Here is a 61,824-nt window from a genome sequence, read left to right on the forward strand (position 1 = left end):
AGTACCACTTTTAGAGAATTAGGTAACTGAAACAAATTTTGAGAGTATGATGCAAAGATTGCATTCTGGATTTTTTCTTGTAGTTACCAGTAACATGCTAGACATTTGAGATTTGACACTTACGAACTCGGGACTTCTAGAAACAGATAAATGGGGCCATTACTGCTGACCTTGTGACTGTACATGAACACCACATTTTGCTTGAAGAGTCAGTGTTACTTCCGAATGGTCTATGATTCGCTGTGAAAGTCAAAGAGAGCAGCCACAGCTGTTGCTTATAATAACAGTTGTGTAGTTGTCAAAGGAGGAGGCGTCTGGAGGGCAGATGGCTTCGTGTGACATTTAAAGCCAAGAAAAAAAGACATGTTTTGTGGAACAAGCTGAATTTCCTTTAATCCAATGTGGATGCAGATCAGTTATATGTGAAGGGAACCACAGGACTTTTCCACTGAACATTGACCCATATTTTTGCTGGGAGACTTAGCTAGCAATACATTCTTCCACTAGATGGTGCTACATCTTAGGCCCATATTTACAAATGGCTCTACGTATACATGCCTCTACAGTATATGTGCTTATAATACACAAATATTTTTACTGATTGTTGTATACATTTACAAACTTTTATGCTTTCCTATCTCAAGGCCTCCTGAGACCAAAAGCTAATGTCTAGAAAATGTTTCATTTCTGACACCTTTACCAAGCAATCTAAATCTATTGTAGTGCACTTGCCATTTAACACATTAGAACACAGGAACGTGTCTAAATGATGTCATTGCACTTTTAATGTGGATCTATACAAGATATGTACCCAGTTAGTACAATTTGAATATTTAATAATTAGACAGGTTGTTACGATGACGATTTTAAGGATGTTTAAACCAAATTGTAAATCCTTTGTAATTCCTCTGTATACAGTTTATTGTGGAATAAAACAAAATGTAAACTATATTTACCATATTTGAGTGTCGCCTGGGACTCCCTCATGGACCCTAGCCTAGACTAATTAGGGAATAGATTTTGTACCAGGATGTCTGAATGTATGAATTGTTGCCGCTGAGTGCTGTATTTAACCTAAACCACCTCACTAAGCAAACATCCAGCCCTATAATTTAATAATGATGTCAAATGTAAGCTCTCTTTGGTGACTGTGGGAGTGCTGAATTACTATAGGTCTGTATTTATGGATAGTGCTTAACACTATTTCACGGTTATAAGGTAAGAAAACGCAGATTGTTTTTTTTTTTATGTAACATGGAAAATGTACTTAAAATGAGAAAAAGAAATCATCAAAACGGAAACACTGTATGTTTTTCAAAGTTTTTATTTATTTTTCCTTAGTGGAACCAAGAAGCACCCAAGACAAATCTGAGTTTGGAAAGAGCTACTTTCTCCAAAAAAAAAAACAAAAAAAAGATTTAAAACTTTGGATTTAAAGGCCTGGCAAAGAACAACTGTTCAACAGCTTGTTTTTATTGAATCATGACAAGTAATTGACTGTGTTTTAGGCAGATATTGTGTGTAAGACAGAGAAGCTAGATGGTACTTTAAACTTACAAGCACACATAAAAATGTGCCCAAAACAATGGCCTATTGTGTAGATCCAGAGACATTCAGTAGAACAGGAAGAGAGACCTGCATCTTGACAGAAATAAGGCCTGTGGTTACACTGATGTTTGCCTTTAATTATAGAGTCACAAGTATTTAAAAATGCACATCGTATATCACAGTAACCTATTGTTTCAGAGCACACATACTTGCAACATTTTGGCAAAGGGCCCAGATGGGTGATACTAATCAGACAGTTTCAATTATTTTCTCCTACCTTTCTGGTTCATGAGCCACAGACCCCTTCCTTCAGTCATTTAGCTTCTTAACTAGTGAGACATATTGTGGAAACTCAAGGCTATTCATAATTTTAAAAAATGGAAGTATGTCAATTAAATATTAGCAATTCATGCTTTAATGCATACAGACAAGTAAAGGTTGAACAGAATTCATTGTAAATGAAGGTTTTGAAAAAAGTCTATTCTGTTTAGAAGTACCAAGCACGTGACATGTAAATTCGATGTATAGTTCTCACATTATATACTAATTCTGTAGCTAAGTCTAAGGTGATCTATATACCCAGAAGTTTCAGCTGAATTCTAAAACACTGTTATATCAGTTCATGCAGGTATTTTTATAAAAAAATTTGTTTTATATTAAAATAGTTTTATAAACAATTTTTGAGGTGACTGACTCTCCCCTCCCTGCACTTTTGCTTCTTCCAATCACAGTGCTTGCCCATACTGGTCCCACAGTGGTGGGGCAGCCTTCCCAACATGGTCAGGAAGAGCAGAATCGAGCAGAATCTTCTGATGTTGAATGAAGACCCACCTCTTTACACTGCACCTTGGTTCCCCTCCCATCTCCACCCAATAACACTTCAACCTTTTGTACTAATTCAGGTTTGGTTATTTTTATGGTTTTATATTATTTGCTAAAATTATACTCATAGCAAGTACCCTTACTGACTGAACCATTGGGAGCCCCTCAAATGTAGCTGTCTCAACATATTATCCAAAATCCAAAATGATTTTATTACCCCTGTAATATTGTTGTGAACTGCCATCAAATTATCATGCTACAAATTTCCTCTGTTGCTCCAATAATAATACTATATTGAACCCCATTGGGTAATTTGTCATCTGCATTTTACCTATCCTAGCTTGAAACAGTGGGCAGCCACGGTGGACTCGACCCCAGGAACTCCCTCTTTCTAGGCAAGAGCGCTAACCAATGCGCCACCATGCCGCCCCTATATCAGTGCATATTGTGAAAGGCTGCTCATCGCCAATCACTAGTTCTGCTTCCAGACCATGAGGTATGACCTTCTGCAGCGTGTCTGTTTTTTAATAGGCCCTGAAGAACATTGAGCAAGTCTTTGACTGTATAAGACAGAGACATGGAATCATCTGTTTTATGGAAGTGCGTAGGCTTATTTTGCCATTACATTATATTACAGGCATTTGGCAGATGCTCTTATCCAGAGCAACGTACAACAAAGTGTATAACCATAACCAGGAACAAGTGTGTTGAAAACCCTCGAGGGAAGTACAGTTACAAGTGCAGGGAACGACCACATAGTTTAACTTGGACCCTGTAGGTTAATCTGATTAACACAAACAAAAACAGCAACAAAGCAGTCTATGCAAATAATACAAACAATAGTTGAGTAGGCACGAGTGCAATAACTAAGTCAACCAAGATAAACAGCTTATCTAGCTACAACCCTAAGATTACATAGTCAATTAGAGACTACAGGGAGGTAGGGAGGGATGGGGAGAGGTGCAGCCTGAAGAGGTGAGTCTTCAGTCGTCGCTTGAAGGTGGTCAGGGTCTCAGCTGTTCTGACCTCCACGGGAAGGTCATTCCACCATCGTGGAGCCAGAACAGACAGGAGACGTAACCAGGAAGCGCAAGTGTGATGAGGGGGAGGTGCTAGGCGTCTGGAGGTAGTGGAACGTAGGGGTCTGGCTGGCATGTAGGTTTTGAAGATCTTGTGGAGGTATGCTGGGGCTGATCCCTTGACTGCCTGGTATGCTAGGACCAATGTTTTGAATTTGATGCAAGCCATAACAGGCATGATGATGTCAACATTTATATTGAAGTCTGACATTCTTATTAAATTCTGTATTTTGCCAAAGCAAATGATCGAACTTGATCTATGAATATGTTTTAACAAATAATGCCATTTTTTTTACAGTTTTGAGTTCAAAGCCAATCTGTGAACATCATGCCACATGAAGCCACCGCCTGGATAAGAACTTTATTAGTCTCATGTCCCAGGTCTCATTCAGCTACTTGTTAAAATGCTCCTAAACCCATGTGGTTTGCTGGTTCTCTACTTATCTAGAGTCAGGACAGCCAGAGTGATCACAGAATCAGGTTTTTTCATATTAGTATATACGTATTTACAAGGTAATTAAAAGGGAATAATGCCAAACGATATTACAGAAATGTTCTTTGCTACCAGCAATATTTTTTACCCCAGTTCTTTCCTGTTCTCTCCATTTGGAGCGGTAAATTCCATACATGGATGATGCAGGTGCTGACTGCAAGTATTGGAATGGATTGGAGAATTGTTCTGATGCAATGAGAGAAGGAAATCCCTTCTGTTCGAGATCCTGAGGCCACAACCAGTTATGCATTGCCTGAAGGTGCTGACTGCCACAAATACTAATACCAAACAGTGTAACTGCACGGAAAATTCAAGCCGTTCCAGTCACAGTTAACAATGTTATATGCTATTACCATCAATAGCTTTGAAACAAAGCCTGCATTGCATTTGTGTGGAAGGCCTGTACGCATTTTTTAAATTTGAGGAATCTCTCTACACAGTATGTAAAAAATAAGGTGCAAGAACAAGCTTGTATTCTTTGCTGAGATGTATGGTAGTTTGATTCAATTATAGGCTTTAAGATAGAATAGTTCTCTCCTGATTTTCTCCAGGCTATACCCTCTGAATAGGGTTAAATATCCTCATCACCCAAACCATAATTGTGCCTCCAGCTAAGGAAGTGATGCTGGGGTTATGCAACAACTATGAATTACTTTACACACCCAGTCACAAATCATTAATAGTGATCCTAGAAACATAGCCCCCTATCTACAAGCCCATCTCCAAGTTTTTCTTCTGATGGTATTAGAACATTTGCAGCTGTAGCATGTTTATAATCTGCTTATAACATATCCGTGGCCAAGCCTCAAACCTGCAACTATGCTTGTGCTTGTGTTGAGCACCATTAGTGACTGTTTCACTCAGTAGAAGGTTTAAATACATTTATCGTACAGGCAGAGTCTTAAAAAAACCTGCATTTCCAGCACATCCTCAGATACACAGGAATATGGAGAGCGATGTCTTGAAAGACCAGAATATTTGTAAATTCACATTCCTGAATTTATATACAAAACCAGCAGGAGAAGCTGTTTGTTAATGCTGCAGTGGCCTGATGGGATGTATTTTACTGCAGCTCAGAGTATTAAACACTGAATCTGTTTATAATTATGTGCACATGTTATAGCTTACTGTATAATCGTATTAAGAGAAGAGGAGAAATAAACAAAAATATGACAGAAAACAAAGCGCAAGTTAGACACAGCTGCTGGTGCACTTTGCAAACGGAGCCTCACCTTGCTCATTTCTATAACCCGTTGGAAGCGCTCACAATGTATGTTTTGTGCAACTGTCATGCCACACCACATGAGTACAAACTAAGATTGTTTGATGAGGAGAACAGGCCATTCAGCCCATCTGGGCTTGTCATTTTGCCTCCTGTCTAGAGATTATCCAGCACTGTGTCAAGCCTGGTCTTGAACACCCCGAGGGGTCTCTGCTTCTACTACATGACCTGGCAAGCTTTTCAATGCATGCAGAAAACTAATGACAAAAAGGGACCAAAAATATATACATTTTTTTAATGTCAGCGTTTACAAAGCATAAGGGAAAGTTAGGAATAGGAAAATATAAACAATGGAGGAATTATAGTATGCAGATGGTTGCTGTACAGATATGTGGGTATTACAATATCACGATTTCTTTTAAATTATGCTACTGATGTCCACCTATCTTTTAGGAACGTTTAAATTTGTTTTAGGTTACTGTCATTTTATGTTTGCTACCAAATAGGAAATGTACGCGTACGTGCACAAATTTCATGAAACCCAGGGAGACACTGGGCTAATGTGGTTTTAGTATAGTCGCTTTTGAAAGTGGACCGGTAACCATAAGGATGGAGACATTCGCGTGTATGTCCAGCTCTTGTGCAATGTTATTATTTGTGCGGTACATTATCCAGTTGTGTGTTTTGTCTGGTTCTGCTTAAATGTCCAGGTCCTTCGCTCCAAGGCTTTTGAATATTTGTTCGAGCATTTGTATTATCTGTGAATAGTTTACTTCGGTCAATTGATTCTTCCCCCGATAGTTCTCGGAAGACTGCTTGGTGAACCATTGAGTGTCACATGGATTTTTTTATTCTCCGTGCACGACGATTTCAACTGGACTAATCATATAGCCAGAGATTGGCTGTCCGGTAAGACATAGGGATCTTAAAGACAGTGTACCATTACAGGTAACTAGCGCAGACACATGAAACTCTTCGAAAGAAGCGCTCGCACGTAAATAGCAGAACTGATGGCAACGTGCTAAGTTCCGCAAGTCTGCAACGTCAATCAAAGTCGGTGTGACCAGCCCCCTTTTCCTCCAGGCCAGCAGGTTGTAAAGTCATTAATGCATTAAGGTTTCTTCTCATTAGACCTCTTAACGCGAGTCTTTTTAAGCTGTGGTTGAGGCTGGGGGTGAGGCGTTCGTGTTCTTAAATGAACCATGTACTGTCTTTGGAGCGCAAGATTCGCTGCTGTTCTTATTCACGGCGCAGCCTTGCTTCTCTGGATTTTTGCGAAAGCATCCAGCGCCAACATTAAGGTAAATCGCACACTTTTAACTTTTTTCAATGTAAGTTAACATTTTTCTTGTTTAGATTGGATGGTTTTTTAACTGCATTTCAGCTTGCGTTGTACTTGTCTCGCAATCGCTTCTGTTAGCAAACGTTACAGTAATTTGCCGGTTGTATTCTGAAAGCACACTGGAACCATACTCAGGAAAGCACTTCCCCCAAACTTTTAAAAGTGAAACACGTTTGCATTAGAAATTAGGCTAGCCAGTTCTTCTTAAAAATGTTAGTATTTTCTAGTGTTCATGATTTCTCCCTTAACAGTTACGCACTTCTTTTCATACCCCTTTTGTGGTCTTCAAGCTTAAAGATCAAAGCCCAGCCGGGGTCTTAATGTCTCCCTGGAATTTCCAAAGTTGTTGAAGTGGCTGCCTATTATTAGGCTTCGTGGTCCACTGGGTTTAAACTAATGAGGCCGGAGTCACAGAGAAAGGTATTGCACAAACTGAACGGGGTCTCCACTGAGTTCGTGAACCGAAACACCGTCGCATGGAACCACTTTAAATTAAGTCAAAGACGGCTATACTCAAATTTATTCTAGTTTAGATTGTACATGAGTAACAACCTTTATCTAACATTATTTCACCTGTGCTAACTGGCAAAGTAGGCTATTTTAAAACTGTCGTATGGAAATATACTTGTATGTCCCTTACTCGCGTTATTTTCTTAAATTTAGGGCAAACATACATTGGCAAAGTCTGACAAATTAAATATTATGCATAATATTTGCAACTGTGGGTGTATGTAGGTTTTTTTTCCTGAGTTGATCCTCCACCTGATCACTGCTCTATGGCTTGATAATATTATGCTGACGTCACCAAGGCGTCCCAGCGCTTCCCTCTCTGTCGCCAAGTTTGACTTGTACTTTCTGGGGGGTCCGCAATTTGAATGCCTGGCGCATTAAAGTGATTTTTTAAAGGGGCTGTTGTCTGTTTAGATTCCCAAACATCCAGAGGGTATCCAGACACAAAACACATGGGCTGACAGATTCCAGTTTGGACAGGCTTCAGGTCCCTCGCTAAATGCGCGGGGAATAACAGTTGGATGGCTTTCATGTGTGTTTGGGTTTTCGCAGAAATGTTCATTGCTACGAAAGTTTTTTTTTTGTTTTTTTGTTTTTTTTTACATTACCATGCGTTTATTAATGTAACTTACAATTAAAATACGTTACAACGTATCCTACATCGTACAAACACGCAACGTAGCTGTTTTTTCGTTTAGGGAAATATTGTTACATTTAAAGACATCTATTGTATATGCAACACAAAATATACTGAAAATTATTTCATGATGCTAGCCAGCGAGACTACAAAACAGGCCAAAATTGCTGGACAAGCCCTTTAAAATGGCCAGGGGTTGAAGGGGGCGATTAACTTGACGTCTAGACAAGAAGAGTCGGCTTAATTCGCCCACCTTTGTTCGCCCTTTCATCTGGCTCTCATTTGAGGGGCCGTGTTCCTTCTCTCTCTCTCTTCTCAGAGTCATACACACACACACACCCTACCTCCCTCCCTCCTCACCGCTCGCGAACTCGGCTTTTTATCTTGGCTTGCCTTTGTACTTAGAAAAGACAAGAGATTCATAGCCGGTCTGGAGCTCTGTTTCGAATTTAAGCCGTAGCGTCTCTTCTTTCCTACACCACTTTTTTCAGACCCAATGCTCTCTTTTTGGGTTCGGCCTGTGCTATCCCAGGGGGTCGTAAGAAAACAGTTTAACCCGAAGCCTCCTTTAACCGTGTCACACGGATTAGACTAAAAAAGAATAAATGCTCCCCTGGGAAGAAACCGTTAGAGCTCACTCTGGGAGAAATGTTCCTGCCAGATGTATATAGGGGCGCGTTTACAGGATATCGCTTCGAAACCGTTGAACCATCAATGAAATTAATAATCTGTAGGATCAATGGCTGTAAATATGATCACGCTGGCGATTTGATTCTATCCGTTGGTTATTCGGAAAACGGACATGGCAGACAAATAAATCGTGCGGAAAGGGCTGTGGTATTTTTCAGGAGTTGCAATTTTCCTACTGGAACCGCGCGAATATCACTGGGCGTGATCATACGGGGTTCACTTCTGAAATTACTCCTGTGAAAGAGAGCACTTTTGAGCGAGCGACTGTTGCCAAAATTTAGTCCCGTTTAGAATGGCTTTACAGCGGCGTCTCTGTTTAGTTGCGGCCCTATTTTTTATTTATTTTTTTGCACAGCTGTGGCGAAGTGACACACAGAGAGGAGGAGGCGTACGTCTCGGCTGGAGCTCCAGTGGGCATGAAAGTGGACAACCCCTCCCACACACATGCACACACTTGCTGACACACACCCATCCGGAGTGGGGACAGGGGTGAAGAACAGTTTCTCTGTCTCTGCCAGGACAGTAGTGAGGCAAGGGCTGAACCCCAGCACCAATCTGAAGAGGTGGCACAGTGGTGGGGGGAGTGGAGCAGCTGGTCCACCTGCTCTCGAACCTGTGGAGGAGGGGTGCGGTCACAGGAACGTCACTGTCTACAGCAGAGGTACACCGACTCACCAAGCCACACAGTGCATTACAGTGCAGCGTTTATCTGCTTGTAAGCGACACTCCTTTTCTGGGTGGCTGACGTATTCTGTGCATTCATCCACTGCCATCACATGAGGACTTGAGTTTAGGTAAAGGCCAAAGTCAAACCAGTGCATAAATGGATTAAATGAAAGAATCCTACCTGCTGACTGAAAGCAACACACCTATAGCACCTCTGACAGATTTTATTTTATGGGTCTGTACTCAGCTGGATCGACCTCACACTGAACCCTCTATTTGTTCTGGGTGTGTCATTCCTCATCAGTGGGTAGCCCATAGTTTCAGCTGAAACTGGACCTTGTTATTTTTTCCTCCTGTTATATTTTCAGTGTAGGCTCATGGTTGAGATGGGGGAGGCTGAAAACATGTCTTGAACCTGTTTTTTATTCTGTTTTGCATGTTTGACAAGCGTGAAAATTTGGAATACCCCAAGTATCACCCATCTGCAGATCATTTTAAACTCTAGGCTCTAATGTGGTGCGTTTATGTTTTGTTTTCCTCACGTGAAAAATAAAAGAGTAACAAAATAGGATGCGTTTAAAGTCAAGACTGATCTTCACTGTATTCTCTCTGGGTCCCAATAGGTCTGATTTACAGTCATCTGTTCTCTCTGTTATCATTAAAATGTCAAGATGTTTAGTGGGAAGTAGAGTACACTAATGGACTGTTCCCATTTCTCCACGCTTGGCAAAGTGCACTTGGGTACTTGCACACATTGGTGACGTATTGTGATGTGGAACGTAAATTTGCATTTAGTGTGAAAGTTTGTATTAAGTGCTCAAGAGCTTGGAGACTTTTAAAACAGTCGGGTCAATCTTTTTGTTATATGTCCCTATATAAAATAATTTATTGTAGTCACACCACTATTAATAGCTGTGCAAAGCTTGATGTGGGCTTGGTACCTACAAACAAATTTAGCCTGCTAACATTATATACCATCATGATGCTACAATATGAATCATAAAGTTACAACATATGCACCTTTGCAAACGTCTTTCTTGCATTTATATTTCCTTGGTGGCATTTTCCTCCAATAAACACACAAGCCGTCAAACTTGCGACTGGCGTCAAGAATAAACGTCACCAACTTGCTGCATGGTAGGTTTGTGTACTTGGCCAGATATTGCTCAGGAGCGGTCTTGGCATAAGTCTGAATAAAGTACACATTCAGTGATTATTCCAGTAACATGACACACTTGCTCTCTTACACTAAGAACATTAGCATGCATGCCAAGAGCCCAAGCATGCAAGTGTGGTCAAGTGTGCATATTAGGACAGCCTCTTAGGCAATTATGTGTGCGCTTAGGAGAAATAGACTATGGTTAATCCTAATTTAGTCTAGTCCCCTTGGCAATCATTCATATTTGAAAATGGGTTAATGACAATTGGTAGTAGCCTTCTCCACTTAAAGTCTGCAGTCTTGGGTCAGAAAACTTAATTTCAGTTTAAAATTGACTGCAGGAGATTAAGAGAAAATATGAATGTGTGTGTGTGTGTGTGGAGGACAGAAGATAAAAAATATGTCTAGTTTTCTTTTTTTGAAACGTACTTTAAATAAAATGTCATTATTATTATTTTCCTGTTACTTAAAACTAAGATGGATGTGCTAACTATATTGTCCTCCCGCATAGTAAAGAGGATATTTGCCCTTGAAGAATTACTCTCAGAGCACTGAGTGACCTGAGGAATGTCTCGTGGAATGAGCATCAATCCACTGGCAACCAGTCCACCTGACAGCCATAACTCTGGCCAAAATGACAATGTATTTATAAAACAGCTTTTAAAGCAAACAGCCCGCTGTTCTCCTGGAGATTACTCTGCCGATAAGTGCCGAGTTTGAGCCGGTCCAGCTGGCTCCCATTAGTGCTCCCCGTGCGCGAGAGAAAAAAAGAAAAGGAAAGGGGGCAGAGAAAAAAGAAAAAAGGAAGAGTCTCACATCTGGCCATCCAGGAGTTTAGCAAGAGAGCTGTGAAAAAAAACGGGAGAGTCCAACATCTGCAGTCAGATTAGGTGGGAGTGCCGAGTGTGAAACCACGATGCGTTCCCGACTTAGGCCCGATGCTATGCTCTAGGTTCCAGACAGGTTCCAGACTAGCGATAGCCTACCCGGAGATTCCTGTAGTCTTCTGTTGAACTGAATGGTATTGGTGGTTCACGCTTGGATGCTAAACTGCTTTCAGCTAATTACATAAAAGCAGCCATGTTTCTGCAATATGTTCTTGTTTGTTCATTATTTCCCCTAGGCTTATTGCAGCGCAAAATGTCAACACCTCCATCTGTGTTGGATCCTCAAAGCAGTACCAGCTGTGTCCAAACCAGGTATTTACTGATTAAAAGCCATTGACTGTAAGTGTGATATAAGCTGGATCACCAGGGGTGGACTGAAGCATGAAATTGGATACAGTATGTCGACTACAATGAAAAATTCTGCCTTATGCAGGGATGAGATGGAGGCCTCCCATTCACCAGGGCTTGGGGACACTGTCCTGTTGGGTCTGTCAAAATAAACAGCTGTAATACAGCCTTTTTATCCCTTCTTGTCTAGCCATGCCCAAGCAACCGGATTAGCTTTAAACAGCAGCAGTGTTCCTCCTTCAATGCCAAAGCCTTTGGCCGCCGGCACTATGTGTGGGTCCCCCTCTATCCGGGTAAGTCCTACCACAGGAAATGAGACCGTCTGTTGCAGATCCTCCATTAGATCTGGCTGGGTGTTTTGGGTGGTTCAGGCAGTTAATGTTGTGATGGAACTTCTAGGAATCATGTATCTCTGATGTGATTCTTGGATGAAGATGATTTTGGTAACCATACAGGGGAGGAGTGAGGAATGCTTATTCATTTACTCAAAGAAAGGTTACTCATATCCGCTTGGTGGGTTGTACCTCTTTTGCCACTATTTGAGCAACTTCTGCTTTTTCATTTTGATTGTGTCCATTGCTTTAGTGTGCTTTAGAGCAGACACATTTGTGATCCCCAAATAAATAGATAGGTCTAGATAAGTATTTTTCTTGGTTTGTGCAGTGAATGTTCAGATGGAGGTAAGCATTACCTGGAGGGTTGGGTAACAAAACCTAGTACCACTATGGCACTGGTTCCCATATGACCGGTACTTAATGGACTGAATTGCAACGCAGATGTTGGTGCCTCATTTTGGTGCCACACGCCTTCACTTGCTAACATTACACTCACTCTGTCACCTCAGTTAGTGGCCACATGTAACGTTAGCAAGCTAGCTAATGTTAAACTTGGTCAGAATGCCAGAAACAAAACAGTGTAGATTTTAAGGATAAAGTGTAATTTAAACAATTAAATAAAACAATTCAGTTGTTCAGTTTCTTTGTCTTTGAAATAAAAAGATGTTCTATAATGTTGTCAATTGCTCTTTATTTTAAAGAAGGTATCAGTTCAGGCTTCATTTAGGCACTGGTACTATTTTAAAAGTATCGTTTTAGCATTGGTAATCTACATCTAAATTATACCCATCCCTAATTACCAGTATTGAAATTGTATGGCTGAAAAGACAACATTATAAAAGAAAGAAAAGTGAAAGGGTTACGTTTTAAGTTCAAGGGGGGCAGTGTGGCACAATCTGTGGGGCGGTCAACTGTTAGCCTGTGTGTGGGTCCCACATGTGGGGGATTCTGTTCTCTGCCATGGCATTTTCTGTACTGTGATCCCGTATCTGTCTGTCAGCCTCTCTTTTTGGCTGGACCGCAACAGCGGGGCCAGCCCTACAAACGCAAATGTCTGTGACTGACTGAGTGACTGAGTGATGAAGTTACACCATTGGTCGGCTGAGTTACGAAGTTCCACCGTTGGTTGGGTGGGTCACGTGTGTTAGGTCCAGCCATATACTAGGTTTTGACCTGGTCTTGTTTCGCTTTCTGTGTGGAATGAGGGAATGCATGAGGAGGGCTGACGGCATGCTCTCCTTATAAAGTTAAAAATGGGGAATTTAGTTCCATTCAGTGACCATGGAATTGGCTTTATAAGGACCATTGAATTAGAAATATGTTAACGTGTAGTACGACCTCTGCAGCCAGTCCTTCCTCTAGTTCTGAGCTTATGATGTAATTTCCTGTTCAGATGACTATACCAGCATTTCCAATAAACCATGCGACCTCCAGTGCACCACCACGACGGGGGAGAGGCAGCTCCTGGTGCCAGCCCAGGATGGTACCTACTGTCGGGATGGAATCTACCAGGGTGTCTGCATTGAGGGCCATTGCCAGGTCTAATTTATGTTTCAATTTTTCATTGGGCTTTAGGGAAGCCATGAGCACTAAGTGAAACCCCAGAACTATTTACAAACAATTATTCATCCATTTCTCAGACCTGCTTATTAAATCCCTTTTTCTGAAGATGTCTTGACTTCAGCCCAAGAAAATGCCAAAACCCATTCTTACAGTATTATTTGTTATGCTAGTACATCACCATTATTTTCATATGCCATATCTTTAATTTTAGATTTTTCCAATGGTTTGTTTTCGTATTTCAGACTTTGATTAAGCACGTTATGTTGTTATACCAGTGGTCCTCAACCCCAGTCCTGGAAAGCCATAGGGTCTGTTGATAAAATTGCTACTCAGCATGTAATGATGCATAAAGCAATTGATTGCACCACTCTCCTCACCTGGTATTAGGTATGAGTTGGTTGCTACGGTAAAAAAAAAACAAAAAAAAAAACAGCAATTGTGGGCCTCTGTGTTTGGCCAGAAAGCAGTAGGTTGCTCGTCCAGGAGTGATTTTTGTTCTTTGGCTCTTGCACAATTTCTGGTGTCTACATGTTAACTCTGCTCTGCTCTCCCATCCCTCCACTCCTCCTGTGTGTGGGGCTACAGATGGTGGGGTGTGATGGGAAGCTGTACTCCAGTAAAACGGTAGATAAGTGCGGGGTGTGTGGCGGAAATGGCGGCTCCTGCTACCGCATCTCCGGATCTTACCGAAAAGGAATCACACAGTTAGGTATACCTTACACTGGCACCAAGAGGTTGTAAACCCTCCCCTTGCTACTCTCAAATGCTCTAGAAACAGACATAACTTTTGTATAATGTGTCAAATGTCATGATGTGCTGAAAATGTAACAGTTCAAACCATTCAGTGTTCATACTGAATATGTCATTCATAGCAGTGTGAATAATTGAGTGTGAAACGCACCTATAGTTTACCTAAATAAACAATGCAAAAATCGGATGTATATATCAGCTGGAAGAGATTGTAAAGCTACCGGTGGCTTGTTTCTGAGGGGTTATCCATATCTTTCATTAGGTTATCTGTTGATAACCAACATTCCGGTTGGAGCTACTGACATCCAGATTATCGAGCGCCGGAAGACTGAAAATATCCTGGGTAAGACTCAGACTCACTCAGAAATTTCACTCAGACTGACATGCCTAGTGAATGCTTGATTAAAATTCATCTCCTCCCACAGCTCTTTCGGATGAAGCTGGGCACTTCTTTTTCAATGGCAACACTGTCATTGACAACCCTAGGAACTTTCGTGTGGCAGGAACAGTATTCAAGTACAGGAGACCGGCCAACCTCATCTCTGATGGCTTTGAATACATCATTGCACAGGGACCCACCAACCAAGGCCTGAACGTCATGGTAGGTATTTAGGTATGTAAACAGTAGGCCCATTACCAGTGGAAGTGCTACCTAAACATGCATATTTTAAAAACCTTGAAATCACGAAATCATACTTGTTTTTCATGTTGTCTGAGTTTTAGTTTGCAATATGGCCATCTGGTTTGGTGAATTTGGTGGTTTGGAAATTTGCTAAAGGTCAGGTCTGGAGACCTTTTTTAAGCGTCAGTTATTCTTTTGTTCTTCCTCAAGTACTACAACTTGAATGGGAAGATGCCCCACATCACGTATGAATACACAGTGCCCCGGTCTCCCGAGCCCAGAACAGCGCCCCCTCTGGCAGCCGCACCTGAGGCGATACGGAAGAGCGTCCTGGTGGCCATGCCACCTCCGGGCATGGATCATGGCTTGAATGACACTTCGATGGAGCTGTTCTACAAGGACAATGAGATCGATGTGGGTAATGGGCGGGGACCTGGGAACCACACGACCCCTGTGGTGACCGACAAAGTCTCTCCGGCTGTGGACCTGGACTCTGCCGAGCACCTGGTGTGGGAGCTGCAAGCCCCGCTCAACCTCTCCAACCTGCCGGGGGTTCTGCTTTTCCGGCCCGTCAACAAAGTCTTCCGGAACAAAGTGGAGCACAAACTGGATGACCACGACGGACTGACCGAATTTGGTGAGTCCCAGTTTGAGAAGATGCCCCAGGCCTGGCCTGCCCTCTGAGTTTCGGCCCTGAGCCTGAGCTCTGCTGGGTGCCTGTTGACCCACTGGCTTTGTCTGTGACACAGAGTCATTACTGCCAATTGAAATATTAATGCTTTGGCACAAACGCCATTTGGAATTCTGTTGTTATCTTTGGCCAGTATGGATACAGTGAGCTTACAGGCACACATTGGCTGTATTCCATTTCACCAAAATTGTTATTCTAAGTACTGTTCAGAATCATAGGCACCACGGAACGCTGCCTACTAAGGCGCTTTAATTTGGCTGAATTTGAAGGTAGCAACAGATATCCTTCAATAGGTATAATGTAAATTTTTGTGACGACCTTAAAAATGTTTCTTTCTGTTAAAACAAAAAGGGACAGCAGTAGATGTCTTTTACAAGTGCAGTATGCCAATCATGTGAACTTATTTGGTCTAAAAAATCTGTTGTTATAATACACATTTGAGTAATAGTTTGGATTTTTCATTAATCATAAAGCTTTCCACAAACAAGAAAGTTATTTGCCATAATGTTACTAGCGCAAATTGTGCTCTTGTGTACGATGCGCAAATGCATAGTGATTTAGACGCTACTACCTTCATAGTCTGTTTTATTTGTGAGGGATTACCTTTGAGTGCAGTGCCTGTTGGGGAAGGGGCATGAGCTGAGTGGTTTCAGGCGTCGTTTGCGCTGGTGGCAAAAATGGACTCTTGGAATGTGGAACAGGTGGTTGTCTGACCCCAACAATGATGTGCCTTCTCTCCTCTTCTGTTTGCGGAATTCATGGACAGGATATCAGGGCGCAGCTGACGTCTGGAGTGTGTCTGGTTTGGGGGCATAAGAGTGGCATCTCTGCTGTTTGAGAATGATGTCATCCTTTTGGCATCATCACACTGAGGCTAAATACTGGGCCAGCCAGTGGAGGATGGGCACCCCTTCAATAGCCGGGTTGCCTCCTTAAATTTCTTCCCATTGAGCGTTTTTTTTCTCTCTTTTCTTTAAGTGTTTTTCTTGCCACTGTTTTTTTTACCTCAATCGTTTGCTTTTTGAAGGTTCACATTAGGTTTTTTTCCCCAATTTTCTTTTGTATGTCCACCGTTAAGTGTCTTTGTGATAGTGTCTCAGTAAAAAGCAATAAGCAAATAAAATTGATTTGAATTGAAGTTGCTGCTGAGTGTGGCACAGTTGGAACGAGGATCAACACCTCCTAGTCTGTGGTGCCCTACTTGATAAAAGTAGCTCTTCAGGTGAAGGGGGGCAACCGCACCAAGTAGAGGAGTTCAGATATCTTGTTCATTAAAGAGGGTAAAAGGGATTGTGAGACTGACCTCCAGTTAGGTGCAGTGGCTGCTGTAATGTGGGCATGTGGGTATCAGGCTGTGGTAGGGAAGAGGGAGCTGAGCCACAAGGCTCTCAATATACCGGTCACTCTTTGTTCTTACTTTAAAATGTGGTTACAAGCTTTGGGTAGAGAGTACAGAGAGTGAGACCTTGAATACAAGTGGCTGAAAAGGGGTTTCTCTGCAGGGTGGTGGGGCCAGTTGAGATGGTTTGAACATCTGGGAAGGATACCCTATGGGTGCCTCCCTTTGGAGGTGTACCGGGCACATCCAACTGGGAGGAGACCCTGAGGCAGACCCAGGATGCACTGGAGGGATTTTGTCATCCAGCTGCTCTGGGAATGCCTAGGGATCCAACAGGAAGTGTTGGAGGAAGTTGCTGGGGAGAGGGACTTCTGGGCTGTTCAGCTTTCCCTGATGCCATCATCACCCTGACTTGGTGGTGTAAGGAAATGGATGGATGGATGGAGAGATTACCTAGATGCCTATAAAGTCTGCTGTCTCCAAACATGTTAAACATGTTGGCTTGTTTTCTTCCAAATTATAAATGGTCCACTTTTCTTTCTAATCAGGAGCAGATTCAAACCTGATTGATGGGCATGGCACGGCCAACCAGAACAGCTCCCACAATACAAGACCCCTCCTCCGGAGTGTGTTTCTGGGACTCCTCTCCAAACAGGCAGGTCTGAGGAGGGCCTGTAAGAACAGCTCCACCCTCGATGTGCTCTGTCCTGACCAAGAGAGCCCTGAGGTCCGCCGAAACTCCAGCACCTCATTGGACAACAGCGTCTCCCTGGAGGTGTACCCAGGAAGCCTGACCTCTGACCTGCAGCTAGGCCCAGAGGATGATGCCCCTTATGGGGTTCTAACAGAGATAGAGCACACTTCCAACAGCTCCTCCCATCAACAAACAAACCTATTCCACCTGCATCAGGTAGAGCCTGTACAGGCCCCCAATACAGAGAGGTGAGCTGTCTGGGGGGGGTGTCACTGTGACATATTTATTTGACATTATATGCAGTCTTTATTTATATCAAATGGACATGTGCAAGTGTTACATAAAATTCAGAAAATTAACTATTATGCATTGTGCCAGAGTTGGCTATAAGCTAATTTACCTCTTTTCCCCTCCTAACAAAACAGTGAGTGTGCTAGTATCTTGATTTATGCCAAAATCTGTGGTATGCTGGAACATTAGTTAAAACGTCCATAATTCATCACGAGTAGTGTACATCAGGGGTTCCCAAATTGGTGTTCCGGGACCTTCAGCAAAATATGAAATACATTTCTGTTCTATGAGTACTATATTAATAGTTCTGTGTTTTAGAAAATACATATTTTAGGCTTTCAGAAAAATAAGGCTTCCGAATTACACATTCTTGGTAACGTACTGTTCATTGTAATTTATTGTGACCTGTATTTATGAAGCATATGTGCTAAACACAGTATTTGATGTCCCATTTTTGATGGAAGCACATAAAAAATTGGACATAAAATATTATGTTTAGCTAAATGTATGTCGCTAAACATATGTGTACTAGCATGCTAAATAGTCTTTACATTATAGTGTTTACAAAGTAAAATGTGTTAATTCAGATACCATTTGGTCCTCATTGGCTCAAACCTGTTTGGGTATCATTTTGGTTCTGAGAGGGGCTTGAGCTTAACATTCTTTGTAAGAGCTGGTGTATGTAACATTTTGAACAAACTTTATCATTGGCCCAATGGCTAAGAAGCTGTGATGTTGCATACTTCCCCCCACGCCCCCTCCCCCATCTCCCCTTCTCCACAGCAACGAATTTGAGGTGGGATCGCTCGATCACGACATCAGCCTGGCTGACATGTACAGATGGAAGGTATCTGCGTTTGCACCCTGCAGTTCAACATGTACCACAGGTGCAGCTACGAGCCACACCCACGCCCTGCTGTCTGCGTCCTCTTCGGCCTTAGCAACTCGCACGTGTTCTCAGAGCATGATGTCATAGCACAGCTCCTCCAAGGGTTATAATCATAGCTCTTGCTCTCACTCTCTTTCACTTTCTCTCTCCCTCTCTATCCCTCTCGGTCTCTCTTTCTCTTATGCTTTTTGGGAGAAATGTTGGGGGATTTTAGTTTGATGGTATGGCCTAACTGCTGAATAAAGGTCAACAACGTACTGTGCCAGTCCACTTTGAAGCTTGAGGTAGTGAAATGATGCCCAAATAAAGACTGGAATGCAATGTAAATAACACCTATGTCTCTATAGAGGTAGAGAGAACCATGCACTGAGTGTATGACCCTTGAAGATCTTCAAAATGCCCCAAATGTGAGTTATTTACATTTGATTCCAGTCTTGTATGGCCTGACTGCTGAAAGCCTATCTAAAGAAGTCATGTCTACAACTGTTTACTGTTATCATGCAGTACAGTATTTTGTAAGATGAAAACAATTCACTGGTTACATTAATAGCATACAATAAAATGCAAAAGTATTTGTATAGGGACACAATTTCTATTTATTTAGGCTCTGTACTCCCCATTGGTTTTGACATAGAACAATGACTAAGAGGTTAAAGTGCACACTGTCAGCTATAATTTGAGGGTATTTGCATCCATATCGTGTAATCTTTGTAGGAATTTCAGCCTTTTTATGCAGTTTCTGCTTTTTGTTATGTACCAGCAACATATGAAATAATCCTGGTAAAAGTACTCATTTGTAACTATGGATGCCTGACTCTGTCAAGATGTAGATCTTCTTATTCATGAATTTGATAGACTGATGCATTGTATTATTTTGAATAACTGTAAGAAAGTCTTCTGTTCTTAAATGGTGAAAAATATTTTACTCCAGGAATAAGCACATCCTACGCCATGTGCATTCGCTACGATGGGTCTGAGGTGGATGAGAGTTATTGCGATGCCTTGACAAGGCCGGAACCCACCCATGAGTTTTGTACCGGGAAAGAGTGTCCACCAAGGTCAGAACCTACTTAGACCTCAAATTTAGAGTGTTGGCTTTCTCATTTCTTGCAGAAGACTTATGTCAATTTAAGTCAATCAGTGAATCAATTTAGTGTCAATTTCGGTCCGTCTCAGTGTTCAAAATCACGCCAGAGATTTTGATTATTGAGATGATTTTTTGATTTACTATGAAAATGTAAATATGGAGATATTACATCACATTACCTTTCATAAAAATAAAAAAAATGACCATGGTTCCTGTGCTGCAGGTGGGAGACCAGCAGGTGGAGTGAGTGCTCTCGGACGTGCGGTGAAGGATACCAGTTCCGCACCGTGCGCTGTTGGAAAATGATGTCCCCCGGGTTTGATAGCTCTGTGTACGACGAGCTCTGCCAGGCCAGCGAGTTGCAGAAACCAATGGCCCGCAAGGCCTGCAAGAACAAGGGCTGCGGCCCGCAGTGGGAGATCTCCGATTGGTCAGAGGTACGAGCATGTGGTGAATTGCGGTCGATGTGATTCGTCACGGATCCCACCTGTGTTTTCCCTTTATTCCTAAAATATTAAGTACCCTCCCTTTTACAAGGTGTCATTTGCACATTGGAGAATGGCTGTTCAAGAGTCTGTTCATCCCCATAATATCGGCTGGGCATTAAACAGTTCTGTGACACTGAAATGTAGCTGTTCATTGGAAATGTATTACATCTAAAGCTTATGTATTTATGTATTGGCCTTATGTATTTAAAGTAAGCCCAAGTTAACCAATCAGTAGTGCCGAGTGGCTTTTGTTGCCATAGTGATATCTGCGTTTGTCTTCCCAGTGCTCCGCCAGGTGTGGAGAACGGGGCCTGCAGAGTCGGGAGGTGCGCTGCTCCATGGAAACGCGTCTGTGCAATGACTCGGTTCGCCCGCTGAGCGAGAAGGAGTGTGAGGGACCGCCTTGTGACCGAAGGTGGACCGTGTCGGACTGGGGTCCAGTGAGTTTCTTTATAACAGATCTATGAAGGCTTGAACAGTAGTATATTTAAAAACCAATCTATCGCGGGGCACATACACCATTCTCTCACACACTTATACAATTTAGAGTCTCCAGTTAGTCTACCTGCATGTCTTTGGACAGTGGGAGGAAACCAGGGTACCCGGAGGAAACCCACGCGGACACGGGGAGAACACAAACTCCACACAGAAAGGCCCAAGCCTAAATTTTTACTATCCCCGATAACATAAAATAGATACATAAAAGACATTTAATAGGAGAAAGTGATATCATATAGAGTTCATAGGTGCAGTCTTAATCCAGTGTATTTGTGCATTCCTGGTATGCTTTTGTTTTGGAATGGAAGCTGAGAGAACTTCCTTAACCCTGGCGATACCAAGCCTTGCATACACACTTACACATGTGCGCAGTCAGCGTGTCACAGTGAATTGATTCGCTATCTCTCTTAAAGTGCTCAGGACCCTGTGGTACGGGCCGGATGACGCGCTACGTGGTGTGCAAGAACAGTGACGGGAACGTCATTTCAGATGGGCAGTGCGACCTGGACCTGAAGCCGCTGGCCGTGTACCCCTGCGGGGACAAGAACTGCCCCGCCCACTGGGTGGAGCAAGAGTGGGAGCAGGTACGGTATCACAGATGGGAAAGGGGCACAGATACAGTTGACACAGGAGGGGAGGGGCTGTGGGTTAAAGTTCAGTGACACAGTAATGGCTTCCGATGGCTTCCTGCACTTCTTCGTTCACTAAAATTTTGTATGTTACGTAAGCTGTTACAGAGACTTGGCCAGAAATAAATATTTCAGATGCAGCTTGCAGTACTATACTGCTTATGATATACGGTTTGATTTTATGATGCACTTTGCACCTAGTCATCCTGTCGAAGTTAAAGCCTTGTAAAACTTTGTTGAGTTCACTTAATCTTGACTCATTAAAGAAACGTCAGCATTCTTAAGTAGACATAACATGTTCTCCTTTTTACAACTCAACTTCCATTTTTATCATCTTTGAGATGTGAATTGAATAACATTTTGACCCTGATTTGGCAACATTCAACAAGTTTGGTCTGTTTGTGCTTTATTATGGCTGCGAGTTGCTGGGAATGTGTTTTTGATATAATGGAAGCTGCTGGCTATACGTGTTCCTATAGACCCTCCATGCTTGCTCTTTAGGTTGTTAAAATTGGGTAGCAAAGCTGCCCATAGCTGAGATATCTTTGTAACACTGTATCTTGTAGCTTCTGCCTGAGATATCTCTCTAGCCAAGAATCTTAGTAAGTAATGTTCATTTTAGCCACTCTCCTATCATTTTCCATGAAACATCTGAAGTTCTTTCTCTCTTTGTTGAAGCTGAAGTTTCCCATTTTGATGCTCTTTCATTTCATTATAATGAATGGGCATGACTAAGAAAAAGATCTTTCAATGAAAGAGTGTGAACAAGGGTGCTGCTGTGATAGTAGCAGTTAAAGATTAAAGCAGTTTAGCTTTCACCCATGGTAACCAGTTCCAGTCATGCTTAAATGATTGAATTTGAGAAACATTATGAAGTTGCAAGTTTAACTTTTTAAATGATGATGTGTCTTTACGAAGTGACCGTGTGTGTGTGTGTGTGTGTGTGTGTTTCAGTGCAACGCTACCTGTGGGCGGGGGGTGAAGGTGCGGCAGGTGGTGTGCGCGGGGCTGGAGAACGGGGTGTTTAAGGAGTTCCCGGAGCAGAGCTGCGATGCGGCCCAAAGGCCAGAGGAGAGTGCACCCTGCTTTGAGCGGCCATGCTCAAAATGGTTCACCACTTCCTGGTCCCAGGTATCTGCACACGCACGCACTCTTTTCATCAGAGAGATCACCAGCCAGTAAATGCACACACTTATTGCTCTTCACAGTATGCGTTTGTGTGCGGGTGTATCTTTCTATGCGTTCGTTTACGTGTGGGTGCGTGCGTGTGTGTATGTATGTATGTATACATATGTGTACGTTTTCTCTCCCCGCTGCAGTGCAGTAAGACGTGCGGCTCAGGGGTCAAAGTTCGGGAGGTGAAGTGTTACCAGGGGGCGGAGCTGGGACACAGCTGCGATTCGGCGCTCAAGCCTGAGGCCCGGCAAACGTGCGAGGTGCAGCCCTGCCCCACTGAGTCCCCAGGTATGATATGCACCGCTTGAGCTTAGATGGGTCCAACAATACGACCTCATGGAGCAAACTCACCATGACGGAGATCTTTTACCTGCCTGTTTACTGTGTGCAACCCAACTGGTACACAATGACGGGTGTACACTATATTGTTTCATCCAACAATACGACCTCATGGAGCAAACTCACCATGACGGAGATCTTTTACCTGCCTGTTAAATGCGTGCAACCCAACTGGTACACAATGACGGGTGTACACTATATTGTTTCATCCAACAATACGACCTCATGGAGCAAACTCACCATGACGGAGATCTTTTACCTGCCTGTTTACTGTGTGCAACCCAACTGGTACACAATTACAGGTGTACATGTATATTGTTTCATGCAACAATATGACCTCATGGAGAAACCTTACCATGACAGAGATCTTTTACCTGCCTGGTAACTGTGTGGAACCCAACTGGCACACAATTATAGGTGCACATGTATATTATTTAATAATTAGGAAAAATACCATTTTGAATAGAATGCACAAAGGTTACTGTATGGGAGTCAATTGAATTGAACGAGGGGTATTTTGAGAAATAAACTGCCATTTGCGGTCTGGTGACCTCAGCAATACAGACTGACTGGTAAACCAAACAGGGTATAAACTCAGTAGCATGGGCACATTACAACTTTTCACGCTTATTGTACGATACATAGATTTATTTTCTCATTATCGCTGGTGCAAAAAAGTAAGAATTAGAGGGGCAGTATTTCCATTTACTCAGAGTGCTATCTGTCCAGATTTTGCTAAATGTCCTAATAATAATAATAATAATAATAATAATAATAATAATAATAATAATAATAGAGCCCTTTTAAGCTGAGCTTCTTGATCAGAAACCACCTTCTTGCTGGGAGACAGCTTTTCATTGTTCCCTCACTGACACATTGACTGTTATATAGCTAGAATCATCCCTTGCTTTCCACTAATACAATGGTCAGTGTATCTTTCTACATTGCACTTTTATTAGTCAATAGTTTCCAGTTTCATTTTGTTTTTGAGAATGCAAGATGGGTGGCAATTTTGCTAATAGAGGTATTCTACAGACGGGATGTACGCTCCAGCTTACTTAATTATATCTTTCAAAAAGCCAGTATCAAAAAAAGCTATGTTTTAATGCCTTCCTGTTCATGGCTTCTTTTATTTTTGGTCATTATCTAACAATCTAAAGACCTAACAATCTAAAAAATGAGTAAAAAAGGAACCATTCCAATAATTTCTTTTGAATTGGTGTATTTTGATTTCCCCGTCAAAAGTTAAGAACATTCAGTTCTGAATCACCCCCATTGCCCAAGGGTCCTGACGTTCTACTCTACTGTTGTGGCGGGGCGAGAAACAAACAAGCCCGGTAAAACCTGGCAACCTTTCTAGCGTTTCAGTCTTTCGCGGGGTGTGAGTACATACGAGTGATTTACGTCTGTTCCTCTCACAGTGGATGACCTGTGCCAGGACAAGGCCACTGCCAACTGCGCTTTGGTTCTGAAAGTGAAGCTCTGCACCCACTGGTACTACAGGAAGGCCTGCTGTCAGTCCTGCAAGAACAAGGCCCAGTAGCAACCGTCAACGGCAACCTCTCACTCTAGAGAGGGCCAAGACGGTCCACAGAACAGGACGCACTGTAACCAGAACTCATTTTCATAGATTGTAGAGTGTTTGTAGGGCCAGAAACTGGCTCTCGCTAAAAGGTGCTATACTGGGTATTGATCCTCAGGTAGGTTTGGCCTGGCCTGGCCTGGCCTGGCCCAACCTGGTTTGCCCTGGGTCGGTCTGAGGGGTAGCTACTCAGACTCCGCAGCAGGAGAGCCCATGGGTCTTGGTCAGGGTCACCAGTACAGATGATGATCGTTCAGCTCATTTTGGAACCTCCCTCCCAACACTGTAGACGTCCCTTTTCTTTATCGTTGTGTGTACCTGTACAGACTTTTTTGTATGTTTTTTATTGAGTGCTACAGAGAAGCAGAAATAAAGCCAAACCTTTTGAAGGTTTGGCTGCTTATTTGTGCTTCTCACTCCTCTCTTGCCAAACACACATACACATGTGCACACACACACACACACACACACACACACACACACACACACATGCACATGCACATATGCACACACACACACACAAACGCATGCACATATGCTCACACACACGCACACGTACAACACACATAACACACAGCATAATACATATATTTTGTAATTAGTGGCCAATAATCTTGCCTTTATTTTACTAAATAGTCAGTGACAAATTGTAATGAATGTTGAGTACACTGGTAATCCTCCACACACTTTTTCTAAAATATTGAGTTTACTTACCATGGTGTTTTATCTTGATATTTAATCAAATGTTTACAAAAGCATTCCCATTAACAAAGAGCAAACGTTTCATTAAAAAAATGGACAACATGGATTTCATTTATTATGTTTGTAAATCTATTGTGAATGTCTTTAAAAATATAAATTTGAAATAAAATTAACTCAATATAAATATGAATGCATGAATATAATAACAGTAAGCAAATAAATGAGCTATGGAATTGGAGTGAGCGGTAGGGAAGCCTTGTCTGCAGTTGGCGTAGAGGGACTGCATTTTTGTACTGTACACATGGTACTGTACTGTTTTTTTTTTTTTTTTTGCTGTTGTAAAGGCTGGAGTTGCAGTACATAATGTTTTGCCATTATACATCACACTGCCACTCCTAACCCCAACCCATAATGTCCTCAAATTTTGAACAAATATTGCTCTGTACGGGGGCAGGGGCAGGAGAAGGAAATTTTGAAAAATGACATTAAAATGTTGGAAAATTTATACTGTTAAACAGCTTGTTTATAGTTTCATTTAAAAACTGAGTTTGGGTTTCTACAATGTCCATGCTGTTGCTCAGCTTGCTTGCTTCAAATAATAATCTGGCAAACATGGCCTGCCAACACATTACACACTTGCTAACACGTGAATCACACCTGCAAAATAATTTGTCGTGTGAGAGCTTTTCTACCCTTTGCAGTCTTGAATTTTGAACTAAGCCTTCTTGGGTAGTTTGATCATCATCACATGCTAACAAATGCTCAATAAACTAGAGTCCCAGTTGAGTAAAGGTAACATTTACTTATGTTCTTATTCAGTTTTAAGGTCTACATGCAGCGAGTAGAGACCTAAATAAAAAATAATATCTGAATCAGTGTTCTTAATGTTTCCTGTGGTTGGTGCTTTCGATGTGGCGTAAGTGTCTCTTGAGTTTGACATATGACTAACCCTGCACCCTGGAGAACACAAGACGTTCCATCTGTCAAGTAACTCTGCACGTAACTTTAGCAAGTAACTTGGGCACTCAGAAGCTCATCATTCTTAACTGCAAGAAATCAGAGAACTCGCTGTCATGACACAAGCTAAAGGTTGCTCCTCTTGGATGGTGACAGTAAATTTTTCAACAGGTTTAGTTTTCCTAGCCAGTCGTATCAGAAAAGCTCTGGATGCGGCAGCATCTGCTTGACGTATTACTGTAAAAGCTGAATTGTAGATGACATTAATGTGACCTGTAGTACCACATTTATGCATCACAGCAGTAGGATGTTTTTCCATGTAATGGCTGCTCATCGGTGAATGCTCAGGAGTGTTTCTTGAGTGATTGACATTGCAAATGTGTTCTTAAAGCCTCTTGACTCAAAATGGATTATGCTGTACCAAGTAATCAACAGATTATTTTGTGTATTTGCCTGCCTGCATTCCTGTGTGTGTGTGTGTGTGTGTGTGTATGAGTGATTCCCTTATAAATTGCTGTTTTTTTTCCATTTAAGTATACAGTAAAGCAAGTAGTGCCCAGTAGGTCACTTGTTTAGGATTAATTTATGTCTACCAGGCCTGTTTGAGAGTTTTAGCTTCTATAAAACATAAACATGACCTTATATGCTTACTGTTCTTTTAATTGTCAAATAAGCAAACATGAGATGATAATTTATTAAAGTACACAAGCAATGCGGTCTGTGATATACCAATTAAAATATTTTTGTTGGAGGAGAGTCCATTCTAGGGCCATTATGGTTTGGAACCGTTGTGTAGTGAGTGTAGCTCGGCTAGTTCGCTAGTGAGGCACAGTAAAGGTGAGGTAAAGCGATGGTCTCCTAGCAGGTTACAGGTGACAACACTGGTGACGCAACCCTCAAAATAATAATCATAATAATAACGACATTGCTGTTAGCCATGATTTCACCTTTAGCTGACTGACCACCTTTGATTTCACCTTTAACGCGTTTGCCTATAAAATCTTGGATGAGTGAGAGGCTCCGGTTCAAATCCCACCTCAGACTCAGTTCATAACTTGTTCATAACATGTGTAACCTGTTTTGCAAAGTATAAAAGCCCTGAAGGAGATTTCCCACCCCTCAGAACCAGAAAAAGCAAGCCAGGGGAAAATGAATAAGTGGAACCTTTACCACAAATCTTTGAGAAACTACTTTAATCAGTACAGTCAGAAATTTTGAGAGGTGCGTTAATAGCTAGGTCAGAAGGTGGAACAGTGAGGCTTCTTGAGCACCAGAACGAGTGGAAACTCCGCGTGGTATCGGGAAACTCACTGGATTTAGCCTGTCACAAGTGTTTTTCTCCTCCAATTTAGTATTTCAGTTAAATGAACAGAGATCAGCAGGTTCCATCAGGCAATTCAATGATGGGAAACAACAAAACCAGTGACACCCTGTTGCTTTCCATGGTCATGGACACAAGAAAATGGCAGACACCCCCAGGAGTTTGACACCCCAATTCTGCATACATATTCACAACCAATATATTTCTAGCCCCAAATTGTATGCTTCTGGGTAAAAAAAAATCTATGTCTATTATCATTTAATAATACTTAATCCACAATGAGGCCATAATACTGAATCATTTACTCAGTCTGGCATGCTGTGGTTGTTGTGGGCATGCACGTCATATTGTTTGGATGGCTATGGGTACCTTTGATATTCCGATTTATATGATCTTCCACAGTCTGTTAATGTCAGTCCCAAATGCTTTCTAATGAAGGGGAAATAATGTGCCAATGTATGATGTTCTGGCAGGCTATAAACATAGGCCTGGGCCCAAAGAACTCTCAGTCTATTCCAGTTTTCAAAAAAGCCTTTGGTGAGTTACGAGGCCTTGTACAAGTGTGCTCTACTTAATATCTTTTAGCCCCCCAGGGAGCATTGTGTGTAACGTGATTCTGAGTCTATGATTATTAGTTAACAGCTGAGTGGGTGATTAGCTCAAGTGATTGTTATACTCCACAGTTATCTGAGAGAAGGACCATAGATTCAACAAATGACGTTTTTTTAGAGACTCCATTAAACAACCACATTAAACAACCACTTTCTTCATAGGCTATGTAATGCATTCTGTCAGCTAACAAATGTGTGTGTGGTGTGTGTGTGTGGTTGTGTGTGTGGGAGAGAGACGGAGAGAGTGTGTTGTGTTTGTGTGTGTGTGTGTGTGAGAGAGAGAATAGCCATTTAAAAGCACTGAAATCACACAAAAATGGTATTGAAGCACGTAATTACAGAGTTATGTAAACTGAGTCGATTTATCTGAACGAACAATAAAAAACAAGAAAAACAAACCACTGGTGACCTCCTACATGAAACCCAAGCACTTAAATTGCACAAGAAATGAGACTCAATGGCCAACAAAACACCTTTCTCAGTTCCCCACCCTTTTAGACTGCAGTAACAACAGCCAGTTTCTTCATTACACTTTGGCTAGATGCTTCTGCTGTCTCAACTGGTACATGCGCACATCATCACTTCATCAAGTAAAAATGGTGAGTTTTAATCAATCCATATGAATTTTGCTGGAAATGTAATTAAATGTCTATTGTCTATAGTTGAAAATAAACAGGTAGCAACAAATTTGACCTTCATATTCAATCAAGGGGAATACCAGTTGGACAATAAAGTTTTCTACAGTTTGTTTAAAACAGTAAATCAACTATATATATATATATATATATATATATACAATCTAAAATATATATCCAAACAAATAAATGAACTTCTGTTTGAATGATGAAAATGAAATGAAATGAAGTTCTCGTAATAACCACATTTACCAAAATGCATAACTGCATTTTTCCATTCATAAAGCCAAAGATGCATTTTTAAATCATAGTACCATGCCAAATTGCAGTGGACATGACAATTTTGATGAGAGAAAATTACATTTAAAACCTCAATCATGTAAACTAGCTTGAAAGTCACCTTTCCGCTGGTCATTCAATTGTCGTCATTCCATTAACAGTAAACGCATTGCAGTTTAACAGCCACAAAATAAATAAATAAATAAATAAATAAACAGAAGAGTAATATATAACTAAATTACAGATGATCTCATAATGCTTTGTTGAAAGACATATACTTTGAGTTATATAGTATGTCATTATTAGACCTTTCAAACAAATGCTTGTTTGAAAGTTTAAAATCAGAAATTTTATACACATTTGTTTTTATAAATTCTATACTTTTTAGTGAATCCAAATTTATTTGGGGTAGGGCTTAAAGTATAACATAAAGACTAAGGCTCATAATTCCAAGGTCATGGCATTAATGTCCCGGAGAGCCATTGCCGATGAAAAAACACAGGGCCAAGTTACATGAAGCAATCTATGAAGCATTTGGTAGCATTGCTTTGGAATACAGCTTGTTTCATTTGTGTAAGCTAAGAGCCAATATTGTTTTGATAACAATACCTTTAACGGCAGGCCTAGACTTTGGAATTTTTAATTAATGACTTGTAGACAGTGCTGTGTATGCATGAGTAACTTGGCATTTTGTATGTTGAAAATATGTTTTGTTGAGAAATGTACTACAGAGTTTTTTATGACACTTGGAAAATGGAGTCAGGGGTTTCATTATTGGCTGCAATGACTTTATTCTTCTTTTGGAATCTCAGATGGGTTTCCAGCTTTTCTTCAGCTTGGCAGTGTTTGCGGTCTACACTGAAGGAACCGTTGCCTACTCTAACGGCAATGTGAGTAACGTGTGTGGGAGCATGATACCTGGACACTACGGCAGTCCCCAGACGTCACCGTCTCCATACACAGTCTCTGCAAGCATGTCTTCCTACAGTCCAGGAGACAGAATTATGGGTAAGCAGCTGGCCTCAGATATTTGTGACATTTTATGTAAACTGCATCACAGTCAATTTTTTACCTCAGTGCTGGTGTTTATCTATCACATTTGCTATGTTTTAAGATGCCTAGTTAAGCGCTAAGGAGCTAAATAAGTGTAGATAAACAAAACATGTATGATTGTTTTGTTTCAATATTGATTTTGAAGATTGCCATTAGCCGTCAAGCTATTGCAGGCTCTATTTATTTTTAAGCTTCAGTGGAGTGTTTTTGAATGCAAAAAAGGAGTGAGCATGCAGACGCACCATCTACAGCAGAGCCTGATGCTTCCTCCATAGCAATTTGGAGTTACAGAAATAATTGTCCAATTAATGTGACAAAATAAGTTAGAGCCAGCTAGACAATTTCAGTCTCTAATTCTTAAACAAAATAGATCCTGTGTTAATACATTGACAACTTTTCTTTGATGGAAAATCCCCTCCAAATCCCCCCTTTCAGAAATCAGAAGCATTTTGACAAACAAACAAAAAAGCTCCCTATTATTATCATCACACTACTCTGAAATATTTGGATAAACTTCAAATGCACTTGTCCTTAATTAATTTTTATATACTCTCATTATTGTATTTATTTATATATATGTTTATTATTTTCTTGTAATTTTATAATTGGGTAACTGTGCTGGCTGAGTATTTTCTTTCACTCTGACACCTTACTGTTTCCACTTGGGATCTACATCCTTAGCTCCTTACCAGAAAAGATCACTGAGCAGTGCTGTCAGGAATCAGAGGTCTTTCAAGATTATTATCCATCCAAAAATGCAGCCCTTTAAGGGAGAACAATAATCCGATTCGACCATGTCAAACACATATGTCCAAAAAGAGCTCTTCCTTGGTGATTAGCCAGAGCATTCCCCAGAAAGGGAGAGACCCAGACACTGCAGATTAATCTGTCGTATCGCTCAGCAGTGACATTGCAATCACTTCCTAGCTGGGCACCTACAGTCTTGCTAACACAAGCTGTAGCTTAATTATGTTTTTATGCATCGATACTTTGCCATGTCACAGCTACTTAATTTCCTGTGTATTTATCAATGCCTTTATTCAAGGCTGTCTAATACACTTCATTGGCATTTTATGTTTCAACTGTTGCATTTCATTCCCTCTGTTCTGTACTGTGCAGCACCTTTTCATATTTTTCTCTCTGAAATCTGCATTAGTTCTCTTTTTCAGTTTTACAGTGCTTCTTTCTGTGAATTCTTTTATTTAGAAACAGTACTCATATTCTTCAAAAGATTGCCTTCCTCTTTTAGATGTAAGTAAATGCTAAATGGACTTCATTTATAGGGTGAATTTTCCAGCAACTACTGCACAAAGCGTTTTACAATGAATGCCTCTCATTCACTCATTCACGCACACACACACATCAATGAAGAAAGGCAGCCATGCAAGGCGACAACCTGGGAGCAATTGGGGTTTGGTCTTTTGCTCAAGGACACTTTGACACACCCAGAAGGCCAGGGATCGAACCAACAACTCTCTATTTAGGAATAAATTTAGCAATAAATAAACAGCTAAAATCGGATAAACAGATATATATATATATACATAAACAGGTACAGAATGTATTTCTGTATTTATTTCTTAATTCATTTATTTTTGTAGCACCCATGTGAAAGTGTAAATAATCAGGACTAGCATTTTCAGCTTTCTTAAACGTCTCAAATCTCTGGCTACATCTTACCAGTATAGGCCATGGGCATTAGTGTAGGGGAGATTGGGAAAATAACTAACATGGGAATGGCAGGTATGCCATCTTACCAAGTTATGGCTTGGTGGGGTAGCATGCCCAATACAGCACGGAGAGTTTGGTACTTTTTTCCTGCCAATTACATCATCACAAATTCTCCATTACCATAATAAATAATTTTAATCTTTGTGGTCACCATCTTGGTTCTGTGTGAAATTGTGGCTAGCTTGCTTGCTTTTAACCTTACCATCTGTAGAGAATGTGATCATTCAGAGTTCATGTCACATGAAAGTGAAATGCCAGTCATTTATAGAGGAAATTATGTGCAATTCAGCGGTTACACCTAACATTGTAAAAATGACTACACAATATGGTTAAACAATTGTCTCCATCCAGTGATTTGGTTATGAAAAGCACATGAATGAAATTCATAATTAAACAGAATTAACACAGAAATACAGAGAACTTTAAGTGCTCATTGAAGTTTCATGGGAAAATGTCCATCAGTGTTCTGATGTGGAGACTGCTTACCAGACTTATAGATTGATATATAGACATTAGATTATTCAAATCCATTTTTAACAAGTGTTTGCCAATAGTTAGACTATGCAAAAGAGTAGCAGATGGGCTACATAAACCATGGTTTATCTGTTCTTCAAAAATCCTCAATTAAAAAAACATTGCTTTAAAGGAAATTTCTGTCAAATCCCACCCCCTTTAATGGTGCAAACTACCAAACATACAAGAATAAATTTACCCACCTAATATATCTATTTGTATATTTTACATCTCAAAATTCCAAGAAGCCACAAATAACATTAACTTCACATGTAAAATTATCTATCAGCTGTTAAACAGAAAAAAGGCTTCTGTGGCTCTACCATCACAATTCAACAGTTGCAGCAGAATTCTCGATGATCCCCATGTACGAGCATAGGAATTTAACAGTTTTTTGTGAATGTGGGTTCCTCTCTGTCAAAGAAAATTGATAAGATTGATGGTAATCCCTTAAATTACATTAAGGGACATTACCCTTCTCTGTCACATTTTGATTCACCTTATGTTCTGGAAGTGATGGAGGTTTTTAATAACTTAAAGATATCAGCAGCAGGTAATGATGAAATCTACACATCCTGTATCAAACTTGTATGTTCTTCTGTCAATGAACAACTAACCTACGCCTTTCACATTACCATACCACATAGTAAATTCTCAATCAGATATGCAGTATAGGTCCCATCCTATGGAACTCTCACCTTCATACTGCTCAAGTATCACCTTCACTCACCAGTTTCAAACTGAACCTTAACCATAGACTGATTAGCCAAACCACCCAATAGTGTCCCAGATATAATTAAAAATCACACTTACATACACATTACACACACACACACACACACACACACATTCTATATGCTCACACGGGCACACTCCCTCTCTCCTGTTCTTTTTTTCTATTATTTGTGTCAACGTATTGTATAGACAATTTTTCTTTCCTGCTACTACTACTATTCTACATGCTCAGAGAGGCATGCTTTATCCCCCTCACTCATGTTTTTTTTCTTCTATTATTTATTTGTTTCAGGGTGAGGTTCACGCATAAGCCCTTCATCACAATTGAAAAAATCCACTACAGCGGTCTTTTGTGGTCTACCAGGTTGTTTGCTATTGCTGAGCTCACCAGTGCATTCTGGCTTCTTAACAATGTACTGAACAGTTGATTTTGACACACCCAATGTTTTGGCTATGTCTCTAATGTTGGATTTTTCCACTGCATGATGGCCTGCTTGAATGACACTTACACTTCTTTGGTCCTCATGTTGAGACAATCAACTGCCAGAAGAAAAACAATCAAATATGAACACAGGGAGCCCATACACTTGTAATGCTCAAACTGTAGCTATTAATTTGCGTTACAGTAAAAATCTTTATCACCATGACACTAGTGCGGTTATCTGGAATGGCCCTGTTTGAAGCTTGACCACGTGGTTTTTCACCCGTTTCTGCAGTAACGCTTGAAGCTCCCGGCAGTTCCCCCGCATTCCAGGGGTTCATGTTACAAGCCCGGGTGAAGGGAAATTTAGACCCAGTGGGCTGCTTCGTATCCTTCAACTCCTCCCTCTCCCAAACCCTGGACTGCAGCAACATGACGGTATGTTCACTTCAGAGGAGGCCTGTGGTCATTCTGACCTTGTTGGCGTGATTACTGGTGCCGCTGTAAAAAAATCTTTAGGACCAACCTATTTTTTGTGATAACCAAGACATCAATAAAGAGGGCCTACATTATTGCTGTCCCCTATAAAATGGCTGGAGAACCCAGCTAAATCACCAGATTCTTGGAGCATTGATGCACAGGTATTGGAATTGAATCCTTGCCATGTCAGTGTTTCCTGCCTCATCAAACAATAGGAGCCTCTCTTGTTGACTGGCAATGTGCTAGTACTAGTGGGCTAGTGACTGAAGTGTTGCCTATGCCCAAGGAGTCCAGCTGGTGGAATGCCGTGAAAAGAAGCAATAACTGGCTGTTTTTGCTTCAGATGACAGGATAATTTATCTGCACCCTCCTGAACTGATGCAGTTGGGATAAAAATAGGTGAAAGGGCATATGCAATGAAAATGAATTAAGCATCCTGCAACTTCACACAGAAATCTAGTCCTGGATGGAATCGCCAGCACTTCAGATAGGTTTTTTAACTTTTTCTTCCAGAATTCGTCAATCAGTCACCGATCAAACATCCACAAAACACAAGTGAAAGCGACATGGGAAGCCCCCCGCAATGCCACACCTGGGGATATCATGTTCTGGTATGGATTTATCTAAAAATGTCTTCGTGGAACTGTTATGGGCCCTTTCGAAACAACACAAAGAGCTTTAGTGCTGTGCTTCTTTTCCAGTGCAACGTTTGTGGAAGACTACACTATGTTTTGGGTCAACGTGAACAGCCCACTAATTAAAATGGCTTCTTCATCATTTCAGCTGGTAAGTATTAATTACGACTGCAAGTACTATCATAATAAATATGAGCATCACTGTATTATTTTATAATATAAAATGTAAATGCATTCCAAGTAAAAGAATATACACATCAAATCTACTTTCAAATAATTAAAATAGCATATTGAATACTTGACACATTTGTTTTCCTTTCCAGAATCTCCCACCCAGTAAATACATTCTGCTGGCTGCAACTGGTCTTTTTTTAAACTATTACTGATGTGCGTGAAAGCCTACATGCCAACATCGCCATACAAGCCAATGTGTTTTATAATGCATAACATATGTATTGCATTGTGCTAAATAGCCTTAAATGTATAATTAATAAACCGCATAATTATGTTATGACACAGTGTAATTCCTCAAGCTTCATTTCATAGCTGGCAAACATCTCAGTCTGAACCTGAGTGAGGGAAAATGCAATCCCTTCTATGGCATAAAAACACTAGCATGGACACAGTGTTCACATTTTCTTGTAGTGAAACCATAGAGCGTATGCTAGCACACCACATGCACACACAATCACTGATATCCTCATCAGGGAATACAAGCAACTGCTTATGATGACCATTTTAATCATAACCACAGAAACAGCTTAACAAGCAGCAACTCGGGTGAATAGACCACATGAACTAGCAACATTTCCATCAGAGCATTCAATGCCATTTACCTAGCAGTGCAAGATGCATTTGACTATTGACCCATCGAGGTCAGTGCTCACAAACTGATTTTCCACAAACTGGGCGATTTGAGTAAATCATACAATTTCGGTAATCTTGAATTAATCTTTGGTTGGAGGTAGTTTTTAAATTCAGCAGTTACTGTCAGCTGTTTAACAGTTATCATTGATGTTAGAAGCTATTTTGATCATTTATCTCACATTTTCTAGAACACTCATTTTTGTGTACACAAAGCTTGTGTTTTATTAAACAAATCGCACAAAACTATAAATCAACACTGTAAGTTGTATATAAATTCACCAATGGAAATGTTGCTACTGGCACAGACAAGGTCAAATATCAGGTTATACTGTTAGCAGGTCCAAACACAGACAATAAAGTGCACAATTTCAGCAAATAAAATACAGTGCTGTTATTTCATTACATTTTCATTAAGTTAGTTTTAATATAATTAGGAATGAGTTAAGTGGGTCAGGAGTCGAACACTCTGGTCCTGGAATTTTAGACATGCATCTGGGTTGCATTTCATTGGAATACATAATTGCTTAATTTGAATTTAATGAGCCTAATTACTTAATTGGATCAATAATTTGGCAAAATTATTGTGGTTAGTCATGGGCTAAAATGTGCTAGCATTCCAGGAACAGGGCAGCCAGGGTAATAATGCACCAAACAGAGGGTAGCTACCTCAAAAACACACAAACATTGCGACAATACACAAGCAATACAACTACAGCATTTGCAGGCTTTTCCATATTTTAAGTCACAACAGACAAAACTACAGGCCATTTTGTTTAGCACCCTCAAATGATTCAACGTTGTTGGAAGTACACACAAAGTAATAAAACACCCTTTCCCCCCAAACCAAAACAAGCTAAAAGTGCAGTGAACTTTTTTTTATTGCAAACCTTTCTGTGAGATATTGATTTGTTGTGGAAGTAGGTAAAATAAGAGAAAAACATGATGGAAATCCATCGTAGAGTGAACACTCCAGTGTACAGTACCTGAATTACTATAGCGGTGCTTACAAAGGCTGGTCCTAAGAAGTTTAGACTTACTTGTAGACTCAAATGCTCGAAGCATCTACATCAGTACCTTAAGTAAGGCTTAAGTGCTAACTGATCTCAGCAGTGTAAAGTACAATTCCCATGACTCCTCCCTCCAAACAGTGAATACTGGAATGAATAAATGGAGTGAATTTCCCAATTCAACAAAACGGTGCTTCTGCAGTGTATTAGAGAACTATTCAATTAAATATATAAAGTGAGGTTAGGTTCTGGAAGGCTTCTGGAGGACTAACTCCACCCACAGGAACTAATGCTTTACAGGTCATGTAGGACCTCAAGGACAGTAGCGATGGACCAGGCCTGGGACTCGCAACTGAAGGGACAGTACTGGCCATTCTCATTGGTCAGTTCTGGCAGACCCTTCCAAGAAGACCTGCAAGAGAAAAAATCACACAATGACTTGAGGCCACCGCTGACCGGAAGGTTCAACGTTCACATTCAGATTATAATGAATGCTGTGACGTAAATATAGGCGGGATCCTGCTCTTCACACATAATGTACTTTTCTGGATACACAACATGATAAATGCGGACCAGGGCAGTACAGAGACAAGGAAACATGCCTCTGCCACCCCACTCACACAATCTCATGTGTCTCTGTGTCTCATTTACATGAAAGAAAAACAATCTTTCCTTTCTGTTCTCATAAATCTGTTGCCATTTCCAATAATCTAAATAAGCAGCACTGACAAAAAGCAATGCACACATACCACAAGACTGCTACTGTTTATTGGGACCTGAGGTGGTGATTTACCTCTCTAGGTGTACATAGTGTCGAGACAAGACATTCTTGACCAGGTACACCGTTTCATCGTATGCCTCCTGTCCAATCATCTTGGCAAAATGAAGCTTGGCACGTAGGAAGTAGCCCACTGGCCAAAGCCATTCCTACAAGCAACAACAGTTACAGTTTTTAAGATTACTGGACAAAGTCACTCTGAATGGCGTAACGCTGCTGAAAACTCCAACACTCACAGGTCCTTGGTGGTAGTTGAAGCCTTTTGCAGTGTTGTAGTTGTCATTGTCCAAAGCATTGTCATAGACACCACAATACACCATGTCGCTAGGAGAGAGAAAAAAAACACATTTAAGTATTACCTCAGTCCAAATGTTGCTTCCAATCTATTATGCAGTCCGCCAAAGCCCAGAATACATCTACAATAATGACACTAACAATTTGCGTAGGCATATACCCAAAAATGGGCAAAACATTCTTTTATCCATTCATAACTACACCTTTTAATTTTTTGGCAACATTTTCATGGAATGCATATGCCCTGATGAAGACTTGGCAACCAACAGGATTTGCATTCATGCGAGATGTGTAAAAACCAGATAAATAGTTATGGGGCGGAGGAGGCCTTTACTCTGGATCCAACGTCTTCATTCCCAGAGGACCTAGAAGCTTCTTCTCAGCAATCTCCAGAGCCTCCCAGGCTCGCTTTGTGGTGAACAGCTCTGGGGCCTGAAAAACAATGGAGCGCAGGAGGAAGGTGTGGTCACATGACTGCAACAATAAAGAATGCTGGGAATTCAAACTAAACACAGAAGGAAGGAAGGAATAAAGGCCACTGTGAAGGCAGTCTCTGACTGTATGGGAAACGTAAAAGTTAAAGAAGGGTGATGGAGTAGGGATGAAAATAACATTTACTTAAGCATTTGGGTAACCTCTTTAAAGCTTTAATGTGTCTTTAGTTGCTCCTCAACAGGTTTTCTGGGTTCATGGCTTCAAACATAATTCTCTCAAAACAAAACTTTCCCCATCGTGTCAAAATAATGATAATGATAGTTTGCCACATCACCAGCGTGAACCTGGAAAATTGTATTTTACCAATGAGGTTGGAGAATGAAGAGATGAACATTTACACTTTGTTTGCCAATATGTACAGATTCCTGCCAACTGGGAGCACATTGAGGCTTAAATCCTCGATCTTGTGAATAAGCTTCATGCAGTAGAGAGTCCGATTGTGGACCTGCCTGTGTTGGATCTGTTGGTTTCTGCAAACTTCCAAAGCTCACCTATACAGACCACACCTCCATGTTTCGATTTAATAATGATGATGGCATATTTCTACCTCTTGTGGTGTTTACCTACCATGTGAAATACACTTTGGTAAGTTGCTTTGACTGTAAGCATCTACTGCCTAAATTGTAAATTACAATTATAAATTTTAACTGGGTGAATCAAACAGATAGGACAACCCAAGGAGAGCTTACCACCACCATGGCGATGGTGAAGTTCGGCCGGAGTTGGTAGTCACACCAGGGGCTGGAGGCTCCGTAGCTGTCCTTGTAGATCCCTCGCTTGTGAACCAGGTCTGGGTGCTTCTCATTGGGATCCTTGGGGTCATGTGACACATAGAACATCTTCTCAAAGTTTTGCTGGATCAGGTCATTCCACTCATCATAGGACCAGGAGACCTCCACATCTGCAGAAAGACAAGGGCCATAAAACATTATTGAGAAATAAAACTTATTTTTTAAATTTACTGATTTGACACATACTTTATTCCAAAATGGATTATAAGGTGAAGAATACTAAGAGCTAATAATAAGGAAACCTACAAACAACAGGGTAGACAGATTTCACACAAAACTGTGTAACAAGAGAACTAGAACACTTAAACCAAATCACAAAAGTTTGACATACTGTAGATCACAATAGTTAGACATAGCTTGGTAACGAAGTGGCAGAAGAAACAAGGTAACCAGTCACAGTGTGATTGCCACGCAAACTTCTTAATAAAACTAGAAATGGGGAACATTTTGGATATCCTTATAGTATTTGATATATGTGTTTTTGGTCGATTGACTATGCTATCTACAAACCAAGTCAACATTGAGTATCATCTATTTCCAGAAAACTTTCATTTCAAGCTCAAATTAAGCATGTTAAATGACAACTGTAAGACAGATCATGTTCATTTGGCAGTTCAGTTGTGTACACTGGACCAGAGAGCCTGTTGGGCCTACATGACCCATTTAAAGAAGCTACAGTATACACAGTGTGGGTGATCATGCGACACTGACCGTCTCTCTGGACGGTGACCTCAGCATAGGGGAAGAGTCCTTCCTCGTACAGATCCACCAGCCAGCGCACAGCTGATTTGCTGAGGCCCACAATCTCCACGGCAGCGCCGTCCCTGAACCGTGGACGGGGATGTCAGGAATACTGTTCCCGCTCTGCCCTCCTCACCTCCCACCCTGAGGCCACACCCCTACTATCCCCTTTCAAAACTAGTGTTACATACCATCAATAAAGCTACATAACCAGTTCCTCAATATCCCTAGAAAAGTATGTAGTCAAAGGCTCAGATATTTCAACCTCCTTCCACAAGCATTGTGGGCAAAACTTGTAAGGTTAATTTATTCAAAACACAAACATGAAGCTTCTCTAGATGATTGTCAAAATTTCTCAGAATATAAAAATCAAGCGTTTTATACCAGCCTCACCTGGGGGTGGCGGGAATCCCCTTGTTACCAGCTTTTTCACTCTCCCCCATTTTGTCCATCCATGTCCCGCAATTGAACTTATTCCCTCCTGACACAAAGCCAGTCTCTGGGTCAACATTCACCACCACGTTGAACCCTGACAGAAAACAAACACAGGCAGATGAGTACAAATAAGCACAGCATCAATTCTGCACCAATTAATAAACTGAAAATTCACCAGAAGGGTGTTAAATTTAAATTCCTGAACTGGCACAATAAACCACATGCCACAACTTAGGTTGGTATTCTGCTGGTTGAACACAGGCTGGGGCTTACCTTCGTCCTGCATGTTGCGGTCGATCTGTGGTCCTGCGTTCCTCTCCCTGAACTGGATTCCTTCGGCATGCCTTTGCATGGCCTCCTGTATAACCTCATACAGGGGCTGATCCTGGGTTACAGGGAAATCTATCAATCACAGAGCACCCAGCATACTTCCCATGATCCCTCACCTATACTCAAACACAAGATTATGGCACTACATTCACTATGGAAGCATAGCTTGATAAGCCTTACAGAAACCGGTTTGGTCGAACCAAATAGGATGGCTACTGAAGTTTTTAAATACGCTTTAGCATATTTATAACTTTCCCTGAGTTTATAGTTTTCATTGATGTAGCCTACATATAGGAGCCATTTTAAAGGAATGTGGGGGACTTTGGCCTCTGGCCAAACTCCCAAACCAACTCACTCATCATTCTCTCGTCTCACAGGCTAAGCTACCGTCTACCCCAAACCCTGTGAGGATGAGGCGACCGCATGGGACCGATCTTGGTTTCAAGGAGCGTACCTCTACCCCAGGCTCCTGGGGCTTGGTGCAGTCGGTGGGGTAGATGCGGGACACGGGGCACTGGAGGATGTCGGTGCCGTCGGGCACCAGCCTGCAGTAATCCTGGATGCACTGCAGCCACCACCACACGGCATCCCGGCAGTTAAACCTGGCGTGGGTTCCCTCGCCAAGCAGGTTGGGGATCAGACCGTGCCTCAGCGTCCCAGCGAAGGCCAGGATGATGTTCCTGAGAGTGGAGAAAAAGATTCAGGAAAACGCTCTCATTCTTCCCTTCAGCAGAAACCTTTAACTGAGGTCTGTCAGTTTAACAAGAGTGCATTGGCAGCAATGAGTTTAACATAGATTTAAGTCATTTTTGCATACAGAACTATGTTAATACATGGAATAATTTGGCTCAGCAGACACCCCTGGAGTGTTTCAGGACCAGGTTAGACACAATCTAGATATTCTCTAGACTGCATACAAAGCCAAGCTGGCCAGAATAGCCAGTTCACCTCAACAAATGTACTTATGTTCTTAAATCGGGACAGAAAACGACACAAAGCTGTTAAGATTCGGGCAGCATTCAAATGATGGCAATTTGAATGGGTTTGTTAAGTGACAATAAATGTACACCTGCATTGGACTTTATGTGCATTACTGACATTCAGCATTAAGGCTATTTATCCTTTACAGGTACTAGAGTTGACATTAGAGAGACCATGTGGGAGAAACCATGTTAAACCAGAAGGTTGTATATACCTCTGAAAGTTTGGCGTCCATAGCTCCACCTGCTTACAGGAGTTTTGAGAGTGGAATGCATGTACATTTGCATTACTGTAACGGAAACACACAACGCTTGCAGAACTGAACCCTAAGTTGAACTCTGGAGTTTTACCTGGCATCCAGGTGCTGACCAGTGAGCAGCATGAGGCCACGCAGGGCGATGAAGGTGTCCCGTCCCCAGCAGCGGAAAATTCCAGAAGAGAAATGAGGAAGACCTAAATGAAAGTGGAAATGGAAGGACAGGCATGGGTGTTACAAAGGCAAAAAAATTGTATGGTCTGATGAGGACAAAAAACAAACAAAAAAAAAAAAAACACTTGGAAAGTGTTGGACATTCCAAGCTTTTATAGCAATTAGCCTGTTAGGTGCTAATGACTTTCTGTGTACATTTATGAATCCAATTAAAGCTACATTTTGATTTTCAGCAATGGCAATGAAGGAAGCAGTTGTAATTGCTGACTTTATCAATCATACGCTGCAGTGCTACTGTTTTACCCCTTCTTCAGTTCTTTTATTTTTTCAGAAAATACACTGAAGCCTGGATTCAATCAACATTTGTCTACAACATTTTTTCCACCTCACAAAACAGTCTGGGGAGTTTCAACGATTCTCAAAACAAAAGGGAAATCTGTAAAAAAACAATGAAACATTTTATTTGCAAGCCAGTGTAAAGGACGAATGTTGATTGAATCCAGGCCTAAGGCGTAAGAGCTGGACCACGTGTACAGAGAAAAGCTCATGTCTCCAGACGCTGTCTGTCTGCCTGTCTGACCTGCTGCTAAGGAGACGCAGCACTGTTCCTTCTTCCCGGTGCTGTCGTTCAGGCGGTATGGCACGTCCTCCAGGTCGGGGGACAGGGGTGGCAGGGCGGGCTTGCGGCCTACCCCACACATCTGCACTGAGCCCAGGGCCAGGAGCTTCACAAAGGTGGACCCGGTCTGGACAAAACTGAGGCCCCCAGACAGACATTACTCAGAACAAACAAGCAAGGAGCAACACCTCACAGTAACAAAACTACACAGGTAAAGTTTCAGGAAAACCTGTCTTTGCTCAGTGAAGGCACAATTTGGCGGCTGAACAAAATTTCCACCATTACTTACTGCAGTGTTGAGGATATTGCTTGATACATTATAAACTACAAATTACAAATGTGCAGTCAGTCAGATGTTTCATAATAGAATCTAGGTAGCACAATGCTGTAACTATTCATGGTCACTTCTTACAGAAAAGTGTAAGAACACCATCACTAAAGCAAGACTATGGTTACTGTAGAGTGCACAGTAATTCATTTAAATACCTTGTTTAAATGTTCAACACAAATTATCTTCTGTAGTATGGGGCCACTAACTAACAGTGCAGTCACATGCGTAAAACCTACTTTGACATGTTATCAAAAGTAGCATCCAGAGCAGTGGTATATGCCCCGACCAGGATGGCGTCAAAGTAGCAGGGGATGAGGTATCGTGGGATGTGCTTGAGGTACCCAAACATGGCCTGGAACCACTCCCCCACCTGTGGGAAAACGTGGAGTTAGCACACGAGTGTAGCGAGTGTTAGCAGAAGGATGCTGAAACACTGTTAAGAACATGGACCCGATAATTTGTTTACTGTAGGGAAGCTGTGTTAAAAAGCCGCTTGAAGAGGGTATTGCGGTTGGAGGGGCGTGCCTGCAGGCTGCGGGCGTGGCGTTTTCTCACCTGTCCAAGGGGGCCCCCGCGAGACAGCAGGCGGTTGCTCACGTAGTCGATCATCCAGTCCCCTTGCCTCAGGTTGTCACAGAAGGGGTGGCCCAAATCGTTTTTCGCACGAATGTCGGCCATCACTGACAAGAAACCTGCGGGCAGAACATGTGCGCATGATAGGTTTACAAAAAATAATCACGCCGTGATGTGCTTTGAATTTAAATTAGTCTAAGAGTGGACTGATTCGAAGTTCTCCATCAACATTAAAATGTAGACCACATTCTGTTCCTGTGTAGGTCATGTGACTCTCCGTAACATTCCAGAATGCCCCTTGTTGTTGCTGGGTGCTCTTCCACTGAGATTGTACCTTGAAGGCCACCATACTTCAGAGCCACCCAGGAGGGGACGGTATAGCAGCCCCCGCCATCTTCCTGCTCCTCAGCATCGCAGCGGAACAGCAGCACGTTCATGTCAGCCAGCGTCAGCCTAGACATAATTCTATGGCCCAGAGAAGAAAATCTGGGTTAAACAAAGACACTCAGATACAGACATTTTACTTCACATTTTACGTAACATAATACAAGATGGGTATGGCTCTGATATCTTCATGGCATTGAAGCTGTGCACTGGAGTTTCTACTTACGATTTCAAAGGCTTCTTGAGTATAGCTGGAGCATCGCTGTCAGGTAGACTGCCAGATTTGTAGTGAGGGCTGAACTGGATCAGGTGGTTCCGGAGCACACCCACCAGCTCCTGGGCCTTGGGGTCCAGACTCACCCTGCACAAAAGGTTTGGGGGGGGGTTAGAGCATGTGGGGTGCTTGGACTTCATAAGCTGAAACAATAAGCTGGCATGATGATTGCGAACCCTGTAACCCTTGTTTTGAATAGTGGGGAGGGTGGAGGGAAACTGGCACAGTTTTAAGGTCAGAGTTTGTTTGGTTAACCTCGCTTAACCCTTTCCCAACTGGCACTGCAGGTTGTTATCTTCTCACTGATAAGATGTCATCCTTCCGAAGAGTTTTACTGCTCAAACTTTGACCGTCAAAGTTTTCATATTTACACTCTTCCGCACATTCCTACAATTTTTTTGTTTTGTTTTTTTCTTCTCTCTTGTCTAATCCCTGTCCTTTTCATGTTCACTCTGTGGCATTTTGTCCGACGGTGAACCTGATTGGTCTCGGCTGCGCTGGCTGGTGGAGAGAGCACGCGAGAGAGCATTAAATTATCAGCCCAGGTGCTTAAAGGTGAGTCGCTCTCCACAGTTTGGGGTCGAGACTGGGAGCACACATTGAGAGAGCTAGTTCTGAGTTTCGTTTCATTTTCTTTTGTTTTTCCGAGCACTACATGACGGAGAAAGTGAACTGCTGATGAAAATCTAGGAACTGAAAAGATGTTGCTCAATTTTGCTTTCTTTTGTCTTTATTATTTCAGTTTGTTGTTTTAGTTAATTGTTTTTGCCCGGAACCCGTGAGGGGGAAGGGTGAAGGTGTTTGATTATTTAATTTCGTGTTTTTGTGTGCGCTCTCTCTCTCTCTCTCCATGTGGCAACCAATGGTGCTCTCCCGGAACCCCCGCATCTCCCTCCCTGGGGTGTCATGCTGGCGTGCGACACACTCATTCACGGGATACGGTACACATCTCTAATCTTCCCACTGAAATCAGTTGTGGGGTGGAAACCGTTTGGTAAAACTGCACTGGCCCATTTAGCAAAGGAAAGTAACCACAAGGCACACAAATTACCTGAAGGCGATCACACTCCCAGGGGTCAGCCGCTCAAACACTATCTCCTGCACAAACTCGTTGGGGCCCTTCGACGTCACCTCCGCCTGCTTCACAATCCTGCTGTCCTTCAGCTGCAGTGCGTTAGAGGCAACACGACATTACGCAGTGACAACACATGTTCCAGTGTCACAAAGCACCAGCACACAGCCAGAGACACACAGTAGTTGATGTAGACGTCAGACTGATTAAAAGTGAATTCTATTCAGTTCACTATGCTACCTGTGAATTACACGCAGAGTAAATTACATAAACACAAAGACTTTAGTATTCAAACTGATATCTTTGTTTCACTGGAAATCAGCAACTAACCTTATAACCTTATAGACAACCTAGATGACAACTGAAATCCTAAATAATTTTATTATGTCTATGCTAGTTACCTTGGCTATGTATGTTTTTATACAGTCAAATAAACAAGCAAACAAACAAAGCAGTTCCAAATACTTAAAACAAGACGATCTATGAAGCCGGTTAGTATTTTTACAGGTCCATACCAGGTAACACTACAATCTCAGCAGGAAAAATAAGGATTAGCTGAGCCTTCAGTGTTTTTCAGTTGTCAAGATCTTAGCCACAATGTCAGAGCTAATTTAATTAATTAGCCCTCATTGTGTATTCTGAATGCCATGCAACTGGAACTATGGAACAACAGGCAATAAGCACACAATGCAAGCCTGTGTAAAGAAATTGGACCCTCCTTGCAGTTTCCCACAATAAAAGCGCAGAAATGCTTTATGGATAATAAAAGACCTGGGGTGGTTGGCTGCTACCTCCCAGGAGAGGGTAATTACAGGTAATGGCGGGACTGTACCTGGATGTGCTCTGTGATCTCCACGGTGTACTCGGGCATGCCATTAATGCACTTCTCGTCTTTCGTGTACACCCCTGCGTGCCTTTCCACAGTCCGGGCCTCCAGCACCACCTCCTCGATTTTGCCTGCAGGGTGAGTTTTGTTTGTGCGTTTACGACCTGGGCTCGGACACCCTCTCAAAGGTCTGAGCTCGCCGCTGGTTTACTGAAACGCAACTCAAACATTGCCAATAATCAAGATTAATTCATTTCCCCCAAAAAAATGGTACCTAGGGTGTTCCTGAGATGATTATGCTCAGACTAAGCGTTTGGTTTATTAAACATTTATGAACCTGCCTTCAAAACACCCACTGTGCTTGGGCTTGGTACATCCAACTAAACGCTCTTAATTGGTTCGGTTTCAAATACTGCACTTACTGTTAGAAAGCTTTGTACATACTGCAACTTCATATAAATGTTACATGAAAACTAATGAAAACAGCAATAAAGTTCTGCTTATGTCGGCACATTCTACGAGTGTCAGCCAAATAACAGCAGCTTAACTGCACCAAATACAACAGCACAGGTAAATATTATCACTGATACTTTAAAAATGTCCAATAAAACAAAAAAAAAGAAACAAATCAAGCATCATTCCACATTATTACATTTCACAGTGTAATTGTAAATTAATTGTAAATGTCATCTAATTGATATGCATTGGGCATACTGTGTCATACACTGAAAAAATATACATGCAAATGTATATACATTTGCAAATGAAGGTTTTCTTCTTCCAGCATGCCCCCCTTAGTGTATATACGCATGTGGGGACAGTGACCTTACCTGGAATAAACATGGGGGGTACCTCGTCCCTGTAGTGGTGGGTCTTGGGGTTGTGGAAGGCGGTGCGCGACACAGCCACCACCGACTGGTGCGTGCTGGGACAGTGCCGGGTGACGGCCACAATGTCCTCGTCCACCTGGTCCACGTACACCTGAGGGGACCACACAGAGGGGGGTTAGAGGGGGCCACGCAGAGGGGGGTTAGAGGGGGCCATGCAGAGTGGGGTTTGATAGGGCCACACAGAGAGGGGTTAGAGGGGGCCACACAGAGAGGGGTTACAGGGGGCCATGCAGAGGGGCTGCGGCGATGCGCAGCTCGCTCTACCCTTCGGGGGGTCCCGCTCACCTGGATGAAGCCTTTGGCTGCTAGCTCCTGGTGCAGACGGCAGAGGGCCACCTTGCCGGCGATGATGCCGCTCTCCAGGCTCACCTCTCCTGCCGCCTCGGCCTCGGCCTCCGGGTTCCACTTGGTGTAATGGCGCTCCTCCTTCACCACTGAGATCTGAGCCGGAAGGAGAAAGGTATGGGCTCAGTCAAAACCTTTCCAATTACCCCTGGCTATTACTACCATTATGGAAGGCCACACCAGAGTAGAGTCAAGCCATTTCCCAAAGGTTAGACATTTAATTACTTATCAATGAAACTACTCTTCAATGAAACCACACTCCATTCTATCTGTGAGGTAATCTTTTTCCTGAAAACATTTTATTAATTATAAACAAATGGCAAGTACGACTTATTTGGCTTGTGAATCTAAGGCCTGGAGTCAATCTCACAGCAGAACGCCTTGTCCTTGGCGAAATGATGTGTCAGCACCATCAGAATGAGCGTCATGGCCTTGAAAGATAAGGCCCGATAAAATGTTGTCATTGCGAACGCTCTGGTTATGACTGCAGGCTGCTAGGCCCTCAGGGCGTGAGGTTGTTCAGTACCTGGTGGGGCACGAGCTCGTCGTAGCCTCTAGTGCTGCCTATCGCACAGCAGGCCATGGAGACGATGGCAGCGCTGGGAAGGGAGTCATATGGAGAGCGAATCTGCAGCAACAAAAAAACAATAATAATACCAAGGCATAAATTAGACCAAACATATTTCACAACTGCACCACTTCTAGCTCATTAGTGTCCACTCAAAGTCCTTTTAGAGGCAAGTTGGTAAAAGTTCCTAGATCTTTCCACAGCAGCTCAGGCATTGACTTTGCAATACCGGCTGATATCTGCTAATGGTTTTATTAATGACCAACGCAATACATAGCTACCGATAAACTTCAGATTTGTGTACCCCATACCCCTGTATTGCAGATGTTACATGGATACATAAAGCAACGGACAGTTAAGTGCACAGGAGACATGCCTGAATAGGACACTCGTTGTCGTGGGTGACGTCCAGGAACATGGCGTGGGCGATGCTGGGCACCTGGGGCCGGAGGCTGGGCTGGACGAAGGCGCCCACGGGCTCGCCCCCGTAGCGGTACACCAGCCGGCCCTCCTCGTGGCTGTCTCCAGCGCTCATCGCCTCTGTGGGAGGTAAGGGGGGACGGGGATGGACCGATCTGACCGCTCAGTCAGGTTTATCAGGGGTCAGCGGCACATGCACAGTCTGGGTTTGCAGAAAACACATTCACACACAGAGCACGTGCTGGGTACACAATCTGTAGGCAGAGTATGAAAAACACAGCCATCTGAAACAATCTGGGTACAGAGTACACTCATCTGGCACACTCCAGGACCCACTGTTCACCTGATAATAGAAGTGAACTCAAAGTAAATGTCACCGCACAGTTACTGGCTACCTCTATGGGTCCTTGGTAGGAGAGTCCTACCTACAGTAATACACCAAAAAAAAAAAAAAGGGTTGCACTATGCATGTTAGCCATGATCCACCGATCAAGGTACTTGTGTTTTGGAAGTTGTTAGGATAAACCAGTACTGCTTCAAAAACCGGCTGGCTCTTCAGAGATGCTGAAAAACTTGAAATAATTATTTTTCTGAATATCAGTGGAAATACCCGCTTCATAAAAAAACTGGCAGGAATATAAAGGGGTTTTGCCATTGGGTAGAAGAATATGAGCAGCATATTTGTCCCAGGTCTTTGCCCAAACAAGTGAGTGACTATAAGCTTGTAGCAACTCCAACATTATGGGGGGTTATTGAAGCTTTGCTCTATAGTCACTAATTCTATGCATTTTCCTGGGAATAAGCCTCTGATATTCCACTTAGTACCTTAGTACCGTGCCTTTGCACACATCAGTCCTACCTCTGATGAGGGAGCCAATCCCAAGCCTGTTCACAAAGACATTGTCCAGGTCCTCACTCCCAGTGAACAGCTCAGCCACTGCGTACAGGTCTGGCCTCACAGCACGAGCCGCGTCCAGCATGAACTTTCACCCCACGAGGGATCAAACGAGCACGCAGGGAAAGGAAGCGGAAGGAAGGGGCACAGGAAGCAGGAGGACCGGGCAGGCGTCAATGAGGGGACGCGGCATGCAGGAGGGAGGAGGAGCATTTGGGCGCAAACCCCATGCCGCAAACCAATGAGACAGGAGAAAAAGAAGGAGGGTGTGTGGTGAGGGAAATTTAAATGAATATATAAAGATCCAGTAGTAAACAATGTCAAATACAAAAGTATAGAAAAGAGAAACCAGGGACAACAAAATATAATTATTTGTGGAATTGAAATTTAACATAAATAGATCCAATGCATAGTTGGTAAAGAGGGGTAGATGGGTGGAGCCAAAGAGAAAATAATAAGTGGATATTGAAGGGGTGAGGGGGTTGTGGAGGAAAAAAAGAACAGACAAACACAAAGATTTAGTATCATGCCCACACTTCAGCAATCCAAAGTTGCCTTTGCGGTCACTGTGGTCCAGTACCTCTGATCAGACTGGTTATTCCCAGCCGGTTCACAAAGACATTGTCAATCAGCTCGCTGCCCGTAAAGAGCTCTGCTATCACGTACAGATTGGGCCTGACCGCCCTGGCTGCAACCAGCATTGCCTACGGAGCGCAACATGGGTTACAGTGAGAGTGGTTCCCGCTGTACCCCAACAACACACATTTGTACGACAGTGCCTTACAAGCACTTTTAACATCATGAAAACCCAAAACATTGATATTCAACACACATCTTTTTTTCATAACATGATACTTGCATGGCTGTGAAAGATAAATTCTAAATTAATTAGTCTAAAAGCCACTTCTTACACCGTGAATATGCACCTAAATGTCATGGCTTGATGATAAATCACTATGGAAAAATGTCTGATAAATAAATATTGAAACAATCACTTCTCAGAACTGTCTCTCAAATGAGGACTCGATGGTGAAGTAGAAAGATGTGTGGCAGTGTGACCGTCTGAATCTCAGTTTAACGTATGCTAGTCAGTGGTGCTGAAGGGGTGAGGTCCTCTCAATCACACTGGGCATCCTATCTCATCTATATATGGGCATTGGGCAGTTTGTGAACCTGCAGTGTTGCACAAAAACCTTGTCAGTACAAGAATAATATTCTCAGAACAGTAAAAATTTGCTTATTTTCATATACGCCAACACAACATTGTGGTTTATAGTCACAGGGCGTTCTGAACCAACATAAGTGGTTGTTGAATTATGTAAAAATGGACACGGAGGTGTTTTCTTAACACCAGTGATAACATGTTGTTTATTTTACACGCACAAGCAAATTAAATAATTTGATTCTGGGCGTACCTCGGCTACATGGAGAGGGGTGGAGTGGCAGTTGTCCAGACGCACTCCGCAGAAGAGTTTGGCGGTGATCTCCGTGTACTTCTTCATGTGCGCCCACAGGTAGGGGCAGTCCTCCGGCTTGTTGCCATAGCGAAGCTTGACGCTGTCGCCCCAGCATACCAGCTCCCGTCTGAGGTAAACGTTGGAACCTGGGCGTGGCGTCGGTAGAGTGAGAACGGATCAGCGCGGAAATACTGCCAAGCGCAAAGACTTTACCGCACACCGGGCATCTTCCCCTGCCTTATAGTGCCACCTCATGGTGCGAATGCAGAATAGCACTGAAGCTGCTCTACTGGTTCTCAGGTCATAGTAATAGTGATTTTTAAGGTACTTTTAAACAGCAGTTGTTTGGCACCTGGAATGACAGGCAATTCAATTTCCTGTCACATCAGTGGCTCTGATTCTGTAATTAAGACCACAGTCAGTGTGAAGCCTAGAATCCTAAACAATGTTGGGCAAAAATATGCAATACATCATGTTTTAACGGTCCAAGTCTATAATTATTTGTGTGTATACCCAGCACACTGATGGTGAGGCTTTGTTGGATATTCTCAATGAATAAATACTGGTGTTATATCTAATTCAAAATCACAATTCTAGAACATAGCCAGTATATGCAGAATTGACAAAAAAAAAGCTTTACACAGAATGGCCAAAAACAACAGAAACTAGCACTAAAAGCTGACAGGTATGCTCACATATAGGCAAATGCTTAAAGTTTCAATATGTGACTGCCATTTCACAATGTACAACTTTTCATTCTGCAGCATGCTGTGCCCTGAATGTGCCGCGCTCAATATTGAATGCACATGCTGATCATCTGCTACTACAAAACCAAACCCATAAGAGCCTAAGGCAGCTGCTGCAGCTGACCTCCCATCACACCCTAGTAAAACAGATAAAAAGAATGACAGCCAGGAGTCCCTGGCACTACACCATGATTTCACAAAACGGCAGGAAACACGGATAAGGTGAGACCTGGCTCGGCAAAGTTGCGCAGGGGGTCATCTGCCATCACCCAGCCGTTGTGGGCCATGAAGTGGCAGGCTTGGTCAGCCTCGTGAATGAACAGCAGTTCCTGCTCCAGCGTCATATCCTCAAATGGGAAGGTGAAATATCTTCAGAAGAAACATAACCAAAATATTCAGTGAATATTCCATTCCAGCACAGCTATTTATTTAGGTTATTGAGTGAAAACAAATTCATACGTAGAGCAAATGAAGTGAAGTGTCAAAATTGCAATTCACATGTTGACCTAAAGGTGGTATGAGTTTTCATAAAATCTTGTACTTTTCTTATAAATACTACAAATCCCATTTTTTCTTCCTTTTTCATACAATTAAAATGACATTTGACACAAAAAACATCTATAGTAATGTTTTTGCATTTAATGTACATTCAAATATTTTCACATTTTAACCTTTAAAATGTATGCTTAAAGCTGCCAACATAATGTTAAACCTATATTGCAGATTCTTGAGAATGCACCCACCTTGTCACCAAAGGGTTTTTCCTGGTGATGGGGCCCAGCTTGGGTCCATGGTCAGCGAGTCGTTCATAAACTACATTTCCCAGAATGCAGTTGATAGCCTGTGTACAATGAGTGGCAGTTGTAAAAATCAATTTACTAATGAATAAAAAAAAGATTCACTTTTGTCCAAATTTGGAATGCCCCATCTCCAAGGGGAACCCACCTGCTCCTGGTGGTAGTACATCTCCTTAAGTCGTTTCTCATTCATCTCCTCCAGCTTCTTCCGGAGGCTGCTGCAGCATTGCTCAACAGCTGCTGGGCTGTTGCAGCAGAACAAACAAACAAAAATTCTGACGTTAAAAATTCTGCTATATCCTTATCTCACTGCCCCTTGACCAGCTTCACGGCCACGTGGTGGATCCCAAACCTAAACAAACATTCCGGTCACCGTGGTATATGTGCGACTGGTTAGGGTGCGTTTCGGGACAAGCACCTGTGAGGGGCGAAGACCGCCAGGGCGGTGTTCATGTCCACGGTGCAGCCGAACCGCCTGTACTCAGGGTCCTCGATTATGGTCAGCTGGGCCTCAGCTCCTGGCTTGCTCTTCTCGGCTTTTCCTGAAGAGGTGACAGAAGTTCAGGGCAGCACACGTCCAACAGAAGCACAGCTTCCACACCTGGCACACAGGTCTACACTCTCATTTCACTGTACATGCTTTTTAATGGTAAAATAGTGCTGTTTTCAACACCTCTTAGGAGATATGGGATGTGCAGGAGACTCACCGCTTTCAACCAGCTTCCGAAACTGCTCCACAGCTTCGTCCACACCAACTTGAAAGAATTCCCAAAGTTTAATCTTGGGAAAGACATCCCTACTGAAGACGTCACGGATTTTCTACAGGGAAAATGTAATAAAACCATCATTTATAATTTCACCATCATTCATTCTATAATACTCATACTTACTATATGGACAATATGATTTTAAGCATGTACAGTAAGTTCCATTATGTTTGGGACAAAGATATATTTTTCTAGATCTGGAAGAAGCAAATGCCTCCAAACACACTAGATCGCAGTTCATCCTATAGCAAGACAATGATCCCAAACATACAGCTTAGCAACAAAGGAGCAACAAAAACTGTAAAATTTACTTGAACGGTATAATCAGTCACCTGATCATAATCCAACTGAACATGCGTTTCATAAGCTGAAGAGAGAATTTAAGGCAAACTTAAGCCACCAAAACAAGCAGGGGCTGAAGATGGCTGCAGTTCAGGCCTGGCAGAGCATCGCCAAAGAAGATACTCAGCACCTGGCGACATGTACGGGCCACAGACTTCAAGCAGTCATTGCATGTAATGGATATAAGACAAAGCACTAAACATGACCACTTTCATTTACATAACGTTAATATGTCCCAAACATTATGGCGCCCTGAAATGGGGGCTACGTTTAAAAAGTGCTGTAATTTCTACATGGTGAACCCAAATTACATAAAAATAACCTCAGTTAATAAAAACCGAGAATGTGCAATTTAACAACAAGGAAATCTAAAATTGTAGAGTACAGCGGGACTCACATCGAGGTGTCCGTTGTGCTGGATGAGGGCGGGGAGGCCCTGGTCCTCATATTTCCCATCGGCGATGTCGCAGGTGAGGTGCCACACTGCCCTGTCCAACACCCAGGCTGGCTTCAGGTGTGGGGAGTTCACCAGGTTGTAGCCACACTCAGGGTGGTGCCTGAGCCACGGACTGTTCGCAGCTGCACAGGAGAGAAAAATTTACAAAATAAATGAAACCCACTTTCTTTCTAGTTGTACCTGTATGAAAAAAATAAAAATTTATAAATGCATAAATATAGTATATTACAGCACTGCGTTTAGCAGACACCCTTACCCAGAGGGGCACAGATTGAATTTTTGCATACAGAAATTCAGTACCTTGCTCAGGGGAACAACAGGGAATCAAACCCATTACCATTGAGATTTAGCTCCAGTTCCCTAATCATATTCCGGCAGTTCTGCTTATTTACCTAATTTATTGCTTTTACATTTCTACAATTTTGGAGAAGTTGCATGGGCCAGGTTCTGCCACTATGAACATCTGTTCCAGTGCCGTGAACTATGTTGTAGGCCTCATCCGAAACTTTCCAGTCTGCTTTGTCACTCCCTGCCTGCTGGCTAGCATTTTACTCTCCTTGTTTCTTTGTTTCCCTTTGTTGTTACCTTATGGTTCTAGTGCTTACTCTGTCAAAGTAAAAAGCAAATGCTGCCTACATCCAGAACAAGGCCGCAGTTCTGATGCGCCACTGAACATTGCCTCTCCTCACACGAGATCCAAACCTGGGACGTGATATTTAAGTTGAAGGCAGGATAGTGTTTCATTGACTGTGACATTTGCAATGCATGTTACCACCCGAGAGGACATTTTCATGCTGCCTAACCACATATTCGTAAAATATAGCATCAAAAGAGATACGTTTCCTCAGTTCCACCCCAGACACCCGCAAATGAATTAAAGAAATAACAAACACACATACACATTAGAATCTGGGCCCAACTTTGGGCTGCATTCTGAAATAAAATTCTTATTTCTGGTTTTGTATTCCAGTCACACTTACTATATCCATTTCCAAGTCTATGCATACCACAGAGGAGAGGTTTCTCTCTGACAGAACACCTTTTCCACCAGACAGTTTTACAACACAGATGAAGATTTACGAATGCCATCTTAGTCATCACTATACCATCGTAAAATGTCAATGCTTCTTACTTTTGGGGCCACATATTTTCTATTTTTACTTAGACATATGCACTGTGCAAATGTGCATTGAAATACTAATGTATGCAGTGCTATACTTTCAGCAGTCTGAGGACAAGCCAAATTCTGCAAGGCCACGTTGCACAACCATAGCAACAAGGGTCAGTATCTTAGCAGCAGCGGAAACTACATGAACAATTAAGCAACCGAAAATATGACAAAATGACATGCAAAGCATTTTCGCTCTAACCTCATAAAAAAATAATTGTACATTTTTTAATGGTGCTAATTATTCAAACCATTGCAAGCAATGGGCACTGAGATTATAGAAATTGTACCATATGCAATCTGTAAAATAGTCATATTGCTCCAGCCTAACTATATACAGAACTTAAATTATGTAATAAAATCTTGTTCCTTTAGCAGATACTGTCATTTCTGTAAACAGTGATTGAAACAATTCCAATTCGTGCTAGCTTCGATTCAACCACACCCTCGCTTGCCACTCTCATCAGCAAAGTGCTTGTTGTACTGAGTCGTGTCCCACCATGGTAGGAAGAAAAACTGTTCTGCAGACCTGTAAGTGTGGCCACACTGTTCGGATGCAAGTTTGATGATACTGTAGCTTGCGTACAAACAGAGACAGCTAAAACATCCAAAGAAACCTAAGCCGAAAGCATGGGGGACCCTTGTTCACATAGATGGACTGTTATCTTTCCCCATCACAGTTACACATTAAATATGTGATGTTTCTACAGATTCACTCAGTAAACATCACTCAGTGAATCAGAATAATGGCGTCTTATAGAAAGACCTGGCAGCATACTAAATGCAATATGGAGAATGACCATTTTCCAGATTGTTACAGAAATTGAAAACTCAGCAATGAAGTACCATGATGCAAGTAACATTGAGTAAAGTTAGAAAATCTGTTGCCGGTTTGTTAGCTAGCTAGCTGTATTGTAGTATTTCAAGCATCTTTGCTGAAGTTATTCATAAAAGTGTACGCAGTGGTGACCAAACAAAAAAGGAGAGCCAGGCAAATTGAGCAAGTGACTCTGGAATTAACTGGAAGCAGAGGTGCGGACCTGTGTGATTGTAAACCACGTCCGTGATGCAGAGCATGTTCCACTCTTTCTTCAGTTTCTCTACCAATGTGCACACATCCATCCAGGTGTACTTCTTCTCAGGTGTGGAGAAATCCGGGTTCAGCTCCAGCTGATTGGCTAGGGAGTAACAGGAACGGGATTTGCCCAGAACCTGCAGGGGTGTGAAGTGGATCATGTTGTAGCCTGAAAAAAAAAAAAGGAAAAAAAAAATACCTCTGCTTTAGACAATTAGCCGTGCATGGCTTTAGTAAAGAAATATCTCCATTTGTAAAAATACTGGTAACTGCTGTGCTTTCACATGATGCCTACTGGCTGGATGCATAAAGAAATGATTCATAGAAAAACCCACAGTCAAACCACGGAGACAGAAGCACACCAAACGTCAATGTAAAACAAGAAGAAATGACAACTTGTTTGCCTGTCACACAAGTCATCAGTATGTCCCTATTTATTTATTCCCTGTACTGATATTTTTTAATCAACTTTTTTAAAATAAACTTTTGATATTCCAAATATCTATTTCTGGAAGACCATCTGCACCGTCACAGGAGGGTAATAATTAATTTACCCCATTTTAGCCACAGGCAGCAGAAGATAAGAAAGATCAAGAAGGGGCTAGGCAGTGTGGCTATTCTATAGGTGAAAAGTAATGCAAACACAGGCTTGCTTAGCTGAGCGATGCAGGCAATCAAACAAGCAATATCCAACATGTAAGCCTGACCTTGCTCAAAGGGTATAACAACCCTACTTGGTATTAGACTCCACAGCCTACTGTTTCCAGGTTTAGCTCCCTAACAATCACAAGCCTCTTGCGAGGGACCGCCCACTCCTCTCACCCGACTCCTTGGCTACCCGGAGCCTAGCTGGCCACTCATGCAAAGGTCCAAGGCACTTGGACAGGTAGGTCTGAATGGTGATGCAGTCCAAGGGCAGAATGTGGTTGTCTGCACCTACGCGCAGCACCGGATCCACCACAAAGTAGCCTCCGCCACTCTTCTCCTCCTTTCTGCAAACACATTAGCAAATAACCCATTGGCTGTTATTATTGTGACATCAGCATGAGGGTTGTGACATTGTGTTATTTGGTAATAAAAACAATTTCAAAGCGTTTGTACTATGAACAAACACCAGGTAGAATACAGTTTACACATAGTCCTAATGTTTAAAAACAAACTCTTCTGTGACACATGTGCATTATCAAAATCCTCATTTTTAGCCTCTCTATTACACAATACATAATACAAATAACTTAGAGGGTGTATTTGTTAGATATACATTTCTTTACCATATTTTAATATATAATACTAGTATGACTTTGAACATAAAGAGTAATTACCCATGTCCAAAATAATATTGATAAGACCCTGCTATTTGCAGGTCCAGGGTGCAGAATTTGTCAGAGTCATCCTCTCTCTCGGTGGGGTTGATCCATTCTAGGGTGCAGAACTTATGGCGCATAAACTTCTCCCCTTCAGAGGGGTAGTTGGTTCGGACTTGCACGGGCTTCCCCTGCAGCGTTGGGCCCAGGCGGAACTGAAGCTCGAAGCCTTACAGAAGAACACAAAAACAACTGAAACAAAGCTTAGCACGTGAGAGGATGACATGCAAAGAATGTACAGTATTATCCTGTCATTGTTGACCACTAGCACTGCCAAACAGTGCAGCTGTGCAGCCATTATAGTTGCAATATCGCAGCAAGATTCTTATAAAATGGCTAACTCTGTCACATATGAGCACTGAATTGCGGGAAGGGCACATTCTTGCCAAATAAAAAAAGACCAGTAACACTGTCACCACTGGTTTTGCAAAAAGAAATATTGTTCTCCATAAAGAACATTTGAAATTTTGTCATTGCATGTGAATGCTGTGACTTAGTATTCATTGTCTTTGTTCACATAAAAGCATATGCATGCATTCGTAATAAAAAGTTCATCTTAAGAAACTCCATTAAAATGTCGGGGGGAAAAAAAACCAAAAGCAGTTGAACCCCAGACTGTCCAGTTGAGTGTACAACTGATATCCTTTTGAAATTAACTTATTAGTTAATTTTCACAGCTTGAACTTCTTATAAAAAAGGCCAAAATCCACACTTACGAAAAAGCAACCTGTTAAAGGTTACCAAGAAGACACCATGTATTCAATAGCGCCATTCATTTAGAACATGACTATTAGATTACTGTGCCCTGCAAAGACAAATTAAAGCAAAGGAGATTAGCATGTCCTGACTTCATCGTAACCATATATGCCCAGCAAACTGTACTGTGCATAATCACATGCATTTCCCGTCTGGAATGTGCACACGAAGCATGGCACCATAACGGTGCAGCTGCACAGTGTATTATTTTACAGTTATGTAACTATATGTTAGCGTATAACCTCCTGAGACCCAGCAGGAAATAAATTATTACATTTGTTACATAGGCTAATACAAGTGTATGACAAAAATGAGTGTTAATATATTGTTAATATATTAATATTGTCAATAATAATATGTATTTGATTGTTTATTGAATGTCCCTTGTAGTGTAGTGGTTTCAGCATAGTAGAACAGGCCCTACAGTATATGGTTCTTGAGATTAAGACCAGAGACTGAATGGCCGGGTTTTTCTGACAATAATAGCCCACCATGGCCCCTGACAATCTATGGAAACTTTGCCACCTCTTTTCAAGTTGGGTCTAACTGTGCTCGACTGTGAAGGGATTTTAACAGCATTATATCCTATCTCCACAAATCTGTTGATTATTTTGATTAGGAAACTGGCCAGCTCCTTTAACTGAGGTGGCCAATGGGCTTCAGAAGAGGTAGTGCAAGACAGGAGGGAAATAGTAGGCCAGAATCTCGAATCCAAGCCTAGAAATATAAGCATTCATAAAACTTAATACAGTTTACAGTTCCCCATGAATCAAAGTACGCTGCAAATAATTCCTGTTTAAACCCAGCCAAAGCTGGTCAAGCTGGTTTAAGATCTATTTTTGACACTTTTAGCTGATCAACAAACAATTCACCAATTTTCCAGCCTATCTAGTCAGCTAGACGAGCCGCATTGCATAGCTAGAGACCAACTCTGACCAGCCACAGACCAACTATGACCGGTTAGAAGTGTTGAAAACCCAATTTAGACCATTATACACCAGCTTCAAATCCCAGCTGGTCTTAGCTGGAATTTTCACAAGGGTAGACTGAACACCAAACTCAAAAGATGTTACTGCATTTCACTACTGCCAGCATATTAACAAGACAGCCAGACCTCTTTAAATAGCACAAGTAGAATACTTTCCTCACATATATGGCATCCAAATACCTCTTGAAATGTCAAATGTAAAATAATGTGACACAAAAAGTGGTGCCTAACTTCCAAAAATAACAAAATACTAAAGGCTACATTATTTTGAACAAAAGGAATGATCGTGTAATTTTATTCTTATATCAAAAGTACCATTTCACTGTTAAGTGGTAGGGGACCTAAAGAAGTAGGCCTAGCACATGAATTTCTCCCAAAGGTCAGTCCAAGAATAACAAGCAACAGTAGCCTGGGTAAAATGCACTCACTCAGGATACCCAGCATGGCACTCACAAAATACTATGTTGTGAAGACTTTCAAATGATGTTGTGTGTAATTTAGCACATACATGTCAAATAAAAGGGTAACTGTGGTACCTTGGTCCAGTCGAAATAGTGTCCTTTCAAGCTTCTCCATGTCGTTCAGGACCAAAACTCTTATTTGCTTGCTGTGTACCATTTTCACTCTCCTTGCGTCACTGTTCTTCAGAGAAAACGGTGCTTTGAAATTCCCTGAGAAAACATTCGTAACAGTGTAAACATCAACCAACTGAACATAGTCGTCTACCCAAACTGCACACTCTTGTGCACTGTCATATACAAATATTGCTAAATTCCAGTAATTGCATCGGATAGTACAGAACCGTATATCCTCGTTAACTGTATATCCCTTGGGTATAATGTAACCAGATATAAAGCATGTGTCATTCCTTCTCTCTAAAAACAAGCTCTGACAACTGCGTTAAGAGATAATACGAAAATGCATATTTCGCTAATACTGACACACAACTACACAACAGTAAATAAAATCTGACATCAGATTTAAAAGTTAACAGCAAAACTGCAAATATATGAAGCAGCTTCTTTAGCCTACTTTCACAGTTTTCAGCATGCACTTTTGTAGGTTTTATTTTATTCTGTAATGAAAAGCAGATTCTATAGGTAACAGACAAGCGAGGTACGTGCTGTTCTTTGGAAGATTATGACATCCTATCTGATGAAAATTCAACTGTAAGTTTGTGTAGGCCTGTTTACCCTTCAAATACTAAGCTGCCTAAACACAGATAGAAAGAACATTAGGCTACTACACTTGCAATCAACATTTGCAATCGACATTATATCGGCATTGTACTTCAAATCAAACCACTGAAATCTTACACGTTCGCGTTCAAACCACCGACCATGCACCGACTCTATCATATAATGTACGTTGTAGCGAGCTGCAGGCTAGCTTGTTGCTACCTCCTGAAACAATATGAAAATGGACTCGAAACCGCCCACTTCAGGACCATGCCGCCACAGGAACTAATAGGCTAACATACTTCTGATGGAGCTGTTTGTCAACGGTCGGAAATTCAATCTAAGAAATTAAAAATCTATTTGTTTTAGCATAGCCTATATTTATCAAGCTACGTACAGGCAGCGCTTTGATTAAGCCAGGTTGACTGAGTTAGAAAGCTCATATGCCTACGTGACCAGTGGCAAGATAGCTGGTTAGAAAGCTACCTCTTAGAACCACAAATACAGCAGTGTTATGAGCTACATATCTGTGTGCACATAATACTACATATGTGCACAATATAATCAACAATCTGCATATGCTTTCTGGAATGTTATTTGAAAATCACCTTGTTTTTCCTGGTTTGCTCTCCGCTGCGGATGACCCTTCTCAGCGCAGCCAAGGGGGCGTGCCGACAGTTACCCAATGTTATTGTGAAGCATAGACATGCATATTTAACTAGAGAGGTGAACATGCCTTCAGCTAACCTAAGTTTTGTGAAGTCCCGGAAGTAAGCTCCTATTGCGCATACTGCGGGAAAAAACATTGGAGCTTTCAAATGGGGAATGAATGGGGAAATCAGGCCTTTGAAAGCAAAACAAAACTTTCCCGATGTTATTCTGTGACTCGTTTAACGATAGTTACGTTTCATTTAAAAAGCAGATTGTAAAAATATAATATGTAGGCTAATAAAATACATTTTAATAAATATTTTTCGGAAACTTCTGTACCAAAACAACCATTGATTCACAAACGTCTACACATAATGAAATGTATGATACAAAAAACTGACAAAATAGGTTTTCTTTGGTAGTTAAATCGCCTTTGGTTTACAACATTGAATTCAATGAGCAGCAAGCGCTTTTGCTCTCAACATGCGCAGTAGAGGCTGTTTCCCGTTACTTCATCGGCTTCACCGCCTGGCCCCTCCTACCCTCTCCAGTTACTATGCTCTTTGTTGTGGAGCCACTAGCTACCGTATTACTACGAATAGCATAGTAAACTATTAAGAAACACAGCGTACTTTAAAACGTGAGAATGGGCATAATGTTGACCGACTAGCCTGTTTCGAATACCGTTAAGAAAAAAGGGCACGCGTTTGTTCTGTTTGTTTGATGTGTTGCAAACAATATGTTGCAACTGTCCTATGTAGGCAAATAATAAAGTGAAAGTGTATAGTGTTGGCAGCCTATTCGGGAAACCACAATATTTCCAGATCGTATGCGCTACGGTTTTCTGAACAGCAACTCTTACTTTCAGAATACAGACTCTGTCTCCATCTTGTGTTAGATCTCAATATGTCCAGTTTATATTTAGGTTTGAGAAATAAAATATTACAGTTACAATGTGCCTATATCTATCTTTGCAAACTGGGCCTATAAAGGCTGTAACCTTATGCAGCAATTAATTGGCCTACAGCATTACTTGTTGAAAAAATCTAAAAAAATAACAGAATAGACCAGAGCAGAATATGTTCCAAACTGGTTAACGCTACTCGTGGTCAAATATGAGCAATGCTGGTTTTATGCTGGTAAAGCAGGTATAAAATAGGCTGGTAATGGAAATTGGCTACAATGTAAATGTAGACTAGCTGTACTGGTAGACCAGTTTTTTTAAGCTGCTCGTGTGATGAACATGCTGGTTGATCAGCTTGTGACGCTAGACCAGCATGGTT

At 41.8% G+C, this 61,824-nt stretch overlaps 3 protein-coding genes across 5 annotated transcripts; 2 read left to right on the forward strand and 1 right to left on the reverse strand.

Annotated features, from left to right (window-relative positions):
• The first annotated feature begins 6,009 nt into the window (after positions 1-6,009).
• On the forward strand, positions 6,010-25,958 carry si:ch211-267e7.3 (ADAMTS-like protein 2). The gene is made up of 18 exons (XM_035421012.1): positions 6,010-6,465; positions 8,862-9,004; positions 11,292-11,367; positions 11,594-11,696; positions 13,132-13,277; positions 13,887-14,010; positions 14,314-14,394; positions 14,477-14,652; positions 14,884-15,310; positions 17,252-17,645; positions 18,472-18,575; positions 19,509-19,635; positions 19,888-20,101; positions 20,437-20,592; positions 21,064-21,234; positions 22,234-22,410; positions 22,599-22,743; positions 24,216-25,958. Exons 1-18 carry the CDS (start codon positions 6,367-6,369, stop codon positions 24,335-24,337), a joined length of 2,985 nt encoding a protein of 994 aa, XP_035276903.1. The 5' UTR covers positions 6,010-6,366; the 3' UTR covers positions 24,338-25,958.
• A 2,489-nt stretch (positions 25,959-28,447) lies between these two features.
• Positions 28,448-34,854, forward strand: si:ch73-14h1.2 (ferric-chelate reductase 1). The gene is made up of 6 exons (XM_035422988.1): positions 28,448-28,566; positions 29,694-29,889; positions 33,630-33,772; positions 34,328-34,425; positions 34,516-34,600; positions 34,773-34,854. The coding sequence occupies exons 1-6, from the start codon at positions 28,534-28,536 to the stop codon at positions 34,833-34,835; spliced, it is 618 nt and encodes a 205-aa protein (XP_035278879.1). The 5' UTR covers positions 28,448-28,533; the 3' UTR covers positions 34,836-34,854.
• Positions 34,855-35,160: 306 nt separating this feature from the next.
• On the reverse strand, positions 35,161-60,647 carry agla (amylo-alpha-1, 6-glucosidase, 4-alpha-glucanotransferase a). 3 transcript variants are annotated; one of them, XM_035422977.1, is made up of 34 exons: positions 60,499-60,647; positions 59,249-59,383; positions 56,927-57,137; positions 56,427-56,596; positions 55,570-55,773; positions 53,302-53,483; positions 52,503-52,614; positions 52,214-52,337; positions 51,944-52,040; positions 51,742-51,839; positions 51,228-51,367; positions 50,211-50,398; positions 48,760-48,883; positions 47,857-48,020; positions 47,439-47,540; positions 46,853-47,008; positions 46,508-46,658; positions 45,684-45,808; positions 44,831-44,943; positions 43,732-43,866; positions 43,456-43,586; positions 43,104-43,240; positions 42,785-42,918; positions 42,179-42,354; positions 41,519-41,621; positions 40,642-40,867; positions 40,131-40,242; positions 39,816-39,951; positions 39,393-39,505; positions 38,580-38,791; positions 37,730-37,827; positions 37,338-37,425; positions 37,117-37,250; positions 35,161-36,735 (listed from the first exon to the last, which is right to left on the reverse strand). In XM_035422977.1, exons 2-34 carry the CDS (start codon positions 59,328-59,330, stop codon positions 36,618-36,620), a joined length of 4,596 nt encoding a protein of 1,531 aa, XP_035278868.1. In that variant the 5' UTR covers positions 59,331-59,383; positions 60,499-60,647; the 3' UTR covers positions 35,161-36,617. The 3 variants fall into 3 exon arrangements, with proteins under 3 accessions (XP_035278868.1, XP_035278870.1, XP_035278869.1); XM_035422979.1 differs by lacking the exon at positions 48,760-48,883 and adding an exon at positions 49,376-49,499; XM_035422978.1 differs by lacking the exon at positions 60,499-60,647 and adding an exon at positions 60,029-60,162.
• Between the last annotated feature and the right edge of the window lie 1,177 nt (positions 60,648-61,824).

This window comes from Anguilla anguilla, chromosome 6 (genome assembly GCF_013347855.1).
Source record: "Anguilla anguilla isolate fAngAng1 chromosome 6, fAngAng1.pri, whole genome shotgun sequence".
Classification (NCBI taxonomy): domain Eukaryota; kingdom Metazoa; phylum Chordata; class Actinopteri; order Anguilliformes; family Anguillidae; genus Anguilla; species Anguilla anguilla.

Excerpts from the sequence above, each read along its gene's own strand:
- si:ch211-267e7.3 (XM_035421012.1), top strand. The coding sequence starts at position 6,367 with ATGTACTGTCTTTGGAGCGCAAGATTCGCTGCTGTTCTTATTCACGGC. Across the intron at positions 6,466-8,861 it reads CATCCAGCGCCAACATTAAG|GACAGTAGTGAGGCAAGGGC; the intron begins GTAAATCGCACA and ends TGTCTCTGCCAG. Across the intron at positions 9,005-11,291 it reads CGTCACTGTCTACAGCAGAG|GCTTATTGCAGCGCAAAATG; the intron begins GTACACCGACTC and ends TATTTCCCCTAG.
- si:ch73-14h1.2 (XM_035422988.1), top strand. The coding sequence starts at position 28,534 with ATGCGCACATCATCACTTCATCAAGTAAAAATG. Across the intron at positions 29,890-33,629 it reads TCCAGGAGACAGAATTATGG|TAACGCTTGAAGCTCCCGGC; the intron begins GTAAGCAGCTGG and ends CCGTTTCTGCAG. Across the intron at positions 34,426-34,515 it reads CCTGGGGATATCATGTTCTG|TGCAACGTTTGTGGAAGACT; the intron begins GTATGGATTTAT and ends CTTCTTTTCCAG.
- agla (XM_035422977.1), bottom strand. The coding sequence starts at position 59,330 with ATGGTACACAGCAAGCAAATAAGAGTTTTGGTCCTGAACGACATGGAG. Across the intron at positions 56,597-56,926 it reads CAATATTATTTTGGACATGG|AAAGGAGGAGAAGAGTGGCG; the intron begins GTAATTACTCTT and ends ATGTGTTTGCAG. Across the intron at positions 48,884-50,210 it reads CCCCTCTCCATGTAGCCGAG|TTCATGCTGGACGCGGCTCG; the intron begins GTACGCCCAGAA and ends GTGGGGTGAAAG.